At 39.1% G+C, this 72,089-nt stretch overlaps 1 non-coding gene across 1 annotated transcript; it reads left to right on the plus strand.

The window, feature by feature from the left end:
* Positions 1–29,165: 29,165 nt before the first annotated feature.
* Positions 29,166–29,237, plus strand: TRNAQ-UUG (transfer RNA glutamine (anticodon UUG)). Its single transcript has one exon. It is a non-coding gene; the product is annotated as a tRNA-Gln (tRNA).
* The last annotated feature ends 42,852 nt before the right edge of the window (positions 29,238–72,089 follow it).

The following is a 72,089-nucleotide window of genomic DNA, read 5'->3' on the forward strand; positions in this document are numbered from 1 at the left end:
TTACCCTGAAGAGACTTCCTACGAATCTAAAGCCATTACCTTCACCTTCCTGATACTGATATATAGAATCCCATAATTAATATAGAAAATACCACAAGTCTTGACATCTTCCAATGAACACTTAGTTTATAGCCACATATACAACTTGAAAATACCCAATTGTTACATGTAAAATCTTGAACACATTAGAACCATTCTCGAGAGTCATTCACTCTATTCAAACTGCAATTAGCCTGATCAAATGAACAGAACCACTCGTGCCTCAATAGCACTCCGACACCGCAGAGTGTAACCTCATCCTAGAACAACCAAGCAACTTCCTGCTCTATGCACTGAGCCTCCATTACCAACAACAACTAAAGACATTCCATGATTCTCATACACCTATGAAGCATGACATAACCTTTGTCAAAATTTTCCTTTACTCGAGCCATCCTCGGTCTCAATCTCTGTAAGCCATAGCTGATTCACTCACACGCCTCAAGCTAGAACCAACATGGCATATAACCGTGTAATCGACTAATTAATAGTGGACTCCCCCGCTTGGCTCGAAGCCATAGACCAAGACATACACAATAACTCATAACGCATATACTTTATTGCTGTCATAATACCATAGTGAGATTAAACTCGATCCTTCATAAGCTTGTGAAACACAGTTAAACCCACTCTCTTAAGTGACCCAAATTTAAATTCCAACACATATAATTTACTTTTAAATGAGATCTTCTAACAGATAACATAAGGATCACATAACTTCAGAACACTCCGCAAGAGATAACCCCACCTGCTTTGCCTCAAACTAACATTTTTGTATACCTTCCACCGTCATAAATATTACGCAGTCACTTAATCTTCCTGAATCTGAACTAATACCGTAACATGAAATTTACTTCACTCCTAACTAGAACACATGAAAATATTCTTCACACACCCATAACTCGGGGCTATACCTCAAATAGAGATTAAAATCAAGTACCTAATAGTTCTTCTATCCTCTAGCAAACCCTTCTCGTCGTTTCCAAATCATATGAATACACCTCGCAGTCATAACATATTCATCACGTAGCTATCCAGTCATTACTCCTCTTAATAGGAACACAAAAGAACATATAGATCCAGAAGCACATGCTCACGAAATCAACAGCTTAGGGCTCGAGCTATAGGCAAAAATCTGGTGAAGTTTTTGCTAAAGGTTCTGCAGTCTCTCGAGGATAAGTACAGACGTCTCCATACCGATCCACAAGACTCTACTAAACCTGCTCATGACTCGTGAGACATATGTAACCTAGGCTCTGATACCAACTTGTCACGACCCAAAACTGACCTGGTCGTGTTGGCGCCTATCGTGAAACTAGGCCAGCCGACACAACTCCTAAATCAACCATTTTCTAATAACAGCTATTTTTATACCATTTATAAACAATAATTCTCATAATGAAATTTTTGAAGAAAAGTGCGGAATAATTACACAAGCCCGACATCGGGGTATCACTAGTCATGAGCATCTACCAAGGTCTGAATACAACAAGTCTAAAAGTGTACTGAATATAGTAATGAAAATGAGAGAAAGGAAAGTAGTGTTGCGAACGTCGTGCAGCCACCTTGCTAACTCCGATGACTCCGCCTCTGAGCAATCAACACCTACTACCGGGTTCTGAAATACTTGAATCTGCACACGAGGTGCAGGGAGTAATGTGAGTACTCCAACCCAGTAAGTAATAAGAGTAAATAAAGACTGAGAAGTAATAAAACATATCAACCACGGCATAGCACCACAATGTTTACAACATGTTCCCAAACTAGGATACCATTCAATTCTTTTCGTTAAACCCCCAACTTCAGTAAAATCCTTTAAAAATTATCTTTCTAACCTTATCAATATAGGTTTACTAAAAAATGATATAGTGAAAGTGATGAAAATCATAATCGGCCCCTCGGGCAAAACATAGTTCGTATACAACCCCTCGGCAAAACAGAAATTTATACCCATTCCTTAACTTAAAAACTTCAGTTTGAATGAAAGTTGTTTTAAACCATTTGCTCAACATATTCAATAGAGGCTCAATCTAAAGATGAGCGACAGCAGTAATTAAATCAACATATTCAATACAAACTCACTTTTAGGAGGAGTGAAAGAAAATAGTAAGTTCAAAATCAGGCCCCTCAGGCAAAGCATCACTCATGTACATGTATATCTATAGCCCCTCGGGCAGCCTCTCAGTCACTCATGACCCACTCTTACCGATCAACACTCATACTCAATAGGTACCATATAGTAACTGTTGCGGCGTGCAGCCCGTTCCATATATTGTTGTGGCGTGCAGCCCAATCCATATATCTCATCGACGGCGCTCACTAGGAGTGTGCAGACTTCGGAGGGGCTCCTACAGCCCAAGAGCTATATCGCTGCGGCGTGCAGCCCGATCCATAACTATATAATCCTCACAACCAGGCCCTTGGCGTCTCTCAATCATTAACCTCACAATTAGACTATCGTTCTATCTCAGTTATCAACCTCTCAATCAGACCCTCAATCTATCTCAGTCATCAACCTCACAATCGCTTGGGCCATCAGTAAGTCAGGGAACTCAGCCCAAACAGTTTTCACATTTTAAAAAGTAAAGTGACAAAACCAGATTTAAATGATAACAGGTAAAACATGACTGACGATATGTTTTCAAAACAAATGGAGTGAGGAAAAGTAGTGAAAATGCCCTTAAGGGTCTCAACAGGTCGGCATAAGGCCCCAAACGTGGCATACAACCCAAAATATAATATCAATCCCTAAAATACGGAATATCATAAGATTTCAAATCAAATACGCGACTTGACAGTCGTACGGGATGGACAAAGTCATAATCCCCAATGGTGCATGACTCCACGCTCGTCATCTAGCATGTGTGTCACCTCAAAATAGCACAGCGAGGTGAAATTCGGGGTTTCAATCCCTCAGAACGGTGTTTACAATCATTAGTTATGTTAATCCAGTCCAAACTCTAGCCCGCGATGCCTTAGCCCTCACGAATCGACCTCCGGATGCTCCAAATCTAGCCATAATCAGTACATAACCATTATAATATGCTAAGGAAATAAAGCCCACTCGAAAATATCCAATTTATATCAAAAATCCCGAAATTGCTCAAACCCGGCCCCCGGGACCACGTCTCGGATTCCGATAAATTTTACATCAATAGGTTCCTTATCTTCTCATGAGTCTATACATACCAAGAACCTCAAAATCGCACGTCAATTACCCCTTCAAATCTATAATTTACACTCTCCAAATTCAAGCCCTAATTCCTCAATTTTAGGCTTAATTTCCATGATTAATTAGGTAGAATTTACACAAGAATCGAGTATTGAGTTCAAAAATCTTACCTCCAAGTGTTATCTCTTGAATCGCTCTTCAAATCCTCTCAAAAAGCTCCAAAATCGCCCAAGCCAAATTGAAGAAATGAAAGAAATGGGCCAAAACTCATGTTTAAAACAATCTGCCCAGGCTTCATCGAGTCCTACCTTGCGCTGTGCAGGTTGTACATCCTATTACAATTTTCCCCTGTTGTATACCTTCTGTTAAAACGCCCATAACTCCTTCTGAAAATATCAAATGACAAACGGCTTGAAGGTTTAGAAACTAGACTTGAAGATCTTTCATTTGATAGGTTGCACGCTATATAACTCTTTATATATTCCGAGATATGAGCTTCTAAAGTCGGCTTCATGCATCAGAAAATTCTGTTGAAACTGCTCCACCAGCCATCTTCAATCAATCATAAATTTATGATAAAATATCCAAATATTGAATGGTTTATCTTTCTGGAAACTAGAAGGCAAGGAAAATAACTTTTATGTTTTGCAAATTTTAGATTCCTTATAAATTTCGAGATATAAGCTTCCAAATTCAGCTCTACGATTGCACTAGTTGTTGTCAAAACAGCTTTCTGCAGAAAATTTCAGCAACTCTTTTGTCCGAAATTCATTCTGTTAACCTTCCGAAATCCACCCGAGTCCCTCAGGACCTTAACCAATTATAACAACATGTCCCAAAATATGATACGAACTCGCTCGAGGCCTCAAATCACATCAAACAACGTCGAAATCATGAATCATACTCCAATCCAAACTTTATGAACTTTGAAATTTCAAATTTCTACAATCGATGCTGAAACCCGTCAAATCACGTCTGATTGACCTCAAATTTTGCACATAAATCATATTCAACACTACAGACCTGCTCCAACTTTCGGAATTGGAATCCGACCTCGATATCAAAAAGTCAAACTCTCAGTCAAACTTCTCAAAAACCTTCAAATTTCTATCTTTAGCCAAATGACTTCAAAATGACCTATGGAGCTCCGAATTCACTTCCGATTGCGCTCCCAGCTCCAGAATCACCATACGGAGCTACTCCCGGACTCGAAATCCCAAATAGACATCGATAACAGTGAAATGCACTTCAACCCAAACTTATAAAATTTCTTCCAAAATGCTAACTTCCACAATAGGGGCCAAAACGGCCCCAGGTCATCCAAAACCCGATTCGGGCATACGCCCAAGTCCGAAATTATGATACGAACCTACTGGAACCTTCAGATCCCAATTCTGAGGTTGTTTACTCTGAAATCCAATCTTAGTCAATTCTATCAACATAATGCTTCCGAAATGAGAATTCATTTCCAAATCAACTCAGAATTCCTCGGAATTCAATTCCGACCATGCGTACAAGTTATAATACCTGAAGTGAAGCTGCTCATGGCCCCAAACTACTGAACGGCGAGCTAGAGCTCAAAACGATTGGTCAGGTCATTACATGCAGCCTCCCGAGGATAAATACAAACGTCTCTATACCGATCCGCGAGAATCTACTAAACCCGCCCATGACTCGTGAGACCTATGTAACCTATGCTCTGATACCAACTTGTCACGATCCCAAAACTGACCCGGTCGTGATGGCGCCTATCGTGAAACTAGGCCATCCGATACAACTCCTGAATTAACCATTTAATCAATAACAAATATTTTTAAGCCTTTCATTAATCAGATATCTCCTAATGTAAGTCTAATTGAACAATGTGGAATAAATACATAAGCGTGACATCGGGGTGTCACAAGTCACGAGCATCTACTAAGGTCTGAATAAAACAAAGAGTCTAAAAATGTACTAGATACAGTCTAAGGAAGACAAGAGGGAGAAAAGCAGTGCTGCGAACGTCAGGCAGCTACCTCGCCACATCTGATGACTCTGCCACTGAGCAATCAACACCTGCTATCGGGTTCAAAAATTCCTAAATCTGCACACAAGGTGCAGGGAGTAATGTGAGTATGTAAACTCAGTAAGTAATAAAAGTTAATGAAAGCTGAGCAGTAAGAAAATACGTAAAATACAGCATAACGCTACAACAACTGCAGTACCTTTCCAAAATAGTACAGAAATTGTTTTCCTCATAAATCAAGCTTAGTTTCAGTAAAACTTTTTTTTAAACAACTTTCAATAGTTTAAAACGAGTGATAAAAATAGTGAGTAAAAATGCTAGAAACGTAAACAGCCCCTCAGGCAAAATATGTACCATAAACCGCACTTCGGGCATAATATCAACAAAACCATCCCCTTGGGCTACCTCACAATCACTCGTAATCAGCCCATCGGGCATAACATGAATCAAGAACTGCTCCTCGGGCAAACATGGATCAAGAACAGCCCCTTGGGCATCAATATGAAACAACAACAGCCCCTCGGGCATCAATATGAAACAACAACAGCCCCTCGGGCTACAACATATCACTCATACTGGGTACCCGCGCTCACTGGGGGACAGACTCCGGGAGGGTCCCCTTACGGCCCAAGCATAATAACAAGCCATCTCGTGGCATAATCAAACAGGCTCTCGACCTCATATCAAGCCACTTCTGGCGTAACAAATCAGGGCTTTGGCCTCATAATCATAAATCAGTACCACATTGTTGCGGTGCGCAGTCCGATCCTATAATATCCTCAAAATACAGGCCCTCGGCCTCACTCAGTCAGAAATCTCTCATGCCACTCAGGCAATAGTAAAACAAAATATCATTTAAAATATCAAAACGGAGTAAACATGGCTGAGTTATGAAAACAGTAGAATACAGCATGACTGAGTACAAACATGAAGTAAAAACAGTGAGGAATAGTAGTTTTGGAATTCTGATGCTTGAATCCGTGGGTGATTCGATGTTTTAAACAAAATTGGCTCAAACTCGGCCCTCGAGCCCACATATCGAAATCCGATAAAAATTAATAAACTGGAAAACTCAATCGCTCACGAGTCTACCCATATCAAATTCACCAAATTCCGACATCAAATGGCCATCCAAATCCCTAAAATCAACTCTCCAAACCTTCTTCCCTTTTATCAAATTTTCACCCCAAATTCCCAAATTAAATGATAAGAATAAATACATAATCATGAGATTTAACCAAATTTGAGTGAAGAACACTTAGTCCAATTAATCCTCTGAAAATCGCTTCAAAAATTGCCTCAATCCGAGCTCCATAGCTCCAAAAATGCAAAAATGGCCAAAATCCTCGAAATCGAGTACTTTATAATCTGCCCAGGTATTTACTCTATGCTATCACAGACAAACTAATATGATAGCAAAGCACAAAATTTTCAAGCCCTTCTTTTACCCTATGCGGTCGCGGCCAGTCCCCCGCGATCGCGTAGAACAATTTTTCCAACAGCCTTCTCCAAATCTTCCAGATAGCCTCTAGTTTAATGGTCATAACTTTTTTTACAAAACTCCAAATTACAATTGGTTTAACTTTCTGAAACCTAGACATCAAGGGCTACAACTTTTATTTTAGGATCATCTTCAAATTCCTTATAGGTTGTGAGATATAAGCTTCTAAAGTCGGGTCAGTGTAGCAGAGATTTTACTCTATGCGATCGCGGGAAGACTTACGCGATCGCATAGCACAACTCCATTTTTCCAAATTTTCTCTATGCTAACCCGATCAGATCTATGCTAAGCAGTGTACATCCCTGAAGCCAAAACCCAACAATTAGAAATGGTTCGAAATCACCCCAAAACTCACCCGAGTCCCTCGGGACCTCAACCAAACATGCTAACACATCCCATAACATCATTCAAACTTGTTCCAACCTTCGGAACGCTCAAAACAACATCAAAACATCGAATCACCCACGGATTCAAGCATAAGAATTCCAAAACTTCCGACTCGAAATCCCAAATAGACATCGATAACACTGAAATGCACTTCAACCCAAACTTATAAAATTTCTTCCAAAATGCTAACTTCCACAATAGGGGCCAAAACGGCCCCAGGTCATCCAAAACCCGATTCGGGCATACGCCCAAGTCCGAAATTATGATACGAACCTACTGGAACCTTCAGATCCCAATTCTGAGGTTGTTTACTCTGAAATCCAATCTTAGTCAATTCTTTCAACATAATGCTTCCGAAATGAGAATTCATTTCCAAATCAACTCAGAATTCCTCGGAATTCAATTCCGACCATGCGTACAAGTTATAATACCTGAAGTGAAGCTGCTCATGGCCCCAAACTACTGAACGGCGTGCTAGAGATCAAAACGATCGGTCAGGTCATTACATGCAGTTTCCCGAGGATAAATACAAACGTCTCTATACCGATCCGCGAGAATCTACTAAACCCGCTCATGACTCGTGAGACCTATGTAACCTACGCTCTGATACCAACTTGTCACGATCCCAAAACTGACCCGGTCGTGATGGCGCCTATCGTGAAACTAGGCCATCCGATACAACTCCTGAATTAACCATTTAATCAATAACAAATATTTTTAAGCCTTTCATTAATCAGATATCTCCTAATGTAAGTCTAATTGAACAATGTGGAATAAATACATAAGCGTGACATCGGGGTGTCACAAGTCACGAGCATCTACTAAGGTCTGAATAAAACAAAGAGTCTAAAAATGTACTAGATACAGTCTAAGGAAGACAAGAGGGAGAAAAGCAGTGCTGCGAACGTCAGGCAGCTACCTCGCCACATCTGATGACTCTGCCACTGAGCAATCAACACCTGCTATCGGGTTCAAAAATTCCTAAATCTGCACACAAGGTGCAGGGAGTAATGTGAGTATGTCAACTCAGTAAGTAATAAAAGTAAATGAAAGCTGAGCAGTAAGAAAATACGTAAAATACAGCATAACGCTACAACAACTGCAGTACCTTTCCAAAATAGTACAGAAATTGTTTTCCTCATAAATCAAGCTTAGTTTCAGTAAAACTTTTTTTTAAACAACTTTCAATAGTTTAAAACGAGTGATAAAAATAGTGAGTAAAAATGCTAGAAACGTAAACAGCCCCTCAGGCAAAATATGTACCATAAACCGCACTTCGGGCATAATATCAACAAAACCATCCCCTTGGGCTACCTCACAATCACTCGTAATCAGCCCATCGGGCATAACATGAATCAAGAACTGCTCCTCGGGCAAACATGGATCAAGAACAGCCCCTTGGGCATCAATATGAAACAACAACAGCCCCTCGGGCATCAATATGAAACAACAACAGCCCCCCGGGCTACAACATATCACTCATACTGAGTACCCGCGCTCACTGGGGGACAGACTCCGGGAGAGTCCCCTTACGGCCCAAGCACAATAACAAGTCATCTCGTGGCATAATCAAACAGGCTCTCGGCCTCATATCAAGCCACTTCTGGCGTAACAAATCAGGCCTTTGGCCTCATAATCATAAATCAGTACCACATTGTTGCGGTGCGCAATCCGATCATATAATATCCTCAAAATACAGGCCCTCGGCCTCACTCAGTCAGAAATCTCTCATGCCACTCAGGCAATAGTAAAACAAAATATCATTTAAAATATCAAAACGGAGTAAATATGGCTGAGTTATGAAAACAGTAGAATACAGCATGACTGAGTACAAACATGAAGTAAAAACAGTGAGGAATAGTAGTAAAAATCCCCTAAGGGTCCAAAACAATTGGCACGAAGCCCAAATATGGCATTCAGCCCAAAACATGGTAATAATTTCCAAATACAATGATATCAAATAATTTTCAATCAAATACGTGACTTAACAGCTATGCGGGACGGACTAAGTCACAATCCCCAATGGTGTACGACCCCACGCTCGTCATCTAGCATGTGCGTCACCTCATAGCAAAACAACAATATGAAATCCGGGGTTTCATATCCTCAGGACAAACATTTACAATTATTAGTTACCTCTATCCGATCCAAACACTAGCCTGCGATGCCACTGCCTCTCGAATATCCAAATGCTTCAAATATAACCAAAATCAGTATATTATCATCAATATAAGCTAAAGGAATAAAGCCCAAGCGAAAATAATCAAATTAACTCAAAAATCTCGAAATTGGCTCAAACTCGGCCCTCGAGCCCACATATCGAAATTCGATAAAAATTACAAAACTGGAAAACTTAATCGCTCACGAGTCTACCCATATCAAATTCACCAAATTCCGACATCAAATGGCCATCCAAATCCCTAAAATCAACTCTCCAAACCTTCTTCCCTTTTATCAAATTTTCACCCCAAATTCCCAAATTAAATAATAAGAATAAAGACATAATCATGAGATTTAACCAAATTTGAGTGAAGAACACTTAGTCCAATTAATCCTCTGAAAATCGCTTCAAAAATTGCCTCAATCCGAGCTCCATAGCTCCAAAAATGCAAAAATGGCCAAAATCCTCGAAATCGAGTACTTTATAATCTGCCCAGGTATTTACTCTATGCTATCACAGACAAACTAATATGATAGCAAAGCACAAAATTTTCAAGCCCTTCTTTTACCCTATGCGGTCGCGGCCATTCCCCCGCGATCGCGTAGAACAAATTTTTCCAACAGCCTTCTCCAAATCTTCCAGATAGCCTCTAGTTTAATGGTCATAACGTTTTTTACAAAACTCCAAATTACAATTGGTTTAACTTTCTGAAACCTAGACATCAAGGGCTACAACTTTTATTTTAGGATCATCTTCAAATTCCTTATAGGTTGTGAGATATAAGCTTCTAAAGTCGGGTCAGTGTAGCAGAGATTTTACTCTATGCGATCGCGGGAAGACTTACGCGAGCGCATAGCACAACTCCATTTTTCCAAATTTTCTCTATGCTAACGCGATCAGATCTATGCTAAGCAGTGTACATCCCTGAAGCCAAAACCCAACAATTAGAAATGGTTCGAAATCACCCCAAAACTCACCCGAGTCCCTCTGGACCTCAACCAAACATGCTAACACATCCCATAACATCATTCAAACTTGTTCCAACCTTCGGAATGCTCAAAACAACATCAAAACATCGAATCACCCACGGATTCAAGCATAAGAATTCCAAAACTTCCGACTTCCGAATTCGATCAAAAAGTCTATCAAACCTCGTCTAAATGACCTGAAATTTTGCACACACGTCACAAATGACACAACGGACCTACTATATTTTCCAGAATTTCATTCCGACCGCGATATCAAAATTTTCACTGCCGACCGGGAAATGCCAAATTTTCAATTCCGCCAATTTAAGCCTAAATGTACTACAGACCTCCAAAATACATTTCGGATGCGCTCCCAAGTCCAAAATTACCTCATGTAGCTAACCAAATCATAAAAATTCAAATCTGAGATCGAATACTAAAAAGACAAAACTTGGTCAAACCTTTCAAATTTAAAGCTTCAAACTGAGAATTGCTCTTCCAAATCTATTTCGATTATCCTGAAAACCAAAACCGACGATTTACATAAGTTATAATACAGCACACGGGGCTAGTCATGCCCGAGAATTGGCGAGCGAAATGCAAAAGCTCAAAACGACCGGTCGGGTCGTTACACTCATCTCCCTACAGTATATCTTGATTATTCTCACTTATTTAATCATTATTATTTAATTAAATAATTAATCCTCAAACACCACACATAACATAATTAGCAAAGCATATTTTGTTTATATAATCTATGTGCTCTTACCTCATTTACTATTTGTATAAAAAAAAATATATATACTCCTCTCTTGAGTCTTACCTCTGCGTTTTCAAAAGTTTCCCCTTAAACCCATCATTTTCCAAGTTCTTTCCTTCTCCACACCAACTTGAAATCATTTCCTTCTTCTTTTCTTGATTCATTTGGCCCACTTAATTATAACCTCAAAACCCCAATAATCACTTGGAAAAACAAATTAAAATCATTGGTTATATGGGTTGCAACAGAGTAATTGGAAGAAGATGCTATGGAATAAGAGGTTTTAAGCTAAATTCAAGAAGATTTTCAGTGCAAAAACTACGTGTAAAGTTCTTGTATTTATTCAAGATTTTCAGAAAATCATGGAAATCATCATATGGGAATGTTCTAAATTTGTTGAAGAAGAATTTTAATGCTAGAAACTAGAAAGATGAAAGCTACGACAGCAACAGGAATTTGGTCTCCATGAAACAAGCTGATTATTCTATGTATGGAGATAGAAGTGATCATAGGTTGAAATCTTATGCACGTTCAAATTCATTTTATGCTGAAGCTATAGCAGATTGTTTGGATTTTATTAAGAGGAATTCTCTTTCAATTGAAGGAAAGCCAGTCCTCAACCATATGGAACGCTAATACCAATATCAACAGCGCGAATTTGGATTAGTCGGATAAGTGATCTCACACAATGGATGCTTGAAGGGTAAAAACTAAAAGAGTCGTAACGATCCCTAGCTTTTGTAAATATTCAAATTCGGCAATTTTTCGGACCCTACGTACGTGAGTACGAAATTGTGATGACCCGATAGGTCATTTAGAGTTTTAGAACCTAATTCTGTATTTCAAAGCCACCAATATCTTCTTTAAGCCTTCTTCGATTTGCATGCGCAATCCGGGTGTTTTTCCGGAAGGCTTTATTTTAAAAACTAATAAATATAAGAATTTTTGCTTTAAAAATTCATTTGAGCTATTTTCGATCAATATTTTGAGCGAACGGATCCGGATCCGTGATGGTCCAACAGTCCCGATAGGTCCGTATTGTGATTTTAGACCTGGCGTATGCCCGGAATCGAATTTGGAGGTCCCTAACTCGAGTTGTTGATATTTTCCGAAAATTGAAAGTTTAAAGGTTTAATGATTTTTAAGAATTGACCTATATTTGATTTTGTTGATACCGGGTCCATATTTGATTTTATGACTTGTCTGTCAAATTTGGTAAGAAACGGAGTTGGCTCGAGGTGATTCGGACATTTGGTTAATAATATAGAAGTTTTAAAGTTTTCTTGAAAATTTTATTTGATTTGGTGTCTGATTCATAGTTCTAGGCATTATTTTAGTGTTTTGATCACGCGAGCGAGTTCGTATAAGGTATTTGGACTTGTGTGGATATTTAGTTTGGAGCCCCGAGGGCTCGGGTGAGTTCGGATAGCCTACGAACCTTAGTTCTTTGAAAATCTGGTTTTTCTTAACTTCTGCTAGTTTCTGGTGTTCCCTTCTTCGTGTTCGTGATGGCACTCTCGTGAACGCAGAGAGTGAACTAGGGCTAGGTGAATTTTCTTCATAGCAAACAAGAATGTTGGGTCGCGAACGCAGAGCAATGGGGGCCTTACCCTTCGTGAACGCGACCAGCTTCTCACGAACTCGTAGCTTTAAGGACTTGGGAAGAGGGGAGCATCATTCTTCTACGTGAATGCGAGAACTAGCTCGCGAACGCGAAGTCCAGGAATGAGCAGCCTTCGCGAACGCGAAGAAGGCCTCACTCCAGGACCTTAAAACATTTCAAAAATGGGATTTCTCCCATTTTGAATAACACTTCTATTAGAGCTCGGCCTAGGAGCAATTTTGAAGAGAAAAATCAACATCAATTCATAGGTTTGTACACTTTAACTCATTTTCTTCCATTCCTAACATCGCAAATTAATTCCTAGCCCTAATTTTTGTTCTTCCGTGGTAGAAAACTAGGGATTTGGGAAGAATTGGGGGGGTTTTATAAAATTGGAATTTAGACCTCAAATTGAGGTCAAATTTTGAAACTAATTACATAATCGGGCTCGAGAGTAAATGGGTATATGGATTTTGGTCTGAACCTCGAGCTTTGACCAAGTGAGCCCGGGTCAATTTTTGACTTTTGGGAAAAAAGTTTGGAAATACTAAATTTATGCATTGTAATTGATTCCTTTAGCAATATTTGATATTATTGAGTCAATTATAGCTAGATAAAAGTGGTTTGGAGGCGGATTCTAGGGGAAAGGCCCCGATAGAGCTTTAAATTGACTGCGAAGTGAGGTAAGTATTGAGTTTAACCTTGACTTGAGGGAATTAGGAACTCTCGGACTATGTGCTATGTGAATTTCATGTGTTGCGGCGTCCATGTGAGGTGACGAGTGCTTATACGCCACTGAATTACTTGTTTTCCCTGATTTTTCCGCTTTTCCTTAAGAATCTCCTTCCCTATCTTAAATGTTATATGCTCTAAATGCCTTCCATGCTTATATGCTATCTGTTAAACAGTGTTTTCTTCTGTTATTAATGTTAGATCGATTCATATTTTCATGATTCGCTTCTACTTGTCTTAAGTGACTTACTTGCACCTTCTAATTTTTATTTGCCAGACTTGACTTATTGTGTAGTATCACCTATATGAATTCCCGAGTTGTACAAGGTTTCCTTATTTGTTCAGTCTGGAATCTATTGATCGTAAAGGTTCATGTTATTTGAATATGCACATTGAGAATTTGTACTAATACGGTAGGATCTGGTTGCACGCCGCAATAGGTGGAATAAGGATGGATTGATACGGTGAAATAAGAGTGAATTATGATACTGATATTGTTATATGGTGGGATCGGGTTGCGTGCCGCAACATATACATATATATAAGGGAGGATTTTGTGTTGTACGGTAGGATCGGGTTGCGCACCGCCACAACCTACGTGTTTCTATTTCCTTGAGCTGTTGTGACGACCCGGCTGGTCGTCTTAAAAATTAACGCTCTGATCCCCTATTAACTGCTTTCCCTAAGTTTATTTCTGCTAATGTGATTTGCCGGGATGTTCGGTTTTGAGTTTCGGGGAGTTTTGGAACACTTAGTCCCTAAATGAGAGCTTAAGTGTTGGGAAGTTGATCATAGTTAGAACAATGTGAAGACAGCTTCGGATTGGAAATCTGATGGTTCTGTTAGCTCCGTTGGGTGATTTTAGGGTTAGGAGCATGTTCGGATTGTGTTGTGGAGATCTGTAGCTAATTTAGGCTTGAAATACCGAAAGTTGAGTTTTGGAAGTTTCCGGTTTGATAGTGAGATTTTTATCCGAGGGGAGGAATGGAATTTCGAGAGTTGCAGTAGTTTTGTTATGTCATTTGGGATGTGTGTGCAAAATTTCAGGTCATTCAGACGTGTTTTGGTTGGGTTTTTGATCGAATTAGAAACTTAGGCTTGAATCCGATGTATTTTGGGTGTTTTGATGTTGTTTAAAGTGTTTTGAAGATTTGTACAAGTTTGAATAAGGTTCTAGGATATTTTGATGCCTTTGGCTGAGGTCCCGGGGGCCTCGGGATGAATTCGGATAGTTGGCGGAGGAAATTTTTTGGAGTGAAGTTGTTGCACCAGCTGTTCTTCTAGTATTTTCGCATTTGCGGTTTGGGGACCGCAGAAGCGGTGTAGAGGACCGCAGAAGCAAAATTTGGGATTTTTCTCAAGAACCGCAGATGCGGTGAAATAGCCGCAGAAGCGGAACCGCTCCTGCGGTTAGAGTTCCGCAGATGCGAAAGCTGGGTCTTTAAGTGAAAATCGCATATGCGACACTTGTTCTGTAGAAGCGAGACCGCAGATGCGGTCCCAGGGCCGCAAATGCGGAAATCGCTGGGCAGAACATATAAATAGTTGCCTTCGTGAATTTGAGGGATCCTTTCACCATTTTCATCCGGGTTTGAAGCTTTTAAGAGAGATTTTTGAGGAAAACAAAGAAGAATCACTTGGAGGTAACATCCTTGACTTCATAACTCGTTTTTATGTTATTAAAGACCTAATTAGTGGTGAGAAATTTGGGAAAAATGGGTAATTAGGGCTTGAGTTTAAGAGGCCTTTAAATGAGGATTTAATGGGTCATTTGGATTCCGATTTCAGTGTTCTTGTTATGTATAGACTCGTGAGAGTACGAGGATTCTGAAAATGTAAATTTCACCCGATTCCGAGACGTGGGACCAAGAGGCATTTTTGTCCTTTTACATAATTTTGCGTATTAGCTTAGAAGTTAATTGTAGAATCAGTTACTTGAAGTGTTATTTACATTATGCAATTGAATTTAATAGATTTGGGCCATTTGGAGTCGAGTACTCGTGGAAAAGACGTGGTGTTGGGTTGATTTTGAGCCGGTTCGAGGTAAGTGGCCTGTCTAACCTTGTGGGGGGACCTTCCCCTTAGGATTGGTATATTTGGTAATTGAAATGCCTTGTACGTGAGGTGACGAGTGCGTACTTATGCTAATTGTTGGAAATCTAGTTTTCTTTAAGTACTTACTAGTATGTTTCCTTTCCTGTTTCTATTACTTGTACTATTATGCATGTTGTTAGCTTAGGAAAGCATGTCTAGTGACTTAATTGCTTCATTTAATTTAACCGCCTTACTTGAATTCTGTGCAGCATGCTAGGCTAGAATCACTTAATCCCTTAATATGAATTTTGCTATTTCTGTTTATCTTCCTGCTGCTGCTGTGTATTTACATTGGGACTACGGATGTGGGATTCCGGTAGCTCCCCCTTATCTGTTTACTTTGGGACTACGGGTTAGATTCCCGGTAGATCCCCCTGCACATTTACTTTGGGACTACGGGTTAGATTCCCGGTAGATCCCCCTACACATTTACTTTGGAACTACGGGTTAGATTCCCGGTAGATCCCCCTGCACAGTTATATGGAACTACGGGAATGCACCCAGTAGATTCCCCCAGTACTGGGTATTTACATTTGGGACTACGGAGCGGGATTCAGGTAGATCCCTGCGCACTATGAGTTGGACTACGGGACGGGATCCCGGGAGATCCTTCGGACATATATATATGATGGACTACGGGACGGTATCCCGAGAGATTCACTGGATATGTAAAGATGTGACTACAGGACGGTATCCTGGGAGATCCCCGATTGTTACTATTGGTGCTGAGCTGTATTTCCTTCCCATGTTTAACTTGTTCTGTATAGTTGTTGCTATTCTGTTCATACTGTATTATTTTACTGTGGTACTTATTTATACTGTTTCGTTCTATATTGTTGATCTTTATATTTTATTTAACCTCAGTAGGGCCTTGACCTTCCTCGTAACTACCCAACCGAGGTTATGCTTGGCACTTACTGAGTACCGCTGTGGTGTACTCATGCCTCTTCTGCGCATGTTTTTCATGTGCAAATCCAGGTACCGCTGATCAGGTCTACTATCCTTGAGGGAGGCGACCGCTTTAGAGACTTCGAGGTACATCTGCCGCGTCCGCAGATCGAGAAGTCCCTTTCTATTCCTGCTTTTAGTATTTAGCCCTTCTATACCTTCCTGTTCTTATGAGACATTCCAAGTTAGATCTATGTAGTATTGATCTTAGCTTGTGATTCATGGGTTTCCGGGTATTGGATTTATGTTTGGTATTGAGAGTTAAACATGGTGTAAGCTGAGCGGCACATTTAAACACTATTGCTATTTTATTTCTATTTTAAATTGTTTACTTCCGCAAAATTTTAGTTTTTCTTCCTCAATTTAGGCTTACCTAGTCGTAGAGACTAGGTGTCATCATGATGGTTCACGGAGGGCGAACCGGGGTCGTGACAGCTGTGTTGGTTTTCGGTATTTTCATTTGAAACTCTAAGGATTGGTAATTCTGATCGTCATTGGCTTATTTCTTAAGGCTGTAGTTATTATTTTCAATTGACTGTCTTATTTTATTTCGTACTTCCTTTTCTATCTTTATTATATACTGCATACAGATTGTACTGTGAGTGACATGCCTTAACCTCGTCACTACTTTGTCAAGATTAGGCTCGGCACTTACAGAGTGCATAGGGTCGGTTGTAATCATACTACACTCTGCACTTCTTGTGCAAATTTTGGAGTCGGTCCTAGTGGCGGTTATTAGTGTGTTTGGATTGGACAGCTTGTGGAGACTTGAGGTACAGCTACTCAACGCCCACAACTCCTAGAGTCTCATTCCCTTTTTATATAGCTATGTGCTTTCTTTTTAGACAACTTTATGTTATTTCAAATCCTTATTTGTACTATTCTAGTAACTTGTCCACTTGTGACACCGGGTCCAGGGTTGTATCAGACGTATGGTTTTAGCTTCCGCATTGTTACTTTGGATTATTTTAGATATTTTATTTCTTTCACATTATTTAATTGAAACTGTTAAAAATGGATAAAATTATTCTAACGTTGGCTTTCCTAGAAAGTGAAATGTTAGGCACCATCACGATCCCGATGGTGGGTATTCCGGGTCGTGACAAGTTGGTATCAGAGCATTAGGTTGCATAGGTCTCAAGAGTCACAACCAAACTTAGTAGAGTCTAGAGGATCGTTATGGAGACATTTGTACTTATCTTCTAGAGACTATGGAGTTAGGAACATTCACTTCTATTCTTCTCTATAGTGCGATTTTATTCTATCATTAACAATTGAACTCTTCTATTCTTGATCTCTCGCAGATGGCAAGAACACATACTGCATCTTCAGCTGGACAGCAGCCGGAGCCCCCAGCAGCAGCTCCTACGAGGGGCAGAGGTTGAGGCCAAAATCGCACCAAAGGCAGAGCTTAGAATATAGCTTGAGCAGCAACACCAGCAGTGGAGCCTCGGGTGGACTTTGGTGAGGAAGTTCTAGCTCAGACTGTACCTGTTAGACCAGCTCAGGTCTCGGAGGGGTTCATCGCCACCTCAGTGCTTCAGGACCTTTAGTCCATTTGGTGGGCCTTATGGAGAGTGTGGCTTAGGACGATACATTTCCTATGGCACCAGCCAGCTCTCAGGCTAGGGGAGAATCACAGACTCCCTCTACTCACACTCCGGAGCATATGGCTCCCTAATATCAAACTCCAGCAGCCCCGCCAGTTGGGGTAGTCCAGCCAGTTATTGCGGCATAGGACGGTGATGGATATGCCATGTCTTCTGAGGGCTTATTGAAATTGGACAAGTTTACCAAGCTCTTCTCATATCACTTCAGTAGTGCACCTTCTGAGGACCCATAGGATTATCTTGACTGTTGTCATGAGGTGCTCCAGAACATGGGTATAGCTGAGACCAATGGGGTCGATTTTGATGTGTTTCAGATGGTTGGCTCTGCCAAAAGGTGGTGGAAAGATTATATGTTGACCAGACCAGCTGGGTCGCCTACTCTTACTTGAGACCAGTTCTCCATCTATTTCTTTAGGAGTTCCTTCCTATCACACTAAGAGAGAGTTACCGCATGCAGCTTGAGCGTCTCCAGTAGGGCACTATGTCAGTCACTCAGTATAAGACCCATTTTGTGGATTTAGACCATCATGCCATTCTTCTGCTTCCTACCGAGAGAGAGATACGGTGAAGAGATTTATTGAGGGACTCGCTCACCCTATCAAGCTTCAGATGGCCAAGGAGACTTGGGGTGAGATTTCTTTTCAGACAGCTGCTAATGTCGCCAGGAGGATCGAGGATGTTCTTTCACATGAGAGAGGGCAGGGGTCTGATAAAAGGCCTAGCCATTCTGGTAGATTTAGTGGTGCCTCATCTGGAGGTAGGGGTACTTTTGGTATGGGCCATCCTCCCAAGCCATTTCAGTCAGTAATTTAGGTATCCCACAATGCTTCAGGGAGTCGTGGTCTTTATGTGCCCCATTATGGGCAGCCAGCTTATAGTGCACCGCCAGCTCCTATTAGTGCACCTCCTATTCAGAGTTATCACCGTGGTTATCCGACCCGTTTGGGTCAGTCTCAGTTTCAGTAGCCACAACACTAGGATGGTTGTTTTGAGTGTGGTGGTTTTGGGCATATCAGGAGAACATGTCCGAGATTATTGGGTGGCACGCCACAACAGAGTTCTCGTGCCATGATTCAGGCACCGATTGCACCACCGCCTGCTAAGCCAGCTAGAATTAGGGGTCAAACAGCCAAAGGTGGAGGTCAGGTCGCTAGAGGTGGAGGTTAGGCTACTAGAGGGTGAGGCCAGCCGACTAGAGACCGTCCTAGGGATGCAGTTCAGAGCGGTGGGGCCTAGCCCAGATGCTATGCTTTCCCAGCCAGGCCTGAGGCTAAGTCATCAGACAATGTTATCACAGGTATTGTTCCAGTTTGCCATAGAGATGCTTTAGTTCTATTTTGATTCGGGCTCTACTTATTCCTATGCATCATCCTATTTTGCTTCATATCTAGTTGTGCATCGTGATTCTTTGAGTGCTCCTATGTATGTGTCCACACCTGTGGGAGATTCTATTATTGTAGATCATGTATATCATTCATGTGTGGTTACTATTGGGAGTCTTGAGACTAGCGTTGACCTTCTACTTCCCGATATGGTTGATTTTGATGTCATTTTGGGTATGGATTGGTTGTCACCTTATCATGCTACGTTGGATTGTCACGCTAAGACAATGACATTAGCCTTGCCAGTGGTGCCTTGATTAGAATGGAGAGGGACCCCTGGCCATTCTACTAGCAAGGTTGTCTCTTACATGAAGGATTAGCATATGGTCGAGAAGGGGAGTCTAGCTTATTTGGCTTATGTTTGTGATTCTAGTGGGGAGGTTTCTTCCATGTATTCAGTACCAGTTGTTCCTAAGTTTCCAAAAGTGTTTCCTGTAGATCTGCCAGGGATGCCACTCGACAGAGATGTTGACTTCTGTATTGATTTGGCTCTAGGCACTCAGCCCATTTCTATTCTGTCATATCGTATGGCTCTGCTAGAGTTGAAAGAATTGAAGGGGCAGCTGTAAGATTTTCTTGATAAGGGCTTTATTAGACCTAGTGTCTTGCCCTGGGGTGCGCCTTTGTAGTTTGTGAAGAAGAAAAATGGATCGATGAGGCTATGCATAGATTATCGGCAGGTAAACAAAGTCACCATCAAGAACAAGTATTTATTGTCAAGGATTGATAACTTATTTGATCATCTTCAAGTTGACAAGGTATTTTTGAAGATTGATTTGAGGTCTGGCTACCATCAGTTGAAGATTAGGCATCCGACATCCCTAAGACAACTTTTCGGACTCGGTATGGACATTATGAGTTTCTAGTGATGTTATTTGGGCTGACAAATGCCCCAACAACATTTATGGATCAGATGAACCAGGTGTTCAAGCCCTATCTAGTTTCCTTTGTGATTGTGTTTATTGATGATATCTTGATCTACTCCCGCAGTCGAGAGGAGCATGAGCAGTATCTTCAGATCATACTTCAGACTCTAAGAGACAACCAGTTATATGCTAAGTTTTCAAAATGCGAGTTTTGGTTGGACTCGGTCTCTTTCTTGGGCACGTAGTATCGGCAGAGGGCATTCAGGCAGATCCTAAGAAGATTGAGGCAGCTCAAAACTGGCCTAGACCCACTTCAACTACGAAGATTCGGAGTTTCTTAGTTTTGGTAGGTTATTACCGTCGGTTTGTGGAGGGGTTCTCATCTATAGCATCCCAATTGACCAGGTTGACCCAGAAGGGTGCCCCGTTCATATGGTCAGACGAGTGTGAAGCGAGCTTTCAGAAGCTCAAGACTGCTTTGACTACGGCGCTGGTGTTGGTGTTGCCCATAGGTTCAAGATCTTATACGGTGTATTGTGATGCATCTGTGTAGGGCTCGGTGTAGTATTAATGCAGGATGGCCGGGTAATTGTGCATGCGTTATGGTAGTTGAAGCGTCACAAGAAGAATTACCCTATTCACGATCTAGAGCTGACAGTCATTGTTCATGCGCTGAAGATCTGAAGGCATTATCTTTACGGCGTGTCGTGCAAGGTTTCCATAGATTATTAGAGTCTACAATATTTGTTCAAAGAAAAGGATCTCAATTTGAGGTAGAGGGGGAGGTTGAGGCTATTGAAATATTATGATATCACCATCTTGTATCATCCCGGGAAGGCCAATATGGTGGCTGATGCCTTGAGTAGAAAGGCAGCGAGTATGGGTAGCCTTGCATACATTCCAGTTAGTGAGAGACTGCTTGCATCAGATGTTCAGGCCTTGGCCAATCAGTTCATGGGGTTGGATATTTCAGAGCCCAATCGTGTTCTAGCTTGTATATTCCCTCTCTCTTTCTTGTTTGAGCGCATCAGGGAGCGGCAGTATGATTACCCTCATTTGCTTGTCCTTAGAGACACAGTGTGGCATGGAGGTTCCAAGCAGGTTATTATTGGAGATGATGGAGTTTTAAGGATGCAGGGTCGTGTTTGTGTGCCCAATGTAGATGGACTTCGTGAGTTGATTATTGAGGAGGCCCCCAGTTCCCGATATTCTATTCACCCAGGTGCCGCCAAGATGTACCAGGACTTTTGGTAGCATTATTGGTGGAGGATGAAGAAGAAGGATATAGTAGCATATGTAGCTCGATGTCTAAATTGTTAGTAAGTAAAGTATGAGCATCAAAGACTTAGTGGTTTGCTTCAGAAGATAGAGATTCCTGAGTGGAAGTGGGAGCGTATCACTATGGATTTTGTTGTTGGACTCCCATGGACTCATAGGAAGTTCGATGTGGTATGGGTCATTGTGGATAGCCTGACCAAGTCAGCGCATTTCATTCCTGTGGTAGTTACCTATTCTTCATAGTGGTTGGCTGAGATTTGCATCTGCGAGATCGTTCGTCTTTATGGTATGCCCGTGTCTATCATTTCTGATCGAGGTACGCAGTTCACCTCCAATTTCTGGAGGGCAGTACAGCATGAGTTGGCACGTAGGTTGAGTTGAGCATAGCATTTCATTCTTAGACGAATGGACCGTCCGAGAGCACTATTCAGATATTGGAGGATATGCTCCGTGCTTATGTTATAGACTTCGGAGGTTCTTCGAATTAGTTTCTGCCGCTTGCAAAGTTTGCCTACAATAATAGCTACCAGTCGAGCATTCAGATGGCTCCCTATGAGGCATTGTACGGGAGGCGGTGTTGTTCGCTAGTTGGGTGGTTTGAGTCGGGGGAGCCTCAATTGTTGGGTACAGATTTGGTACAGGATGTCTTGGATAAGGTCAAGATTACTCAGGATTGACTAAGCACAGCTTAGTCTAGGCAAAAATGTTATGCCGACCATAGGGTTTGTGATGTTGCATTCATTGTTGGATAGAGGGTATTGCTCCGGGTTTCGCCCATGAAGGGTGTGATGAGGTTCGAAAAGAAGGGCAAGTTGAGCCCTAGGTATATCGAACTTTTTGAGATTCTTGAGAGAGTGGGAGAGGTGGCTTACAGGCTTGCATTGCCACCTAGTTTATCAGCAGTCCATCCAGTGTTCCATGTGTCCATGCTCCGGAAGTATCACGGTGATCCGTCCCATGTGCTAGATTTTAGCTTAGTCTAGTTGGACAAGGATTTGACTTTTGAGGAGGAGCCGGTGGCTATTCTAGCCCGGCAGGTTTGACACTTAACCTCAAAGAGTTATCCTTTAGTTAGAGTGCAGTGAAGAGGACAGCTGGTCGAGGCAGCTACCTGGGAGTCCGAGTCGTACATGCGGAGTAGATATCCATACCTTTTCACCAGCCCAGGTACTTTTCTATGTCCGTTCGAGGACAAACGGTTGTTTTATAGGTAGAGAATGTGATGACATGATGGGTCATCTAGAGTTTTAGAACCTAATTCTAGGTTTTGAAGCCTCCAATATCTTTTTTAAGCCTTCCTCAATTTGTGTGCACAGTCCATATATTTTTGCGGAAGGCTTTTATGTTAAAAAATAAGAACTTTTACCTTTAAATTTATTTGAGTTGACTGTGATCAATTTTTTAGCAAACGGACCCAGATCCGTATTGTGATGGTCCTGATAGGTCCGTATCGTGATTTGGGACCAGGGCGTATGCCTGGAATGGAATTCGAAGGTCCATAGCTAGAGTTATTGATTTTTGTCAAAAACTGAAATTTTAAAGGTTTAAAGATTTTTAAGAATTGACCGATATTTGATTTTGTTGATATCAGGCCCGTATTTTAGTTTCGAATCCTGGTATATGTCCATTACTATATTTATGACGTGTCTATCAAATTTGGTAAGAAATGGAGTTTGTTCGACGTGACTCAGACGTTCGATTGTTAAAATAGAAGTTTTAAAGTTTTCTTGAAACTTTCATTTGAGTTCGTGTCTGATTCATAATTCTAGGCGTTATTTTGGTATTTTGATAGCGCGAGCGAGTTCGTATAAGATTTTTGGACTTGTGTGCATATTTGGTGTGGAGCCCCGAGGGCTCGGGAGTGTTTCGGATAGCCTACGAACCTTAGTTCTTTGAAAAATATGGTTTTTCTTAACTTCTAATGGTTTCTGGTGTTCCCTTCTTTGCATTCGCAACGGCGCTCTCGCGAACGCGGAGAGTGAATTGGGGCTGGGTGGATTTTCTTCATCATGAACATGATAGCTGGGTCGCGAACATAGAGCATTGGGGGCCTTACTCTTCGCGAACACGTAGCTTTAGGGACCTAGAAGGGGGCATCGTACTTCTATGTGAACAAGAGTACTGGCTCATGAACGCAAAGGCCAGGGGGCAGCCTTCACGAATGCATAGAAGGACTTGTGAATGCGAAAGCCACTTGGGCTGTTGCACATCGCGAACGCGGCACACCCTTTGCGAACGCGAAGAAGGCCTGACGCCCAGACCTTAAAACATTTCAAAAATGGGATTTCTCCCATTTTTCATAACTCTTCCATTAGAGCTCGGCCTAGGAGTCATTTTGAAGAGAAAACTCAACATCAATTCATAGGTTTGTACACTTTAACTTATTTTATTCCATTCCTAACATCACCCATTAATTCCTAGTCTAATGTTGTTCTTTCATGGTAGAAAACTAGGGATTTTATAAAATTGGAATTTAGACCTCAAATTGAGGTCGGATTTCGAAACTAATTACATAATCGGGCTAGGGGGTAAATGGGTGAATGGATTTTGGTACGAACCTCGAGCTTTGACCAAGCGGGTCTGGGCTCGATTTTTAACTTTTTGGGGGAAAGTTTGAAAATCCTAAATTTATGCATTGTAATTGATTCCTTTAGCAATATTTGATATTATTGAGTCAATTCTAGCTAGATACGAGTGGTTTGGAGGCGGAGTCTTGGGGAAAGGCCCTGGTAGAGCTCTGAATTGACTGCGAAGTGAGGTAAGTGTTAAGTTTAACCTTGACTTGAGGGAATTAGGAACCCTCGCACTATGTGCTATGTGAATTTCATGTGTTGCGGCATATATGCGAGGTGACGAGTGCTTATACACCGCCGAATTACTTGTTTTCCCTGATTTTTCTGCTTTTCCTTAATTATTTCCTTCTATGTCTTAAGTGTTATATGCTCTAAATACCTGTCGTGCTTATTTGCTATATGTTAATCAGTGTTTTCTTCTGTTATTAATGTTAGATCCTTTCATATTTTCATGATTCACTGCTACTTGCCTTAACTGACTTTCTTGCACCTTCTAATTGTCATTTACCGGACTTGACTTGCTCTGTAGTATCACCTATATCCGAGTTGTACTAGGTTTCCTTTTATGTTCAGCTTTGTATTTATTCATCGTAAAGGTTCTTGTGATTTGAATTATTGATTTGAATGTGCACATTGAGAATTTGTACTGATACGGTAGGATCGGGTTGTACATACATATATATATATATATATATATATATATATATATATATATATATATATATATATATATATATATATATTATTTACTGTTGTTGATGTTGTTACGGTAAAATAAGGGAGGATTCTGTGTTGTATGGTGGGATCGGGTTGCGCGCCGCAACAACCTGTGTGTTTCTATTTCCTTGAGTTGTATTGGTTTTCGGTATTTTCATTTGAAACTCTAAGGATTGGTAATTCTGATCGTCACTGGCTTATTTCTTGAGGCTGAAGCTATTATTTTTAGTCGACTGTCTTATTTTGTTCCATACTTTATTCTTTGTCTTTATTATATACTACGTATAAGTTGTAGTGTGAGTGATCTGCCTTAGCCTCGTCACTACTTCGTTGAAGTTAGGCTCGGCACTTACTGAGTATATGGGGTCGGTTGTACTCATACTACACTCTCCACTTCTTGTGCAGATTTTGGAGTCAGTCCCAGCGGCGGTTATTAGCGTGCTCAGATTGGACAGCTTGTGGAGACTTGAGGTGCAGCTGCTCAGCGCCTGCAGCTCCGGGAGTCCCCTTTCTTTTTTATTTAGCTGTGTACTTTCCTTTAGACAGCTTTATGTTATTTCAGACCCTTATTTGTACTATTCTAGTAGCTCGTGCACTTGTGAAGCCGGGTCCAAGGTTGTGTCAGACGTTTGACTGTTTTAGCTTCCGCATATTTACTTTGGATTGTTTCAGAAATTTTAGTTCTTTCACATTATTTAATTGGAACTGTTAAAAATAGATAAAATTATTCTAACGTTGGCTTTCCTAACAAGTAAAATGTTAGGCACTATCACGATCCCGATAGTGGGTATTAATGGCTTTCAACTATTTGCTGATTGGGTTTGGTACTTGCATCGCGATGACAGAATCCTCGAAGCTGTTGACACGAGGCTCGGGGATGATTATGTAGCTGAAGAAGCAAAGAGATTGTTACTACTTGCTTTGGCTTGCTCTCATCCAATTGCTAGTGAAAGGCCTAAAACACAGACGATAGTTCAAATTATATCAGGGTCAGTACCAGAACCAGAAGTTCCACCATTCAAGTCAATATTTGTATGGCCTTCTACTGTGGTGCCAATTGACATAGACTCGAGTATTGTCGATACAATATCCATCATAACTCCTCAGATTAGTTCAGGAAACAATTTTGAGTATCAAAGTAAGTAAATCCAGCAGCATATATATACCTAGGTCAACAGGAAAAAATGATTTTGCTTTTATTATTTTACCCTGTAATGTTTTCTTTCAACTTTTCTTTTGTACATTTGCCTCTTCTTCTTTTTTTTTTGGTTAATATTTGTCTCTTCATTTAGCAAACTATTGTTATCCAAAGAAAATTTGTGGAAGTTTTTAAATTTTCCAACTCAAAGGAATATACGAATTCAATAATATATAATATTTCCATCGATTCTACACCTAACAGGACATGTTAGATCATCCCTGTGGCAATTTCTTTGTCTTGCGTTATTGTTATTGTCGGGTTTTATTGGTTAAAACAAAAAGAGGTGTGAATGAAAAATGGTAAGAAAAGAAATAGAGGGAAATAAAATTTTGAATTAGTCCCTCTTACAAATGAACTTTATCCATCGTTGGATAGGAAGAGAAAATTTTTTGTGCTTATAGATAGAAGCACTTCTTCTAGCTCTTAGAGAGTTGAGAAGAGAGCAAGTCTCGTGTCGTCGTCGTCGCTCGGTTTTAGCTTGATTGATAATTTTTTAGACCAAATTTATTTTTCATTTCTGTCATTTAATATTTCCTTTCCTAGTATATTTGCGCGGAAAAGTATTAAATTCGCGGCATTATTTTTCAATGGTCAAATTCGCGACCAGCCATTCCATTTAACAGAAATTCAAATAATTTTGTCGAATTGGATACCTCTTCAAACTAACAGGCATCTTCGCACTTGTTGGTACACAACGCTGTTGGCTATAAATCGAGAGGCGCGACCTGATTTTTCACCACTGAATCTGAAAATCTTTCCCCTTTATCTTCTGCATTCTGCATTGCTTTTTAAAGCAAAAACGTAAATATTTTGTGTGATTTGCTTAGCCATTTGAGTTCGCCAAAATTCTATGATTTGAAATGTCGCTATCACAAAATAGTTATTCCGTTTTATCCCGGTAAAAATTAACATTTTGTACAACACCTACGTAGAACGTGCTTAAACCAAAAAAAAAACAAAAACAAAAAACAATTGCCATGTTTCTCTTTAGATAGACAAAAAATATTTTCGGGGTCCAAATTTGAGTCAGAATTGAATTTCCAACATAAAACTTAAACAAGGTGTTATTTTGTCAAATAATGCACAGACCAAACCTTGGAACTTGGGTCTCGGCACTCTTAACTGCCAACATTTCTTGATTTCTTCTTTGTACAAAGCACTAAACATTTGCTGATTATTGTACTGATCTGAACTATTTTTTGGATTATCATTTACTAAATAATTATTCTTTTTAATTGAGTGGCAAGAATTTGTCGATGCTTAGCAGATAATGTTTAGTAAATTATTATACCAAATTATCCATCCCGGAAAACTGCTAGTACCGCCAATTTGTGATAGTAAATAAATGTATTTATATATCTCCAAATTTTAAAGTAAAGGAGATAGAGGCGGAGCCAGAATTTAAAGTTTATGGGTTTAGGAGTCTAATTATTTTAAGTTATTGAGTTCATATTCAATGAACTTTTTAAAATAAATATAAAATTTAAATCAAAGTTACTGGATTCTACCGAACCCATAATCAGTAATCTCGCTACGCCCCTGAATGCAAACCCTCTTGCAATCTTTTCCAGTGGAGTATATATATAGTGTACTTTATAATGAAATACACAGAATTTATCAAACTGAAAGCTTATTGATTAAAAAGAAAGTTGGCCACTAAAAAGCAGACAATTAATCAGACAAAATTGTCAGACTTTAGACTTAAGAAATCAATTTTAGATGTTAATTAATTGACCTTGTGTATTGCATGACAGCCGTGTAGTTATAAGCTTGTTCTTTGTTATGCCTATCTAATCTCGCAACCACTCCAATCACTATATTCGTGGAAATATATAGATACTTCTTTTAGCACGTAAGACGGTAATCTAGTAGTTGATAAAATGAACGAAAAACATGAATAATGTTGATAAAATCAACATAATTTAGTAATATGTTCAAGTTTAAATGGGTGAGTTATGATCCGTTTGTTTACTTCATCTAACGGGAACCCAAAATTATCCATCAGATTATTGGTTCAAAACAAGTCAAAATAGATAACTTGATGGGTCAAAATGCAACTTAAATCTAAATATGCAAAATATTAGCTTTTACATTTTTTCAAATCATAAAAAAAGGGGATGGGAGGTCGGGTTATGACCCGTTGTCTGGCTATCTTGATCGGAGGATTTGTATCTATACCCGCTTTTTGGGTCACGTTTTAACTTGTGTCCGCTTTGTAAAAAAAATTGCAAGTGTATCCACTTTTTCGCGTAACTTCAGCATACGGGCCTGAAATAGCAAAGGCAATCACACAAAACTTCAGCATTCTAGTAGACAGGACTGAAGTAGCAAAAATTGTTGAACCAAGTGTGCTGAAGTTTTTGTTTGTAATTGTTGAATTTGCATAGTAGCTGAAGTTTTGTTGAACCAAGTGTGCTGAAGTTTTTGTTTGTAATTGTTGAACTTAAGCATAGTAGCTGAAGTTTTGTTCTCTATTTGCTGAAGTTTTTGTTTGTAATTGCTAAACTTAAGCATTCTAGTAGCTGAAGTTTTGTTCTCTATTTGCTGAACTTTAGCATGTTTTAGCTGAAGTTTTGTTCTATATTTGCTGAACTTCAGCATGTTTTATGCTATCATGTAACTGATTTTCTGTACAGATACTAAGTTTATCATAAGTAGAATTAGTAACTTAAAAAACTAGATAATGATTTAGCACATCAGGATAAAATGCATTGATAATGTACAAAGCTGAATCCAAAAAAATAATAGAATGTGAATTAAAGGAAATGGACTTACATTTAACATGTACGTACTTACTTTAGAAAGTTATTTATAATTTGTTTTTAAATAATCTGATAAACATACTTATGGCAATCATCACCATGAACTGAAGTTTCATAGGAGCACCAACAACAGCAGCAGCAGCAGCAACAGAAGGAGGAGGAGGAGGAGGAGGAGGAGGAGGAGGAGGAGGAGGAGGAGAAGGAGGAGGAGAAACGGGGCTGAAGTTGTTTGAAAAGTTGGTACAAGTTAAAACTTTTTTAATAAATGGATATAGGTTAAATATGGGCGACCAAATAGGATGCCGCGTGCAATTTTTACATCTTGATCATTTAATTTTGGCCCAAGCTAACTAGATGATTTTCTTCCGTCTAAATTTTGGTAGATAAAATTATCCAATAAGCCTATGGTTCTATGGTGTAGTGGTTAGCACTTTGGACTTTGAATCCAGTGACCTGGGTTCAAATCCCGGTAGGACCTTTTTTTTATTTTTATTTTCCCTAGATATCATTATGTGGGATTATATTGGGTATCTAGAGAGGAGACTTTTTCTCATATTTCTCGATCACTCGTCTCCCCGCACTGTATCTTGATTATTTTCACTTTTTTTAATCACTGTCATTTAATTAAATCATTAATCCTCAAATAGCATACATAACATAATTAGCAAAGCATTTTTTTTATATAATCTATGTGCTCTTACCTCATTTACAATTTGTATAAAAGTAGAATAGAAATATATACTCCTCTCTTAAGTCTTACCTCCGCGTTTTCAAAAGTCTCCTCCTAAGGCCTAAACCTATCATTTTCCAAGTTCTTTCCTTCCCCACACCAACTTGAAATCATTTGCCCCACTTATTTATAACCTCAAAACCCCATTAATCACTTGAAAAAACAAATTAAAATCATGGGTTATATGGGTTACAACAGAGTAATTGGAAGAAGATGCTATGGAATAAGAGGTTTTAAGCTAAATTCAAGAAGATTTTCGGTGCAAAAACTGAATGTAAAGTTCTTGTATTTGTTCAAGACTTTCAGAAAATATTGGAAATCATCATATGGGAATGTTCTAAATTTGTTGAAGAAGAATTTTAATGGTACAAAACAGAAAGATGAAAGCTACGATAGCAACAGGAATTTGGTCTCAAGGAAACAAGCTGATTATTCCATGTATGGAAATAGAAGTGATTATAAGTTAAAGTCTTATGCACGTTCAAATTCATTTTATGCTGAAGCTATAGCAGATTGTTTGGATTTTATTAAGAGAAATTCTCTTTCAATTGAAGAAAAGCCAGTCCTCAGCCATATAGAGCGGTAATACCAATTTTTAACGGCGCGAAATCGGATTGGTCAGATCAGTGATCTTAGATAATGGATGCTTGAAGGGAAAAAAAGAGTCGTAAAGATCCCCGTCTTTGTAAATATTCAGATTCGGTCGTTTCTCGAACCCTATCGTATGTGACTACGAAATACTTCGTGTACCGAGTTATCCTCTTATAAATACATCCACCATTTCTCTTTATTTCTTGTTTTTCTCTCTCTTTTATCTTGTATTTTTGGGCTTGTTTTAATATATAGTACCTTAGACATTAATTCAGGTGAAAATAGCTTGGTCTTAGATTTAAGATAGAACAATTTTTGTGGGTTTTGTTTGTCTTTTTTTTCATGTTTTTTTGTACCTCGGATACAGTTTGTCTGTCCTTGTGTTTCCCCCTGTTGAATGATTGGAGATATGGTGGACCATTCAAGGGAAGAAAGGAACAAAATTACAATGAAAATATGTAAGGAAAAGTTTTTGGGAAACAGGAAGATCTTAAACCATGTCTTGGTGTTCTGGCATTAATGTTGTGTTCTGTATATTTGATTTAGTAAATTACTTTTTAAAAAAAAAGGCAATCCGAGGCACGAAATATCTAGCCTTACGCAGGATCCGAAGAACAGCCGCACATCAAAGAGTCGTGACCTATCCTGATGTTTGGCTGATTCAACGGCGTGAATTCGTGACCTATAGTCACATAGAGACTACTTTATCATTGTTTCATGACTCCCTTTCAAACTACTTAAAAAATAATAATGAAAATTTGATAAAACTAATAATTAACATATTATCACAAGTTGAACTACCTTACATTACAATGATAGAATGACATGATTTACATTACCCTTGTATTTCCATTTGATGTACTAGAATTAACTTATACACACTAATAATAACTAATAATGTAAATAAAAACTATATTGTCAGTGTAATTTAACCTATCGTTACGAGTTGTTTGTTTTACTTTTTAAGAAACTAATTCTGCTTATTATAAAAGTTACACAAAATTATCTTTTATATTACTGGTGTATTGAAATTAAAATCTTTGATGTATAGTTGCACATTTCGGTTGGCAATCTGGGAAAGTTCTTAGTAGGTGTAGGTGAAAATTCAAAAGATTATGCTGACGACCTAACGCTATGCAATTATTTTGACCGTAACTAAAATAGAGAAAAATTGTGGGAAAAAGGGGTGCTGATAGGAACTTTTTGGGGTTGAAAAATTGATAAATTTAGACAGAGGCGTCATATTTTTCAAACTTTGGGAAAGTTCATTAGTTATGTTTCCATGATGATAATCACTTTTGCTTTATTTAATTGGAAGAGATTAAAGTATTTTACTTTTGCTTTATTTAATTGGAAGAGATTAAAGTATTTTTGTCTTTAATCATTTCATATCATTTTCACTTAACTGTATCTTTTTTTGTTTTTAGCAAAGTGATTAGGTTTATCTTTGATATGATAAAACGGAAAAGTGGGGATTTGTGGGCAAGGGGCTATTTCTCAGCCAACAACTAAAGTTGTTATACATGGACTTGTTTGAATATAAAGTGTCCCTACTAATTGACATTGGGATTTGATCTCTAGGCCTTTTTTTAAAACATGTAATAAAACGGAAAAGTGGGGATTTGTGGGCAAGGGGCTATTTCTCAGCCAACAACTAAAGTTGTTATACATGGACTTGTTTGAATATAAAGTGTCCCTACTAATTGACATTGGGATTTGATCTCTAGGCCTTTTTTTAAAACATGTAATTGACTTAGCAAAACAACATTTACAAAGTTTTAGGCCGCAATTAAACCTTGAATGTTTTAAGATTAAAAAAAGATTGGTAAGACTTGGATAAGATAAACGGATCTTTACGCAAATAATCTGACATATTCATTATTTATTTTTTCTAGTCAGATGTATATATTAATACATTAATCATACACATATATTATATAATTATGTATATATTATATCTTTACCAACTATTTTTTATTTAAGTAGTTAGGTTTAGGCCACAATTAAAGCTTGAATGTTACAAGATATGACATTTATTTAAAAAAAGATTCGTAAGACTTGGATAAGATAAAATTGTAAAAGTACAATATGAATCATGCATCTTGCACTTGATATGTGTTAACGAAGATTGCACCATTAGCCATTTGATATATGCTATAAAACCAAACAGTATAGGAAACCAGGTTCTCTATCTGTTCCCACAGTAAATCGGCAGTAAATAATGAACACGCGATATTTACGTGAAAAACTCCTTGCTCAAAGGATTAAAAATCACGACCTACCCTAGTAGGATTTCAACTCTACTAGACCGAGCAAACTTCAGATTAAAACCTATTGCAAGCAAGGAATTAAATTCTTAATCACTCACTAACTTGTAAGACACCTATTACAAGTCACTTTGTAATATCTCTATTACAAAGACTTTGGTATCCCTTACTAACTTGCAACACACCCATTACAAGCCACTTTGTAATACCTCTAGTACAAAGACTTCACAACTTAACTAACTCTAGTTAAGACACAAACACGAAGTTTATGATTTTACAAAGATCTCCTACAGAAATGCTTCTAAGTAAGCTGGGTAGGAGTTACAAATAAAGAACAAATAACAAAGACTCAACAAACCTAAGGACTTAAGATATCTTCAATCTTTGGATCTGGTCCTTGAGGTTGCAGCAGCTTTGTTCTTGAGAGAGGTTGTGGCTAGCGCTTGAAAGAATATTGTCTTTTGATTTGCAAGTACTAAAGTGATTTTTTACCTTCCTTGATGTCAAGAATACATTTGTGACATCACTTACAATGATGTAAGCAAGGTAGGTAAAAAGCTTTCCACAGAAAGTTGACTGATGCACTGTTCCTGTACTGTAGCATGTGCAGGCAGCAACTTTCCAACTGGAGAGTTGACTTTCGTACAATCACCTCGGAAACTGATAGGGACCTGTTCCCTCAGCCATTCCTTCGACTCTGAAGAATTGAGCAATATCCCAAACTGGATCCCAACCTGGAACCTTGTGATCTTAAAGTCTTGAGAATGTTTAAAGTTGTAGAGTTGACTATTCGACGACTAGGGGAACTGATCCATGTGTGTTCTCTCTATTGTTCCCTTATCTGATTTCGTTGAGAATTGAACCAGATATTTGACTGGTTACTCTGAACGTTGGAGAACTAATTATCAGGTTTCTTATCTGGTTCTCTCATGAAGTTTGTCAAATCATCAAAATAAAAGACGCATAATTTATCATTTTTTCCCTTTTTGATGATGACAAACTTAGAATTAATATTCCCCCTGAGAACCGAATCTCCACATTGTTCCCCCTGCGAATCAGCCATATTCCCCATGAGAACCAGACCAAAGAAACTGATCACAATTGGTTCTTCAAGATTGTTTGGCAAATCATCAAACCACAAAATAACATAACTTATCAATTTTCCCCTTTTTGATGATGACAAACCCAAAATTGATATTCCCCCTAAGAATCAGATTCCTTACATGTACTAATCATATCTGGTCTGTACCTGGTTCCTTGAGAACGTTTGGCAAATCATCAAAACATGAAATATCGTAACTTAAAGCAATTTCCCCCTTTTTGATGATGACAACCCCAAAATTGATGTTCCCCATGAGAACCAGATTCCTCACATATTCCCATACAGATCGGACTTATATTCAATATGGTATCAGCAACATACCCCCTGCGAAGCAGAGCTTTCTTTCTTGCATAACACAACATATCAATTCGTTTCTGTTCCTCCTCCTATTGACACCTATGTAATTTCCCCCTTTTGACATCATTGAAGACTAACAGAAGAAGCACAACCAAAAAGAAGTTCAGCAATATTAACTCATGCCACTTGGGAAACACAGAATAAACAATAACAAGAACAACAAGTGAATGTCATTGCACAAAATAGAGTGATTGCCCATAGCAGAGTATTTATAACAAAAGCACAATAGTTTCAACAATACAGAATATGAAAATTTAAACAACTAAAATACCAATGTCATCAAACACAGGGATCAAAAAAAGATAGGAATTCGAGGGAATTTGGAATGAGTGAAATACATGGATCGCTGGGCAGGAAGAAGAGTAAGGGGATGAGGCCTTGATGAGCTTGTCAATTCGTTCATTCAAAATCATTTGATCAATGATCATCTGCTCTCTCAGGTCCTCCACATGTTTCCTCAATCTTTCATTCTCACCCTTTAACTTAGCATTCTATTCTGCCAAGGGTTCACAGGGACCTGGTTCTCAATCTATCTGAGCAGGCTGAACTATCAATCAGATCTCCAAGAATCTCCCCAAGCTTCTCCTCGTCAAGAACAAACTCAGTACCATGCACATATTGCATCAGAGTATCTTATACAACATAGAAGTTTTTACTTCTTGTTCATAAAAGTTGGAACTTGGAGGAACAAAGAAGTGATTATATTTTTGGAACTCAACAATGTCAAGAAGTTCCTCCATTTTTAAGCAATATTATAGTCAACACTCTGCCTAATAGCACTTTTTGAAATTTCAGAGTTTTCTACCTCTCCAAACCCGATGACTCAATCTTTTGCTTCTATAAGGAACCAGGTTCCTCACTCACACTACACTTTCTTTCCTAGAGCGTCCATGTCTCCCTCTTCTTCTTCTCAATCTGTTCATCTTTATCATCCACTGTATCTTTATCAGCCAACTTTCTTTTCTCCATTATTTTTTTGTTTGAATTCTTTCTCAAAAGTGAGGTTTTTTTTAATATCTTTTCCACAATCACCACATCAGCCGGTCACACCACTTCATCATCAATCAGCCTACTTTTCTTAATTCTTTTTACTGGATCAGAGGTTCGTTTAAGCACAGAACTCAAGAGAAAACGATCATCATCAGAATTAACATCTAAGAAGGACTTGAGGGACCAAATCCGTCATTCAGTTCCCCCTTTCCCAGCACATTCACTGATTCCTCCATTCTTCAAGGCTTCTGCAAACCCAGCAATAATTTCAACATCACTCTCTAGAATATTAGATCTACCCCATTCTTTTTCAGTTAAAGTCCCATCAAAATCTACCAAAGACCTCTAGGGTTTTGATTCAGATGGAGTTAGGATTTTGGGAAGTGACATAGTTGGGTTCACTTCTGGCATATTTGGAGAAAAGGATTCTGTTTGAGATAAGGTGGATTTAGTTTTGAAGAAAATAATCGGCTTTGATTGTATGTGAAAGAAGGAAATGGTTTTTCGAGGAAACAAGTCAGTTTAGAAAAGGTTTAACATTTTGGACTTCAAAATTTGGAGAAAGATGGGAAGAAATTAATGACATTACACTTCAGCAGTTTAAAAAGGCATATAAGTATTGAAGAGACTACTAAACTGATTTATAGGAACCAGGTTCCTTGACGGTTTTTGAAAATTTGAGCAAAAACTCCCAGAAGGGCAATGTCACTCTTACTTATTTTGTCTGCCATGTATGTATACTAGTAACAGTATAGATTTGAGTTAGATGTAACCAAAAAATACTTTTTAGCATTGTACCTTTCCTTCTTAACATAGCCAATCATCGAGGGACCAGGTCCTTAGTTAAGCTTGATCAACCCCAACTCCGGACGATTTGTTTCAAAGTGTTCACTACTCAGCGCCTTGGTGAAGATGTTTGCTACCTGGTCCTCCGTCTTCCAGAACTTCATACAAATTAGAAACTTTTCAACATTATCCCTCAAAAGGTGATGTCTTACATCAATGTGCTTTGTCCTCTTGTGTTGTACCTGGTTCAAGCTATAAATACACCAAAGTTTTCAAGATATTGCTTGATATGTAGTAGTTGAGCACAACAAGAAGCAGCAACCACTTATTCAGCTTCAGTAGTAGAAAGAGCCACACAGTTTATTTCTTTGTACCCCATAGGATGAAGCACGACCCCAGAAAATGTGTTGTTCCAGTTGTGCTCTTTCTATCCACCAGATATGCTCTTTTTATCCACCAGATATTCAACATATCCAACCAAGTCGAAAGTATCTCTTGAAACATAGACGAGGACCAGGTCCTGTATTCCTTTAGGATACCTCAAAATTCATTTGGCTGCCTTCAAGTGAGAGTCTTTTGGGCCAGGTTCCAATCATTGTTCTGTCTGAAGGCCTAGGGACCAGGTGCCACACTTGGTTCCTCTCAACTGATGGAGTTCTTCTTGCATAACAGTCATCTAGTGAGTATTTTTCAATGCTTCTTTGATGTTCTTAGGCTTGATTTGAGACAAGAACACTGAGAGGGAAAACATGTTCCTTGCCTTAGAACTAGGCTGAATACCAGAGTCTAAGGGTGTGATTACATTTTGAAGAGATGTGAACTCTTTTGCTTCTAGTTGGATACTTTAACTTCAAAATTTGAAGGACTAGGTTCCTCTATATGTGAGTCATCATTTACTTCAATAGAATTATGACTTCCACTCTTTTGTTCTGCTTCAGGAGTGTCACACCTCCTTTTTCCTACACCCGAAAGGGTATAAGGGAGTTTTTTTCAACTTAAAGTAACAATCGAAACGAGATTTATTTAAGAATCAGAGTTGCCACTTAGGATAATTTATGGTGTCCCAAGTCACTGGATTAGAATCCCGAATCGAGGAAATTGACTCTATTTTATAGTCCGCGAACATAGAAATCCGGGTAAGGAATTCTGTTAACCCGAGAGAAGGTGTTAGGTATTCCCGAGTTCTATGGTTCTGGCACGGTCACTCAACTATTATTATTGGCCTATTATCTGATTTTAATACATGTTTTAGCCTATGGTATATTTTAACTTATTAGCCATTTTTAATTAATTTTAGGAAGTTTCAACGTTATCTAAAACACATTTTGAACCACACCACATGAAATGCACCCGTGGTCCACGACACATTTTATTTAACGTTGTTGAGAATTGGAGTTGGGTCATATGAAATGCACACCCTAGTTTAAGGAAGCTAATTTAAATATCGCGCCTAAAGTAATTACGCACTTTCAAGTTTGCGAGGGCCATGGAAAATTCAACTAATGACACACCTCGATTCTAATTTCAAAGGATGTTCGAACTACTTTTGAGGGCCATAAACTATATGTTTTGTTGAAATGGCACACCTCAATCTAATTGTGAAGGGCAATACTTAATTAAAAAAGGTCCAAGATGTTGGTCAACTCTAAATTAATGTTCAAATTACCCTTACATAGTTATAAGCCTATGTTTGATAATACCAGGTACTTCAATTACTGAAAAGGATTCGGGCCAGTGAGGGGCCCAATACATTTTCTCGCTAGGGAATGATTTACTTGACTCAAGTTTCTGGGCCCAAAGCTTAAGCGTTCGAGCTCATACTCATGGCCTTATTTGGGCCACCCACGAATCTGGCCCAATTCTCTTTGTATGTATACATCAACGCTAACAACAGAAATTGGCATTTGGGCACAAGATCAACTTAACAATTATATCACGTGGCAATCTAAGGAAAATATTAAGACCCCAAATCATGCTGAACAATTGTTAAATCCCCAAACATAGAAACTGGATCGGATATCCTACACTAGCTGACCACAACGCGATTTTCAAAGAAAACTAAAATTCAATCAGGAAATGAATTAAGAAGCTCGTGACTTCATATGTTAAACTAGGACAAATTTTCCAGGTGAATTAAACTCATCTAATCTGATTTGAACCTATAATAGAACTTCCACAGATTCAACAAGGAAAACTTGCTTTAACCCAAAGACACATACCCAAAATTCACACTTGATGTCAAAAGACTTTGTACTATTGAAATAACATGCCACAGAACTTTAGTTTTAGGGGAAAGGTATTTAATTCACTTAATCAAGCACACTTCAATCCTTTAGGAACTAAAAGAACAAGCTGATTGATGGGGGAAAACAGAGCTTAAACCAGCTTTGCATAAAAAACAACATGAATGAATACATATTATCCTAAGCATGAAGCAGTTTTTAAACCAAACATGTTTAAACAAACCCCAACAGGAGGTGTCCTTCTTGCAAACCTATCCGACATGACAGACTAAACTCCAAATCCAAACTGTAAGATGAAAGGTAATATCAATGACATGAATGAACATAATAAACCATGGATACACTAAATTAAGACAGAACTTCTAAAAGACATAGCCAACATTCAATAAAAGGAAACTAATGTTCATCTTCGAAATCTCCAATCGATTACATAACTCCAAACTTGCACTTCACACATTTAGGGAGTCCAAGAAGTACCTGGGTGCAGAAATTTGAACAAGAAAAGATGAAGAAATCAGTAGCAATAGAACAGTGCCAATCAGCCACTCAACAACAGCAAATTCAGCTTCCTTGAACCATTTTCGAACCCAAATCAACTAAGAGGTCTTTGAAGTGTTAAAATGACTCTAATAGTGTACCCAAAAATGTAATTCCAAGCAGTTTTTAACCAAGCCTGATGCAGAGAGTTTTTCAGTCTTTTTAGGGTGTCCGTCCTCTGTGCTAAGTGAAGGAAAGACCTTATTTATAAGGCAGGGGTCTGTTGTGTGCCATTCAAGACAAGACAATGAGATTATCCCCAAAATACCCTCACAGGGCATCTTTTAAAACTGATTTTTGTACAGCTGTCCTTCTCTTTTAGATATTTTCATTTTTCAGCCTATTTTCCTTAACAATTTTGGGCAGCTGTCCATTTAGGAATCTTCCCAATCAATTACTAAAGATTCCCCAGGTTAAACAATCCCCAAGCTACCCCTAAAGTTCCTAATTATTCAATTAACACCCTTGAAAGTTCTGAACATGTAAAACCTAAACGAACAATTTTCTAACAGAACCCATAGGCCAAACGAATCAAATGACATTAATCTCTAAAATCTAAATAGATTTATCATTGGAATGCACTCAGAACTAAACCCACACCTGAACAGTCAAAATTGACATTTAGCAAGAATCAATGAACCTATTTGATATTTAAACTCTGAAAAAATTAACAATCATCTTAACAGGGAATTCAAAACAACATGATTCACTAATATGCTGATTTTGGAGAAAAATTCATTAAACATAGGTTAAATAATTAAACTAAACCCTAAATGGAGAACTACTGATTTTAGAGGCAAATGCAATAGTTAGCCCTAAACTTAACTGATTAACACTGACGATTAGTTACGGGGAAAAGAAAACAAAATTCTAGCGGCTTAAGATTAAAGCTAACTGACCCCTTTCCCTTTTTTAAGACAAAAGAAACAGAAGAAGAAGAAGAAGAAGATGATGATGATGAAGAAGAAGAAGAAGAAGAAGAAGAAGAAGAAGAAGAAATTTTAAAATGTAAGGAGGCTCCAGAAAAGCAAGATGATGAGAAGATGAAAAAAGTAAAAAAGGAACAAATACCTAGCAAATAATGACTGTCCATTCTTACTGGAATCGTCTTCTCCGATTTAACCCAAAAATGGGTGTCAAATGATTGTTCCCATCGAGAACAAACAAGTGATACCCATTTCGGCTCAAATCATCTATGAAGGCACATGCATGTCCAGCCCAGATTTGATATGGCTCCAATTCGATAAGCCTCTTGGGCAATCAACAAGATGTGATGGGTGGAAGGAGCAAGGGGACAATCTGGTGAGGTTTTGGGTGGGCTTGGGCGAATTAGGGTTTTGGAGGTTCCCGGTTTAGATCTAAAATTCGGGGTATTTGGTAATTATTCGAGGGAAACGGGTTAAAGATTTGAACAGATGAGGGCAAGGGGATTATATGGTATCAATTTTGAGGGGATCAGAGTGGTTTATGCCATCGCCGCTGGCGGATATGGTGGAGGTTTCAGGGACGGCGAGCTCTAGGGTTTTGAGAGACAAGGGGGTGAGGAGAAGACTGAGGGGGTTGACAGGGGTATGGGGGCGTTTGGACACTATTATATGAAAGGGAGTTGAGTTCCCAGTCGTTGGATCATGTAAGATCAACGGCTGGAATATGATTGAGCCAAACGGCGCCGTTTTGAACCAGTTACAACGGACCGAGTTTAGGGGGGAACTAGACCTGGGTGGAACGGGTTTCAAGGGAAAATGATTTTGGACCTGGGGGAAATTAATTGAATTGGCCCAAAACTCAGATTTCTTTGTTTCTTTTCCTTTTCGTTTCATTTTCCAATTTCTTTCTTTCTCAAATTAAAATAAATCTAAACTAACTCTTAAAAATTAAATTAACCTACCAAATTATATTAAAACTCAATATAATATTTACAATGATTAATTAAGTCTTAAATTAAAAGAAAAGCTACAAAATTCGAAATTAAAAGAGTTAAAATGCAACATGAACTATTTTTGTGATTTTTTATATTTTATAAAACAACTAATTACTAATTAATCTAAAAACATAAAATTAAATCCTAAATGAAAATGCAATGTATTTTTGTATTTTTTTCATGAATTAAATAAAATTAAACATGCACAGACAAATGCAAACAATTAAAAAAATGCTACAAACAATCTAAGAAATTGCAAATAATGGGAAAATTTTATTTTTGTTGAATTTATGGGAATAATTTACATAGGGGAAAAATCACGTGCTCACAAGGAGTACCTAATGCAACATCAACAACCATAGAGCTTCAGTCGAGCTGATAGAGGGACAAGGTTCCTCTATGCCTTTTGGAGATTCTGCTGCATCTCCTTAATCGCTTTGATTGACTTGAATCATCAAATCAGTCTTTCCATTTGCAATATCTATAGTTTCACCAGGAACATTTGTAAATTCTCCATCTTTATCTTCTTTGTTATCTGGTCATTTGCCACCATTGTTGAGAACAAAACATTTTGCATCCAAAGGATCCCGGGTAAGTCAATGTTAGTTTTCTCCCATTGCGCAATTGATAGAGAGACTCCTCGAGAAGGGACCTGATCATGCATTTGTTAAACAAATAAAAACTCACATGCCCCAGTCATCTTCTCCAAAACTCAGCATCATCATCAATGACACTTAGGCAAGTTAGATCACCACCATGTAGAGACGTACAATCAGCAACATAAATATTCTTGTATCTTTTGGCCACAAACACCACCTCACCAGTCACAAGATTTGTGACTGTGCATATCTTGGACAAGAATTCCACTTTATTTCCCTTGTCACATATCTGAGAAACACTCAAGAGACTGTACTTCACGCCATTGATATAGTACACATTCTCAATGGAGTGAGTGAGTGACTTCCCAATCCTTCCAACTCCTAGAGCGTACCACTTTTAGCAAGAATCAATGAACCTATTTGAGATTTAAACTCTGAAACAATTAACAATCATCTTAACAGGGAATTCAAAACAACATGATTCACTAACATGCTGATTTTGGAGCAAAATTCATTAAACAAAGGTTAAACAATTAAACTAAACCCTAAATGGAGAACTACTGATTATAGAGGCAAATGCAATAGTTAGCCCTAAACTTAACTGATTAGCACTGACGATTAGTTATGGGGAAAAGAAAAAAAAATTCTAATGGCTTAAGATTAAAGCTAACTGACCCCTTTCCCTTTTTTAAGACAAAAGAAACAAAAGAAGAAGAAGCAGAAGAAGAAGAAGAAGAAGAAGAAATTTGAAAATGTAAGAGGCTCGAGAAAAGCAAGATGATGAGAAGATGAAAAAAGTAAAAAAAGAACAAATACCTAGCAAAGAATGACTGTCCATTCCGACTGGAATCGTCTTCTCCGATTTAACCCAAAAATGGGTGTCAAATGATTGTTCCCATCGAGAACAAATAAGTGATACCCATTTCGGCTCAAATCATCTATGAAGGCACATGCATGTAAAACCCAGATTTGAAATGGATCCAATTCGATAAGCCTCTTGGGTAATCGACAAGATGTGATGGGTGGAAGGAGCAAGGGGACGATCTGGTGAGGTTTTGGGTGGGTTAGGGCGAATTAGGGTTTTGGAGGTTCCCGGTTTAGATCTAAAATTCGGGGTGTTTGGTAATGATTCGAGGGAAATGGGTTGAAGATTTCATAGAGGGGGCAAGGGGATTATATGGTATCAATTTGGAGGGGATCGGAGTGGTTTATGCCATCGCCGCCGGCGAATATGGTAGAGGTTTCAGGGGCGGCGAGCTCTAGGGTTTTGAGAGACAAGGGGGTGAGGAGAAGACTGAGGGGGTTGACAGGGGTATGGGGGCGTTTGGACACTATTATATGAAAGGGAGTTGAGTTCCCAGCCGTTGGATCTTGCAAGATCAACGGCTGGAATATGATTGAGCCAAACGGCACCGTTTTGAACTAGTTACAACTGACCGGGTTTAGGGGAGAACTGGACCTGGGTGGAACGTGTTTCAGGGAAAAAATGATTTTGGGCCTGGGGAAAATTAATTGAATTGGCCCAAAAATCAGATTTCTTTGTTTCTTTTCCTTTTTTTTCATTTTCCAATTTATTTATTTCTCAAATTAAAATAAATCTAAACTAACTCTTAAAAATTAAATTAACCAACCAAATTATATTAAAACTCAACATAAGATTTACAATGATTAATTAGGTCCTAAATTAAAAGAAAAAGCTACAAAATTCGAGATTAAGAGAGTTAAAATGCAACATGAACTATTTTTTGTGATTTTTCATATTTTATAAAACAACTAATTACTAATTAATCTAACAACATAAAATTAAATCCTAAATGCAAATTCAATGTATTTTTGTATTTTTTTTATGAATTAAATAAAATTAAACATGCACAGACAAATACAAACAATTAACAAAATGCTACAAACAATCTACGAAATTGCAAATAATGGGAAAATTTTATTTTTCTTGAATTTATGGGAATAATTCACATAGGGCAAAAGTCACATTCTCACAGCTGCCCCTCTTTGCTCGGAAACACGAAGAGTTTCCGTGCAAAGATAAAGTGAGCGGATACGAGCGATTTTTGGTCGTTTGAATACTCAGTGGGAAGCGTTTTTGAAAGATTTGACCGCACCCTGCTTCCGAGGTTGCCTACATATCCTTGGCTATAAAGGAATCAGGTCAGTGTAGTTCGGGAAGTTTCGGTAGCTGGGACTACCAGGAAGCTGTGATTTCACTGTTGCTACTACTGTTACTGCTTACTGAACTCCTTATTACACCAAGACAAAATGAAAGAAGCTAGACTAAACCTATGATCTATGAATTACAAGAATCCTATCTATATCTTCAAATTTGATCTTGCAGTTCCTGTTGCTCTGTTGACTCGTACTCTCCAAGTGAAATTCCGTTGTTGCTGACCTGAATTGTAATCTAAGATGCTTTCCCTTTTCTCCAGGTGGGCGCCTGATTGCTGAACTTGAAACGTCTTCCTTTGACCATTGTTGCCTTCCCTTTTCTCTTGATTTCCAACATTTGATTCTCTTCCTTTCCTCCAAAACTTGCCTTGTTCTCCAGGTGGGCTCCTGATTGCCGCACTTCCTTTGAACATTGTTGTTTCCCTTCGTTCTCCAGATGGGCTCCTGATTACCGACACTTACGTTGCTTTTCCTCAAAACTTGAACTGCTTCCCTTTGTTCTTCAGGTGGGCTCCTGATTGCTGAACTTCCTTTGAGTATTACTGTTTCCCTTCGTTCTCCAGGTGGGCTTCTGATTACCGACACTTGCGCTGCTTTTCCTCGAAACTTGAACTGCTTCCCTTTGTTCTTCAGGTGGGCTCCTGATTGTTGAACTTCCTTTGAATATTATTGCTTCCCTCTGTTCTTCAGGTGGGCTCTTGATTGTTGAACTCCTTTGAACCTTACTACTTTCCCTTCATTCTTCAGGTGGGCTCCTGATTGCTAAACTCCTTTGAACCTTGTTGCTTCCCTTTGTTCTTCAGGTGGGCTCCTGATTGTTGTTTTCCTTTGAACCATGTTGCTTCCCTTCGTTCTCCAGGTGGGCTCCTGATTGCTATCTTCCTTTGAACACTGATGTCTTCCCTTTGTTCTCCAGGTGGGCTCCTGATTACTGTCTTCCTTTGAACACTGCTGCCTTTGAACCTGATTACAACAACAGACAAAACAAAAGAAATTTTTCTGCCCCAGTTTGATATCGGGAACATCTGTGAGTGTTAATCGAATAATGGTACCCGAAATCTCTAAGAATTTAAAAGCTAAATCCTATTATCCAGGAGGGTCCTGAAAATTTAAAATTGAATCTCATCCTAAGAGTGACAACTTCAAAGCTAAATTCTATTTCCTAAAGGTAAAACTTACGCTAAGTCTTCTTATCTATGAAGGTCTTAAAATTTAACTAGGTCCCATTATCCAGGAGGGTCCTGAGAACTTTAAATTAATCCCATTATCCAAGATGGTCCTGAAAACTCCTAATTAAATGACAATTTTTAAAGCTAAGGTATGACTTCCGCTAAATCTTGTTATCTAAGAAAGTCTTAAAACTACATCTCATTATCCATGAGGGTCCTGAAAATTTCCAAATTGAATCTCATCCTAAGAATAAAAACTTCAAAGCCAACTGATATTTCTTCAAGGTAGAGCTTATGCTAGATCTTGTTTCTCATGAATGTTTTGAATTTTAACTAAGTCCCATTATCCAGGAGGGTCCTGAGAATTTACGGTCAAACTTGTCCGGTACTTGCTTTCCCTTGCGGAGGGTTTCTATGAAACAAACAAAATTTTCTGCCCCTGTTTCAAATCAAAGAAAAATCTTGTCAGTTTTAAAAATGTGGTGGTTAGTTTATGGCATTCTTGTTGAAGGTGGATCTTCTTTTGTCGTGTTTTACTTTGGGTGGCTGCCTTGAACTGGTCAAGAATTGTTTGACTTTCTGACTAATCCTCAACCGCAGGACCCTGGATGACCCGAGTGCCCTGTACCCGAACCGTTGTTTACATTTCTGACCCTTCTATCTGAACCTCTTCATCTCCCACGAAATTACTAAACCAATCCACCGACGGAACTTTTACTAACACTTTATGTCCTACTTTACATCATACTACCTCTGGCATGTTCTAGCCGCATTTTGTTTTGTGCAATTTGAAAGTTGGTAGTAAGCTTTGAAATCCTTTCTTATTTGCTTAAACAAACTGACATTAGAAACATCTTAGAGAAATAAACCCAAAAGAAATGAAATGCAATGACTTTGAGAGTTAGGAATAAGGAAGAAAAATCCAAAACTGGATGATTGTTTGAAAGGGAAAAAGAAAAGAGACTTATATGAGTGGAGCAACTGGTACCAATGATCATGACATGCATTTCGGATTAATCAGCCTAGTCTATCCGACCAATCAACTTTCAGTTGTCGTACTTTGTGCCCCGAGCTCTTCAAAACCCAATTTCTTCACCAAATCACTGACCATGTTCGGCGTACGGTGCCCTGAGGGGTTTTTACCAACAAACCTCTCTCATTTGTTCATCTCTCAACTCACTATCCCCTTACGGTGCCCGTAAGGGTTTTCACCAATAAGACTCTCTCATTTTAAATTCTCTCGGCTTCCATCGCCTTACGGTGCCTGTGAAGGTTTTCACCAATAAGACTCTCTCATTTTCATTTTTCCTGCTTAGACCGAAGTGTTTCCCCTGATATGAATCACCTCTACTTGCTAGACTTGACATCTTTCGAAGACTGATTGGAAGGTCTTTCTTTGGACCATAATGTGGGCTTTTGGATAGGGTTAGAAAGAAAGGATATCAAAAAGGCTCAAAACAATTTGAAAGGGTTCAAAATTACAACTTTCGGAATCAAATTTCTTACAACAACCACAACTTCTGCCCCAGTTTCTTTGCTTGGGGACTTTTGAATTTTTATTTTGATGGGACCGAATAGTGAGGCTATCTACGTATCCTTTAAAGGAATCAGGTCGAACGTAGTTCATCTGATACGATTACTTTGTTGTTGTGATTTTTCTCTTTCTTTTCTTTCTTTCTTTTCTTCTTTTTTTTCTTTTTTCTTTCTTTTTTCTATTTTTGTTTCTTTTTCATTCTCTTCTTTCTCTTTTTCTCCTATCTTTTTCTCACTTTTCCTTTACTTATCTTGTGCGTTCGTGTTTCTGAATTTTGTTACTGATTCCAAAAGAGGGGTATGAAAGGAAATAAATGAGGCTCAAAGGAGTAACAAAGAATAAAGTGTTTAGATAGCAGAACAAAATGCTTTCGTCATTCCAATCTTCAAAACATGCCAAGTACAAACAACGACAATTTAAACCAAAGAGATCATACATAATATCTTTTGACTGGATCACAACTGATAGCCATATCTACACATTTGCCTTCTATATCTGTTAAATACAAAGCATCGTTGGAAAACACTCTTGTTACGATGAACGACCCCTGCCAATTTGGGGCAAACTTGCCTTTTGCTTTAGCCTGATGTGGAAGGATGCGTTTCAATACTTGCTGACCCACTTCAAATTTCCACGGATGCACCTTCTTGTTATACACTCTTACCATTCTCTTTTGATACAACTGGCAATGACACACTGCTACCAATCGTTTCTCATCAATCAAACTCAATTGCTCCAGACGGTTTTGACTCATTCATCATCATCAATTTCGGCTTCAACAACAATCCAGAGGGATGGGATTTCAACTTGCACGGGTATCACTGCTTCTGTGCCTTATACCAACAAATAAGGAGTCGCACCTACTGAAGTGTGAACAGTAGTGCGATAACCCAACAACGCAAAGGCAACTTTGCATGCCATTGCCTGGAACCTTCCACCATTTTCTAAAGTATCTTCTTTATGTTCTTGTTGGCTGTCTCGACTGCTCCATTCGCCTTGGGGCGGTATGGGGTAGAATTGCAATGCGTAATCTTAAACTGTTGACATACCTCTTTCATCAAATGACTATTGAGATTAGCACCATTATCTGTGATGATTACCTTTGGGATCCCAAACCGACAAATGATATTTGAGTGAACAAAATCAACCACTGCTTTCTTGGTCACAGACTTGAAAGTTTTAGTTTCAACCCATTTGGTGAAATAATCAAGGGCCACCAGGATGAATATGTGCCCATTGGATACTGCTGACTCAATTGGTCCAATGACATCCATGCCCCAAGCAACAAAGGGCCATGGTGCGGACATTGTGTGCAATTCAAATGGCAGAGAATGAATCAAATCTCCGTGCACTTGGCATTGATGACACTTGCGCACCAAACTGATACAATCTCGCTCCATGGTGAGCTAATAATAACCCGCTCGGAGAATTTTTTTCGCCAGAACATACCCACTCATATACGGTCCGCAGACTTCGGAATGTACTTCGGTCATGATAGTCGTGGCCTATCTAGCATCTCTGTATCTTAGCAATCCGAGATCTGGAGTTCTTTTGTACAAAACTCCTCCACTGAAGAAAAATCCACTTGCCAACCGTCGAATTATTCTCTTTTGATCCCCCGTGGCTTGCACCGGATACACCCCCATTCTGATGTACTCCCTGATGTCATGCCACGGCTCAACATCAAGTTCTTCTTCCACCATCTTACAGTAAGCATGCTGATCGCAGACTTGAATATGCAGAGGGTCGACATAAGCTTTGTCTGGATGGTGCAACATTGACGCCAAGGTAGCTAAAGCATTGGCAAACTTATTATGGATCCTTGGAATATGCCTGAACTCTATTGATCGAAACCGTTGACAAAGATCATGCAAACATTGTTGGTACGGTATGAGCTTTAAATCCCGTGTTTCCAATTCTCTCTGAATCTGGTGCACCAGAAGGTCCGAGTCTCCCAAGACCAAGACTTCCTGGAAACCCATGTCTACATCTAACCTCAAACCCAAAATGCATGACTCGTACTCAGCCATGTTGTTGGTACAATAGAAACGAAGCTGAGCCTAACAGGGTAGTGACGCCCTGTTTCAGAAATAAGCACAGCCCCTATTCCGACTCCTTTCATGTTTGCAGCTCCATCAAAGAAAAGTTTCCAACCTAGTTTTTCAGTCTGCCCCAGCTCGTCAATATGCATCACCTCTTCATCAGGAAAATAAGTTCTCAACGGTTCATATTCTTCATCAATCGGGATCTCGGCCAAATGATCGGCTAATGCTTGGGCTTTCATCGCAGTCCAAGTCACATAGATAATGTCAAACTCCGTGAGCAAAATCTGCCACTTTGCAAGTCTCCCTGTGGGCATAGGCTTCTGAAATATATACTTTAATGGATCCAGGCAAGAAATGAGGTAAGTAGTGTAAGATGACAAATAATGCTTCAACTTCTGTGCTACCCAAGTTAGAGCGCAACATGTCCTTTCAAGGTGAGTGTACTTAACCTCATAAGATGTGAACTTCTTGCTGAGACAGTAAATGGCTTGCTCTTTCCTGCCAGTGATGTCATGCTGACCCGACACACAACCAAATGAATTGTCCAAAACCGTCAAATATAGAATCAAAGGCCTTCCCGATTCTGGTGGGACCAACACAAGTAGGTTTGACAAGTACCCTTTTATCTTATCAAATGCTTCCTGACACTCATCAGTCCACTTGACCGCAGCATCCTTTTTCAGCAACTTAAAGATAGGCTCACAAGTTGTCGTGAGCTGAGCAATAAACCTGTTGATGTAGTTCATCCTCCCCACTAGACTCATCACTTCGGTCTTGTTCCTTGGCGGTGGCAATTCCTGGATAGCTTTGATCTTTGACGAATCCAATTCAATGCCCCGTCGGCTAACTATAAATCCCAACAATTTCTTCGATGGAACGCCAAATGCGTACTTTGCAGGATTGAGCTTAAGATTGTACCTAAGGAGCCTCTGGAAAAACTTTCTCAAATCTCTAACATGGTCTGACTGCTTCCTGGACTTTATGATCATGTCATCCACATAAACCTTAATATCCTTGAGTATTATGTCGTGGAACACCGTAGTCATTGCCCTCATGTAGGTTGCCCCAGCATTTTTCAAACCAAATGGCATTACCCGGTAGAAATAAGTTCCCCACGGTGTGATGAATGCCATCTTTTCCACATCTTCCTCATCCATTAAAATCTGATGATACCCTGCATAGCAGTCCATAAAAGATCCAACCTCATGCTTAGCACAATTATCAATCAAAATGTGGATGTTTGGCAAAGGAAAATTATCCTTTGGACTTGCTTTGTTGAGATCGCGGTAATCAATACACATTCTGGTCTTGCCATCCTTCTTCGGCACTGGCACAATATTACCTAACCAAGTGGAATATCGTGTGACCCGAATGACCTTTGCGTCCAACTGCTTGGTGATTTCTTCCTTAATCTTCACACTCATATCAGTTTTGAACTTTATCAACTTTTGCTTGACGGGAGGGAATGCTGGGTCAGTGGGCAATTTGTGAACCACCAAATCAGTGCTTAGACCCGGCATGTCGTCATATGGCCATGCAAAAATATCTTTATATTCAAACAGTGCTTTTATTATCTCCTCCCTGATTTGCGGCTCAAGATGGACATTTATCTTAGTTTCCCTGACATTATCTGGGTCTCCTAAATTGACTGCTTCCGTATCATTCAGGTTAGGCTTGGGTTTTTCTTCAAAATAATTTAATTCCTTACTAATTTCTTCAAAAGCCTCATCCTCATCATATTCTGATTCATCATCACACTCTATTTCTTGAATTATTATTTTAGAATTAGATTGACTTTTAAGACTGGGCCGAATATTCCTCATGCATGTCATGTCATTGAAACCAGCATAAAAAGAATTGTACAGGGAAGAAAAGAAAAAACAAAAATAAAACTATCACGAATGATGGAAAAGGGAAATTGCATTTCATTGAAAATAAAAGATAACAGGGTTTATACATCCAAACGGATGGAACATAAAATTGAATTACAACCCTGGAATAATCCAGATAAACTGAAAGGAAATCAAAGCAAACTACCAAAACTCCTTCCGAGTAGGGAGAGGAGTAGCCTCCCAATTGTTAAGCTTTGCATTCGGCCCGACAAACTACACATCTGCTTTGCTAGAACCTTCTCCGACTTCCACCATATTCACATCGTCGAACAACCTCTCGAACCTTTCCATAAACTTTTCATCAATGTCAACCACAGAACTTGGAACTGTTGTTACTGGGCGTTTCCTGGCACCAGGCTTGACAAACGACCTGGAGAGACGTGGGATAGGCTTTGGAAGTGCCCATGCCATCTGTTTTAACTTTCTGGCCCTTTTCACATATGCGGCTGTGGGTTTGAATCCTAGACCAAATGTACCCAAGTTTTTAGGGAGGGACACCGGCTGTATGATACCCTATAGAGATGCACCCAGACCCTTACCAGGCACAAAGCCATTTTTCAACATTTCAAAGGCCGCCATGACTGATGTAGAGGTAATCTTTGTAGTTGGAACACATTTCCCTTCTGGAACTTTCTTGACCGGCATTGTTTCAAAGACCTGATAGACCCAGGGCCCTTTGTCATCTTCAACCTCAATGAACGGGACAGAGGCATCACTGTGAGCACATAAATTATCTTCTCCATGCACGACAATCTCTTGCTTATCCCACTCAAACTTGACCATCTGATGTAGAGTGGACGGGACTGCTTTAGCAGCATGAATCCACGGGCGACCTAACAGCAAATTATAGGAGACGGCCACGTCCAGTACCTGGAACTCCATGGTGAATTCTACTGGTCCTATTGTCAACTCAAGTACTATATCACCAACCCTCCCCCGTCAAATCCCCGAACGCAGATGTTGTTCTTATGGATCCTCTCATCATCCACTTTTAACTTATTCAGAGTGGGGAGAGGGAAGATGTTTGCACTAGAACCATTGTCAACTAATACCTTGGTAACCACAGAATCTTCACATTTTACTATAAGATAGAGAGCTCTATTGTGTTCAATACCTTCCATAGGCAACTCATCATCAGAGAAAGTGACCCTGTTCACCTCAAATATTTTGTTGGCAATCCTTTCCAGATGGTTTACTGAAATTTTGTTGGAAACATAAGCCTCGTTCAAAATTTTCATCAAGGTCCGACAATGCTCGTCTGAGTGGATTAACAATGACAACAGTGAAATCTGAGTAGGCGTCTTTCTTAACTGCTCCACGATGGAATAGTCTTGTACCTTCATTTTTCTCAGAAACTCCTCCGCGTCTTCTTTAGTTACCGCTTTCTTCACTAGAACTAGGTTATCTTTGGAGGTCCTTGACTCTTCTGGAGCAAAGCATCTCCCCGAACAAGTTAACCCATGGGCCTCATTAACTTCTTCTTTCACTTCCTTTCCCTTGTAGGTCATTATCACCCGTTCATAGTTCCACGGGATAGCCTTGCTATTAACTATCGGCAACTAGGTTACAGACTTAATGATGACAGGACCCGTGCGGGCACCCTCTACAATTATGATAGGCTTGTTTGCCACTCTTGGCACAACCACTTTTGACTTTTCTTGTTTTGCTACAACATCACTTGGGGATCCCTTCTTGACTATCGCAGATGGTTCACCGTTTTTCCCACTCAACTTGTTCACTGATCCCTCAACTGCTGGTTTTTTAACTGGCTTGACCTCACTGGACCGAATCATCATAACGGTCTGTGAAGGTTTCTTGGGTTCCCTTCCCTTATGGGTGATGTTGGGTGCCTCTGGAGTTTAGACTTCAATCCGGTTTGTATCAATGAGCTCTTGGATGGCATTTTTCAAGTGCCAGCACTTCTTTGTATCATGCCTCGGAGTACCAGAACAATATTCATAGCTTACAGAGTAATCAAGATTCTTTGGAGGAGGATTTGGCAATTTTGACTCAATTGGCCTCAGCATATCCAATTGCCTCAATCTGTGGAACAAATTAGTATAGGACTTCCCCAATGGGGTGAAGGTTTTCTTCCGCTACAACCTCTCATTTTTAAATGCTTGATTAGGCCGGAAACCTGGGACGGTAGGGTTTCGGTAGAGTCGTGGGGGTGCGTGAGCATTTTTGGAGTTGGGTAGGTGTTTTGTGGGGCTGGTGCACGCCATTGTGCGTAGGCAGGAGGTTGAGTGTATGTTTGGGCATGGTGGGCAGAAATATGAGGGTCTGGTGATGGGAAGTAGTGTTGGAGTGGATTATATGGGGTTTGGGTGTGGGTTTGGTGGTAGGGTCAAGGCTGAGTATAATAGTGTGATGGGCCCCTGGGTCCAAACCATGATCCTGAATCAATTGTTGCCACATCTTGTTTATTCTTCTTTTCGATTACTCCCCCAGTACCATTTTGAATGGCTTGGGTAGTTGCCTTAATAGCCGAGTAACTCAGGATTTTGTTTGATTTAAGCCCTTCTTCCACCATGCCACCCCTCTTCACTACCTCGTTGAAGGACTTGCCTATGGCCGATACTAGATGACCGTAGTAAGTGGGCTCCAGGGCCTGCTGAAAGTAATCCACCATTTCGCTCCTATTTGAAATTTAAACTCTGAAACAATTAACAATCATCTTAACAGGGAATTCAAAACAACATGATTCACTAACATGCTGATTTTGGAGCAAAATTCATTAAATATAGGTTAAATAATTAAACTAAACCCTTAATGGAGAACTACTGATTTTAGAGGCAAATGCAATAGTTAGCCCTAAACTTAACTGATTAACACTTACGATTAGTTACGGGGAAAAGAAAACAAAATTCTAACGGCTTAAGATTAAAGCTAATTGACTCCTTTCCCTTTTTTAAGACAAAAGAAACAAAAGAAGAAGAAGAAGAAGAAGAAGAAGAAGAAGAAGAAGAAGAAGAAGAAGAAGAAGAAGAAGAAGAAATTTGAAAATGTAAGGAGGCTCCAGAAAAGCAAGATGATGAGAAGATGAAAAAAGTAAAAAGGAACAAATACCTAGCAAAGAATGACTGTCCATTTTGACTAGAATCGTCTTCTCCGATTTAACCCAAAAATGGGTGTCAAATGATTGTTCCCATCGAGAACAAACAAGTGATACCCATTTCGGCTCAAATCATCTATGAAGGCACATGCATGTCCAGCCCAGATTTGAAATGTCTCCAATTCGATAAGCCTCTTGGGCAATCGACAAGATGTGATGGGTGGAAGGAGCAAGGGGACGATCTGGTGAGGTTTTGGGTGGGCTTGGGCGAATTAGGGTTTTGGAGGTTCCTGGTTTAGATCTAAAATTCGGGTGTTTGGTAATTATTCGAGGGAAATGGGTTGAATATTTGAACAGAGGAGGGCAAGGGGATTATATGGTATCAATTTTGAGGGGATCGGAGTGGTTTATGCCATCGCCACCGGCGGATATGGTGGAGTTTTCAGGGACAGCGAGCTCTAGAGTTTTGAGAGACAAGGGGGTGAGGAGAAGACTGAGGGGGTTGACAGGGGTATAGGGGCGTTTGGACACTATTATATGAAAGGGAGTTGAGTTCCCAGCCATTGGATCATACAAGATCAACGGCTGGAATATGATTGAGCCAAACAGCGCCGTTTTGAACCAGTTACAACGGACCGAGTTTAGGGGGGAACTGGACCTGGGCGGAACAGGTTTCAGGGGGAAAATGATTTTGGGCCTGGGGGAAATTAATTGAATTGGCCCAAAAATCAGATTTCTTTGTTTCTTTTCTTTTTTTTTTCATTTTCCAATTTCTTTCTTTCTCAAATTAAAATAAATATAAACTAACTCTTAAAAATTAAATTAACCTACCAAATTATATTAAAACTAAATATAATATTTACAATGATTAATTAAGTCTTAAATTAAAAGAAAAAGCTACAAAATTCGAAATTAAAAGAGTTAAAATGCAACATGAACTATTTTTTGTGATTTTTTATATTTTATAAAACAACTAATTACTAATTAATCTAAACACATAAAATTAAATCCTAAATGTAAATGCAATGTATTTTTATATTTTTTCATGAATTAAATAAAATTAAACATGCACAGACAAATGCAAACAATTAAAAAAAAATGCTACAAACAATCTACGAAATTGCAAATAATGGGAAAAATTTATTTTTCTTGAATTTATGGGAATAATTCACATAGGGCAAAAATCACGTGCTCACAAGGAGTACCTAATGCAGCATCAACAACCATAGATCTTCAGTCGAGGTGATAGAGGGACAAGGTTGCTCTATGCCTTTTGGAGATTCTGCTGCATCTCCTTAATCGCTTTGCTTGACTTGAATCATCAAATCAGTCTTTCCATTTGCAATATCTATAGTTTCACCAGGAGCATTTATAAATTCTCCATCTTTATCTTCTTTGTTATCTGACCATTTGCCACCATTGTTGAGAACAAAATATTTTGCATCCAAAGGCTCCCGGGTAAGTCAGCGTTAGTTTTCTCCCATTGAGTAGTTGATAGAGATACTTCTCGAGAAGGGACCTGATCATGCATTTGTTAAACAAATAAAAACTCACATGCCGCAGTCATCTTCTCCATAACTCAGCATCATCATCAATGACACTTAGGCAAGTTAGATCACCACCATGTAGAGACTTACAATCAGCAATGTAAATATTCTTGTATCTTTTGGCCACAAGTACTACCTCACCAGTCATAAGATTTGTGACTATGCATATCTTGGACAAGAATTCCACTTTATTTCCCTTGTCACATATCTGAGAAACACTCAAGTGACTGTACTTCAGGCCATTGATATAGTACACGTTCTCAATTGAGTGAGTGAGTGACTTCCCAATCCTTTCAACTCCTAGAGTGTACCCCTTTTAGCTACTTCCGAAGGGTACACTTTCTCCTTGCAGGGCTTTAAGTGAAAGGAAATCATTTGTACTTCCAGTCATATGCTTTGAGCAGCCGCTATCCATGTACCATTGTAGGCTTCTCCCTTTCACTATTCCCTGCACAAGAAAATCAGGAGTTAGACTTAGGAACCCAAACGAGTTTGGGTCCCTTGTAATGAGGAAAGGGGTAAATTAGGGCTCTTTTGGTCCAAGCAAGCATTATACGTTTTTTATGTGAAGGAGCAGGTTCCCTAGCAGGAGTTACTTTTTCAGCAAAGACTTTGTTTTTCTGTTGAGATTGGAATCTGTCCTTACAGGTTTCATTAAAGTGCACAATATTGCCACAGTGAGTGCAAAGCCAATTGTCAGGTACAATAACGTACTTGTTATGAGGGTTGTAGGGAATGTTTTCCCTTTGGAACCCGATTCCCTACCTGTTTGCCCCATTGTTGGTGTACATGGCAGTGATAGCATCCGAGGACCAGGTCCACTTAAGTGATTTTTCAAGATCACTCTTCACTCTTCCTAGTTCTTCCTGAAGTTGTTTATTTTTCTCAAACTCAGCACACAGACTAGACTTCACTGAATTTAACTCACTTTCAAGCTTAATGTGTGCCTCACTTGCAACTTCCTTTCCCTTTTGAGAATTTTCAGGCCTACTTTCCATTTTAAATTCCCCAATTGTTTCCTTTAGGTCTACAACCACCAGTAATAGGTCATCTCTCTCATGCTCAATGTTAGTATTACCCTCAATTAAAACCTTTTTTTCTTTCTTCAGACTTTCAATGGTTTCCTCTAAGTCTACCACCACAACTACTAGATCTTCTCTTGATTGTTCTAATTCTCCCAGTTCCACAGTTAAGACATCTTTATCATTTATAAGACTATGATACACATCAGTTAAAACATTTACCAAAGACATAAGTTTTTTGGAGAAAAATACTTTAGATTTCTTTGAACATCTAAGAAGTTTACCTCATCATCATTATCTTCTTCATCATCATATGTTTTTTCCATCAATGTAAAGAAGGAATCATATTTTGCAGCTTTGGTTTCAACGGCCATCATGGAGGTGTCTGCCTGTTCATCATCACCCTCAGATTTACTAGAGGAATATCCCCAGGCATTCGGCACTTGCTATATAATATTATTAGCGAACTCTCTTCTCTTGAACTTTCTGTCGGTGACGGGGTTCCTCTTAACCATTTTGTCAGTATTGTGTTTGTAATGGTCCTGATTGCGGAGAGGACAATCTTTGATGAAATGTCCCGACTTTCTGGACTTGTGACAACAATTGTATCCTTTAGTGTTTCTGCTAGAGCTTCCCTTCTTGGGAATGCCTCCATTTTTATGAACTATTTTTTAAATTCTTGGTGGTTTGTCGATTGATTGACTTTCCTCAAAGTTTGGTGGAGCAGCCATGTAGATCCTTTCTAGGTATTAACCTTTTAGAAAGAAACTGCTCTGATACCAATTGATAGAAATTAAGAGTCCACCAAACTGTATAGAGAATCAGGTTCTCTATCAGTTCCTATAATAAGCAACATACTATAAAACCAAATAGTATAGGAAACCAGGTTCTCTATTTGTTCCCACAGAAAATTGGTAGTAAATAAAGAACACGCAATATTTACGTGAAAAATTCCTTGCTCAAGGGATTAAAAACCACAACCTACCCTAGTAGGATTTCAACTCCACTAAACCGAGCAAACTTTAGATTACAACCTATTGCAATCCAGGAATTAAACTTTTAATCCCTCACTAACTTGTAATACACCTATTGTCGCACCTCCTCTTTTCCCGCGCCCGCGGGGCGCGTGGGGAGTTTTCTCCAATTAAAGGACAGTCGAGACGGGATTTGTTTATTTGTTTCAGAGTCGCCACCAGGGAATTTTGAGGCGTCCCAAGTCACCAATTATAATCCCTGAATCGAGGAGAATATGACTCTGTTTATTTTTTTTCCGCGAACCAGAAATCCTGAGTAAGGAATTCTGTTAATCCGGAAGAAGGTGTTAGGCATTTCCGAATTCCGTGGTTCTAGCACGGTCGCTTAACTGTTTTTATTATTGGCTTAATCAACTTGATTTTATTAAATATTGATGTTTTCTGATTTTACTACTGCTTATACTTATTACGATTGAAACCTTCTTTGAATCGAATTACGCGTACGTATATTCGTGTTATAAATTAAAAATGCGGAATTGTGTCACGCGTACGTGTACACAATAATTTTTTATAATATATTAAGCAATCATTTCTCCGAGATTGTTTTGAATCAAGAATATTTATTGTTTTTGAATAGTGAACCGTACATCTCGGGTTTTTTATGAAATTGATTTAATGCCTTTAGAAAAATCCTTTTATTAAATATTCGCTCGAAATTGCGCGTACGCATAATCCGAAGTTTTATTTCTTTAAAAAGTATAATCAGGGTACGCGAACGTATCCCTAATTGCGCAACATATTTGTAATGATATTATGAAATTTTGAAGAAAAAAATGTTTGTTGTATCACGAAAAATCTTGTTTTAAGATATTCTTTAAATTTTTGGAAAATAATCCACAATTTATTAAATATCGACCATTGATTATAATTTCCGAATATAAATCATATTCATTCCAATTATTCAAATTCAAAAGACAGAATAAAAATATGATTAGTACTAACTTTAAAACAAATGTGACATATATAAATATGCCAAAGAATAAATTGCATATGAAACTGAAAATAAATAATTCATAAAGGAAGGAAAATTTCCGGGAATTTTCATGATTATTTAATGCAAATTCTATTTTTAATTACCATTGATTTAAGAAGTTGCCATTTATGTATATACAAATCAACTTATTCTCATATGCTTGCTTTTAATCTAATAGGCCTAATTACTTGGTTAATTTATTTTAAGAAGGTAGATAGGCATTCGAGTTTATAAGAAAGGAATTATTATACAAGCCAATTCAATAAAATTACCTTATATGCAACTTAGTTATATGTTGTAAACCTTCATAATATTTTAAACATCGTAACAAGCTATACCATGTCACCTTTCACCAAAGTTTATACACACATCTATTATCTTCTCGACATCATCATCTTAACCTTATGTAACAAAAAATATCACTACTATAGTTATCTTGGCCCTTCTACATCACTTCTTACTTAACCAACAACAAAATTTAAATAATGAACAACATTCATACCATATTCCCTACTTCGACAATTTAATATGATTAAACTAATGAGATAATGAGCTAATGTTATTACAAATCTTTATACGAACTTTCAAAGTAAGACAATTAGCTCATAGCTATCAAATTGAATTCACTACTAATTAACTAACATAAAATAAAAAAAACGAGATTTAAATTGATGAATTTGGACAGATAAAAACAGAATTTCAATTCAATCTTCATTTATCCACCATATTGAATCTCTTTCCAACATAGAATTTAAAAGGATATATATACCTGAAAATGGAGGTAGAAGAAGTAAGTTTCAGCAGTTACAGCAGTAACAAATTCAGTAGAATATACTGATAACACAGTAAATCTTATCAAGAATAGGATTCGAAGAGCCCAGATGCACAGTAAGATACTTTGAAAAACTTCAGATTTTAACTGAACAGTGGAATCACACAAAATTGAACATATTCAACACAAGAACAATATTTCAGATTTTCGCCTTTCTTCAGTTACAAATTCAGTTTGTTTCTGATTTTCTGTTTCTGCTGCTGTATCTGTGTGTGAGTGTATATGTGAGTGTGCTATTTTCTGTTTTCTTTCTTTAAAATCTCAGCCCTCAAAATCTCTTAAAGATTCTCTCTTAAAAATTCTCTCTGCCTTTCTTTTTCTTTATTAAAATCTTCCCTCTGAAAATTTCTGCCCTTAGAAATTTTCTTCTAAAAATTCTGTTTTTCTTCAGAATTCTGTTTTTTCTCTCTTAAAATTCTCTCTTTCTCACTCAAAAAATTCTCCCTTTTTTTTTCTCTGTCTGTCCAGCTCCTGTATTTATACAGGGCTGGTCTTAGGCAATTTAAGTGTTTCTTGGACCCCCTTCTTCTTTTTAAAAAATAGAAAATCCCATTATGTAAAACCTTTTCCCTGATTTTCAGCAGTCCATTATCCCTTGTTCCCCATTAGTATCATTAACTAATAGCCACTAACATTACATTATAATATACTAGTACTAACACCCTATTTTTTACTGCTCATTCCCAGAAATGCCCCTGAAATCTTGATGTTATTACTGAAAAATCAGAACCTATAGCAAAACAGTTTCTAAAATCTGTACAAACTTAGTTATCTCCTGATTTACAGCTATAACCAATCCTATGATTTTGAAACAGTATTACATCTCTAATAGCTGACTGACAAAAACTGAATTAAAACAGGGAATTATCAATTGAATAAAAACAAACTTAACATTATACAGAACATGCAGGATTCTTTCAACTGGAATTCAAAACTGAATTAAAAGCAAACAAATACAGGAGCATTGTCAATATACTGACAATGTCCCGTTTAGAAAACAACAATACAGCATACATCTGAATTCACTAATTCATAAACAAACATGATTTAATTGACGAATACTAATCAATTGACTATTTACAACATTTGTCAATAATTAGTCCAAATAATAGAATCAGACTGTTTCAGTCAACATTTTCAGAAATGAAAAATTCGTAATATAACTAATCGACGAACTTAATCGAGTCGATTACACACATTGTAAACAATCACAAACAATAGAAACTATTCACATTCGGATCAAGTAAATAGGTAGGAGACAGAAATGACAGAATTGATCAAAACAAATATGAAAAATTAAAAAGCTATTAAAACAGACAACAATACACGTAGAATACACAAAAGAAATAGAAAAAATACCTCTGAATCTTCACTCGAACTCAACTTGGATTTGGACCTTTTTGTTTGAAATCAAACTGACCTTAGTCGAAGTATTTTCCACTGAAAATACTTCGACTAAGGTCGATTAAACCTCAATCTTCATTTAATAGGCACAGAATCCGGAAGTTTGGTATTTTTAGGGTTCTTAAAAACACGATTTGGAATTTAACCATTTCTGGTCAGATTCGAGAAGAACCAAACATGACACAATGGTAAGGGTAGCCTAGGGGTTATTTGGTGTTAGTTTGAAACGGATCTGAGTCTGTTCTTGTTTGGTCCGAATCTTCAAAAGAAGATTCGAGAAGTTCCGAACGGATTCGAACCTAACAACCAACAGATCCATACTTAGGATGACTAGGGGAAGCCATGGTGTTAATTTGGGGCTGATTGGTTTAGATCAAGTTTTCAGGCCAACTTTCAATTTAAGATTCGAAGAGTTGTGGCCTGATTCGAAGGAAACTAAGGTTGGATTCGTGTAGGGGAGGTTCAGGAGGTCCTAGGGTGTTAAGTTGGTGACCGGCGGCGTTGATGCCGCCGGGTTTCAGGGGAAGGGGAATAGGGGCGGCTAGGGTTAGGGGTCTGTTTGGAACGATGATGAACAGGAGCGGAGAGGGGGGTGTTCAGTTAGGGGCTGGGTAAGGTTTGGGATTTATATAGGGGTAGGGTGGATTGGTATTATCCGTTGGATCAGGTAGAATGGAGGGTTGAGATCTACACACTTAACCAAACGGTGTCGTTTGGTTTAAGTTAAGGGGACGGGTTGAACCGGGGCAGTGGGTCGGGTAAGGGTCTTGGGTTAGGGTGATGAGATCTTGGCCGTTGGTTGTATTTAATCCAACGGCCCTTGATAAGGGGTGACCAAACGACGTCGTTTGATTCTGCTTGAATTGGACCGGACATGGGGCTGTTGGGATTGGGCTTGTGAAGGGAATTAATTGATTTGGGCCTGGATTTTAATCCAGGTCCAATCTTTTACTAGTATGTTTTTTTTATTTTATTTTTCAATTAATTTATTTTCTAATTTAAAAAATAATTATAAAACCATTTTAACTTCACAAAAATATATTAATTACTCTATAACCATTATTTAATACATAGACAAAAACATCAATCACATAGTGAAACATTTAAAATAGAACCAATGCGCATTTTTTGCGATTTTATTTAAATTATCTCTTAAATGCATAATTAAATCCTATATGCATGCAATATGTATTTTACTTTATTTTTTGATTTATTTTGACAAAAATAAACATTTACGGACATAACACAAACATTTAACACCACGCCAAATTCAAAAATTACACAGTAAAAGAAATTTATTTTATTTTTTGATTTATTTTGGAGTAGTTTTTCGTAAGGCAAAAATTACGTGCTCACAGCTGCCCCTCTTTGTGCGGAAACTTGAAGAGTTTTCGTACAAAGATAAAGTGAGCGGACACGAGCGATTTTTTGCCCGTTCGAATACTCCGTGGGAAGCATTTTTTGAAAGATTTGACCGAACCTCTGCTTCAAAGGTTTCCTACATATCCTTGGCTATAAAGGAATCAGGTCAATGTAGTTCGGGAATTTTTGGTAGCTGGGACTACCGTGGGACTGTGATGTTACTGTTGTTTCGTGCTGTTTTTACTGCTTACTGACCTCCTTATTACACCTTACTTTAAAGGAAATACAAAATTAAACTAGACTATGGTACATGAATTATAAAATCTTATCTAGATCATGCCCTTGCGTTTCTTGTTGTCTTGATATCTTGGTGAATCTTGGGCATTTGGCTTATTCCGTATTCCTCTTGGAACTCTTGTTGTTTCTTGCTGGGGATTCTGTTGGATTCCTCTGCTTTATTGATTCTAAGTGTGCTCCTTTCTCACATGAGTGGGCTTTTGGTTTCAACACTTCAATTGCATTCCATCGTTCTTCAGGTGGGTGCCTTGACTGCTTCTTTTCTTTCTTCATCCTCATTTTCCAGGTGGACGCCTGACTTCTTCTTTTCTCATCCTCATTCTCCAGGTGGACGCCTGACTTCTTTTAATTTTCATCCTCATTCTCCAGGTGGACGCCTGATTTCTTCTTTTTCTTTATCCTCATTCTCCAGGTGGACGCCTGATTTCTTCTTTTCTTTGTCCTCATTCTCCAGGTGGACGCCTGACTTCTTCTTTTTCTTTATCCTCATTCTCCAGGTGGACGCCTGATTTCTTCTTTTCTTTGTCCTCATTCTCCAGGTGGACGCCTGACTTCTTCTTTTCTCATCCTCATTTTCCAGGTGGATGCCTGACTTCTTCAATTCTTTGTCCTCATTCTCCAGGTGGACGCCTGACTTCTTCTTTTTCTTTGTCCTCGTTCTCCAGGTGGACGCCTGATTTCTTCAATTCTTTGTCCTTATTCTCCAGGTGGACGCCTGACTTCTTCTTTTCTCATCCTCATTCTCCAGGTGGACGCCTGACTTCTTCAATTCTTTGTCCTCATTCTCCAGGTGGACGCCTGACTTCTTCTTTTCTCATCCTCATTCTCCAGGTGGACGCCTGACTTCTTCAATTCTTTGTCCTCATTCTCCAGGTGGACGCCTGACTTCTTCTTTTTCTTTGTCCTCGTTCTCCAGGTGGACGCATGATTTCTTCAATTCTTTGTCCTTATTCTCCAGGTGGACGCCTGACTTCTTCTTTTTCTTTATCCTCATTCTCCAGGTGGACGCCTGATTTCTTCTTTTCTTTGTCCTCATTCTCCAGGTGGACGCCTGAATTCTTTAATTCTTTACCAGGTATTTCCTGACACAAATATTGTATTTGCCCCTGTTTTAAATCAAAGAAAACTTCGTTAGTTTAAAGCAGGGTGGCTGGCTGGGGTATTTTTGCCGATGGTGATGTTTCTCTTCGTCTCTCTTTTTTTGCCTTGGAATGATTGAAAAGACTATTTTGTCTTTGTAATTGATCCTTGACTATAGGATTCCCTTCTGTGTGTTTTCCTTCAAAATCTTTCAACTGTAATCATGTGCCTCTTTTGACTTTGCTGATCCTCTTTTGATTTCATCTTTCTTGCACCCGTACTTTTATCTCCCACCTTTCGTGGCTGTATTTTGTAACCTTGAATCTTGGTAGTATACCTTGACATTCTTTCTTATTTGTTTGGAATAAAACTTATCTCAAAGCTTGGAAAAAATAAGATTATTAGTAACGAAATACGCTGATTTCGACAATTATAGAATGAAAAGAAATATCCAATTTTTGGATGACTGTTGGAAAAAGAATAAAGGACTTATCTGATTGGAATTACTGGCACCAATGATCAGGGTATGCATTTCGGATTAATCAACCCAGTCTTTTAATCAATCTCCTTTCAATTGTCTCAAGGAGTTTTCATCGATAAATTTGTCTCGTTTTTCACTTCTTCACTTCTTTTTCGCCTTATGGTGCCTGCGAAGGTTTTCACCAATAAGACTCTCTCATTTTACTTTTCTCTCAACTTCCGTCGCCTTATGGTGCCCGTGTGGGTTTTCACCTATAAGACTCTCTCATTTTACTTTCTTTCCTTGTTTGTACCACTTCATTTGCTTGCATCAGCATTTTTCTAAGATTGATCGAAAGGTCTTTTTGGTGTAAGGTTAGGAATGGAAAAGGTATTAAAAGCTAAATAGCTTTGGTATGGGTTTAAAATTACAACTCTTGGAATTTTTTTTTTTATTTCCAATACAATTCCTGCCCCAGTTTCTTGATTGGGGTCTCTTAATGTTTCTTTTCCGTGCACATTGTGCATGTGGTGCACCCTATGACCGAGCCGTGAGGCGCCTACGTATCCTTCTTTGAGGAATCAGGTCAAACGTAGTTCACTACATAATAGTGAAGATTTTGATCTCTTTTTATTTTATTTTATTTTATTTTATTGATTCCAAGAGAGGTTAGGAAAGAAACAAGTATGGCTCAAAGGGGAAGCAAATGGTATAGTGTTTGGACAGCAGAATAAATTGCCTTTGTCATTTCAATCTTTGAAATAGTGCTAAATACAAACATTCAAAAGTTATGCATAATATCTCTTTACCGCGTCAGAATTGATCGCCATATCTATGCATTTGCCTTCAATATCTGTTAAACATAGTGCACCATTCGATAATACTCTGGTCACAATGAATGGTCCTTGCCAATTCGGAGCAAATTTGCCTTTTGCTTCAACCTGATGTGGAAGAATGCGTTTCAGCACATGCTGACCTACTTCGAACTTCCGGGGACGCACCTTTTTGTTGTATGCTCTTTCTATTCTTCTTTGATATAATTGACCATGGCATACTGCGGTCAATCGTTTTTCATCAATCAAATTTAACTGTTCTAGACGGGTTTTGACCCATTCATCATCATCAATCTTTGCTTCGGCAATGATCCGAAGGGAAGGAATCTCAATTTCTGCAGGAATTACTGCTTCAGTGCCGTATACCAACAAATAAGGGGTTGCTCCTACTGAAGTGCGAACGGTAGTGCGGTATCCCAATAATGCAAATGGTAATTTTTCATGCCATTGTTTTGAACCTTCTACCATTTTCCGCAGTATCTTCTTTATGTTTTTGTTGGCTGCTTCTACTGCTCCATTCGCCTTGGGCCGATATGGGGTAGAGTTACGATGTGTAATCTTAAACTGTTGACATACTTCTTTCATTAAGTTGCTGTTAAGATTAGCACCGTTATCTGTGATGATCACCTTCGGGATTCCGAATCGACATATAATATTTGAGTGGACAAAATCGACCACAGCTTTCTTGGTCACTGATTTGAATGTCTTGGCCTCAACCCATTTGGTAAAATAATCAATAGCTACCAGAATGAATCTGTGTCCATTGGATGCTGCCGGTTCAATTGGTCCAATCACATCCATGCCCCAAGCAACGAAAGGCCATGGTGCCGACATTGTGTGCAACTCGGATGGTGGAGAATGAATCAAATCTCCGTGTATTTGGCATTGATGACATTTGCGTACAAAACTGATACAATCTCTCTCCATGGTAAGCCAATAGTAACCAACCCGTAGGATCTTCTTTGCCAACACATATCCACTCATGTGGGGTCCGCAAACTCCTGAATGTATTTCAGACATGACAGTTGTAGCTTGTCTGGCATCTATGCATCTTAATAATCCAAGATCTGGTGTTCTTTTATACAGAACTCCTCCGCTTAAGAAGAATCCATTTGCTAATCGCCTGATGGTCCTCTTTTGATCTCCTGTGGCTTGTGCGGGATATATGCCCATCCTGATATATTCCTTGATGTCGTGGAACCATGGTTCTCCATCAAATTCTTCTTCAACCATATTGCAATAAGCGTGCTGATTGTGGATTTGAATATGTATTGGATCCACATAAGCTTTGTCTGGATGGTGCAACATTGATGCTAGAGTAGCCAATGCATCAGCAACTTCATTATGGATTCTTGGAATATGTTGGAATTCCACTGATTGAAACCGCTGACAAAGATCATGTAGACATTGTCGGTATGGTATGAGCTTCAAATCTCGGGTTTCCCATTCTCCTTGAATTTGATGTATCAAAAGATCCGAATCTCCCATGACTAAGATTTCTCGGATACCCATGTCTGCAGCTAGCCTTAACCCCAAAATGCAAGCTTCATATTCAGCCATATTATTGGTGCAATAAAATCGCAATTGAGCCGTAACAGGATAGTGATGCCCTGTTTCAGAAATGATTACAGCTCCTATTCCTACTCCTTTCATGTTAGCGGCTCCATCAAAGAAAAGTTTCCAGCCAGGTTTTTCGATTTGTTCCACCTCGTCGATATGCATTGTTTCTTCATCAGGAAAATAAGTCTTCAACGGCTCATATTCCTCATCGACCGGGTTTTCGGCTAAATGATCGGCCAGTGCTTGAGCCTTCATTGCAGTCCGAGTCACATAGACGATGTCGAATTCCGTGAGCAATATCTGCCACTTTGCAAGTCTTCCCGTTGGCATAGGCTTTTGAAAAATGTATTTCAAGGGATCCAAACGAGAAATGAGGTAAGTAGTGTAGGATGACAAATAGTGTTTCAATTTTTGAGCTACCCATGTTAGGGCGCAACATGTCTTTTCCAGATGAGTATACTTAACCTCATAAGCTGTGAACTTCTTGCTAAGGTAGTAGATGGCCTGTTCTTTTCTGCCAGTGAGGTCATACTGCCCCAATACACAACCAAATGAATTTTCCAAAACCGTCAAGTAAAGAATCAAAGGTCTTCCTAGCTCTGGCGGGACCAACACGGGTGGTTTTGATAAGTACCCTTTTATTTTATCGAACGCTTCCTGACATTCATCGGTCCATTTGATTGCAGCATCCTTTTTTAACAATTTGAAAATTGGCTCGCAGGTTGTTGTGAGCTGAGCAATAAACCTACTGATATAATTTAACCTTCCCAACAAACTCATTACTTCAGTCTTGTTTCTTGGGGGTGGCAGTTCTTGGATGGCTTTGATCTTTGATGGGTCTAGCTCGATGCCTCGTTGACTGACTATGAATCCCAGCAATTTTCCAGATGGAACTCCGAATGCGCACTTGGCAGGGTTAAGCTTGAGGTTGTACCTGCGAAGTCTTAAGAAGAACTTCCTCAAATCCCCAACGTGGTTGGTCTGATGCTTTGATTTTATGATTACATCATCCACGTATACCTCAATTTCCTTGTGTATCATATCATGAAACACTGTGGTCATTGCTCTCATATAGGTTGCTCCGGCGTTCTTCAAACCGAATGGCATTACCCTGTAGCAATAAGTTCCCCATGGTGTGATGAATGCCGTCTTTTCTGCATCTTCTTCATCCATTAGAATTTGATGATATCCGGCATAACAGTCCACGAAAGATCCTATATCATGCTTGGCACAATTGTCGATCAAGATATGGATATTGGGTAATGGGAAATTATCCTTTGGACTTGCTTTGTTGAGATTGCGATAGTCGACGCATACTCTAATTTTGCCGTCTTTCTTTGGCACAGGAACGATATTAGCTAACCAAACAGGATATCGAGTGACTCGAATGACCTTTGCTTCCAATTGTTTGGTGATTTCTTCTTTAATTCTCACACTCATATCAGGCTTGAATTTTCTCAACCTCTGCTTGACAGGAGGCACTGTTGGATCGGTGGGTAATTTGTGGACCACTAAATCAGTGCTCAAGCCCGGCATGTCGTCATACGACCATGCAAAAATATCTTTGAATTCTATGAGTGCTTTAATTAACTCCTCTCGGATTTTTGGCTCGAGATGGACACTTATTTTAGTTTCTCGGACATTACTCGTGTCCCCTATATTGACATCCTCGGTATCATTCAAGTTAGGTTTGATTTTTTCCTCAAAGTGAATTAACTCTTTACTAATCTCTTCAAAAACCTCATCTTCATCATATTCTGATTCATAATCACAATATGTTTCTTGAATTAATATTTCGGAATCAGATTGATTTTTAAGACTGGGCTGAAGATTCCTCATGCATGCCATATCACTAGAGCCAGCATAAAAAGAACTGTACAAAAAAGAAGAAAAAGAAAAGAAAGCTATTAGGAATGATAATAAAAAGGAAACTGCTTTTTATTGGATAATGAAAAATAACAAGGTTTTGCACGCTTCAAACCAACTGTAAGATAAATTTTTGGGATTACAACCTTGAAATATCCCAAACAAACTGAAAAAAAATCAAAATAAACTACCAAGACTCCTTTCGAATTGGGAGAGGAGTGGCTTTCCAATTATTGAGCTTTGTTTTTGGTCCAACGAATTGAACTTCTGCGTTGCTACACCCTTCTCCGTCTTCCAGCATATTTACATCACTAAACAATTTCTCGAACCTTTCAATTAATTCCTCCTCAGGATTGACCTGGGATTTAGGAATTGTTGTTATCGGGCGATTTTTAGCACCGGTCTTGACAAAAGACTTCAACAGCTGTGGTACTGGTTTTGGAAGAACCCATGCTTGGTGTTTCAACTTCCTGGCTCTCATCACGTCATTGGCGGTTGGTGTGAATCCTAAACCGAATGTTCCCCAGTTCTCGGGGAGAGATACTGGTTGTACAATTCCTTGCAAAGATAAGCCCAGACCTTTGCCGGGTATAAAGCCATTCTTCAGCATTTCATAAGCTACCATGACTGATGTAGAGGATACCTTTGGATTCGCAAGGTATTTTCCTTCTGGAATTTTCTCTACCGACACTGTGTCTGACACTTGGTATACCCATGGTCCTTGGTCAATTTCTGCTCCCTCGACTGGTACAATGGTGCTGTTGTGAGCATTTAAATTTTCTTCTCCATGCACGACTATTTCTTGATGGTCCCATTCAAACTTGACAACCTGATGTAATGTTGACGGGACTGCTTTAGCAGCATGGATCCATGGTCGACCCAACAACAAGTTGTAAGAAACAGTCATGTCCAAAACTTGGAATTTCATTGTGAATTCAACTGGCCCTATAGTTAGTTCCAACACTATGTCTCCAAATGAATCTCTACTTCCACCGTCAAATCCTCGTACGCAGATACTGTTCTTTTGAATCCTCTCCTCTTTAATTTTTAATTTGTTTAAAGTGGAGAGAGGGCATATGTTTGCACTGGACCCATTGTCGACCAATACCCGGGTTACTACAGAGTTTTCACATTTCACGGTGAGGTAAAGAGCTCTGTTGTGCTCGGTACCTTCCACAGGTAATTCATCATCAGCAAATGTAATCCTGTTCATCTCAAAGATTCTGTTGGCTATTTTGCCCAAATGATTTACAGAGATCTTTTCAGGAACATGAGCTTCATTCAGGATTTTCATCAATGCCAGACGGTGTTCCTCTGAATGGATCAGTAATGATAACAATGAAATTTGAGCGGGGGTCTTCTTCAATTGATCCACAACAGAATAATCATGGAGCTTCATTTTTCTTAAAAACTCCTCCGCCTCTTCTTCCGTCACAGCTTTCTTCGTGGGCATTGGATTGTTTTTAGTTTTTCTCAATTCTTCGGGAGTAAAACATCTTCCCGATCGAGTCAAGCCTTGTACCTCACACACTTCTTCCTTGATTTCTTTGCCTTTGTACATTACGGTCACCCGTTCATAATTCCATGGGATGGCTTTGTTGTTGATGATTGGCAGCTGAATTACAGGTGCAATAATAACCCGATCTGTACGTGCTCCTTCCACAATTACGACGGGTTTGTTAGCAACCCCTGGTACTATCACCTTTGTCCTCTCTTGTTTTGCGGCAACTTTGTTCGATGATCCCTCATCGACTATCATAGACGGTTCACCACCATTCTTGTTATGCCTAGATACCGGCTTCTCCTCCATTAACTGCTTATCTGGCTTGGTTTCATGAGACTTGATCATCATGACAGTTTGTGACGGCTTCTTTGTCTCCCCATCAGCTTGTATGATTTCTATCATATTAGCCTCTTGATGGGCTGGCATTGGATTTCTATTGATATTTGGAGCTTCGGGGGTTTGAACCTCGATTTTATTAGTGTCAATCAGCTCTTGTATTGCATTTTTCAAATGCCAACATTTCTCCGTATCATGGCCTGGTGTACCGGAGCAATATTCACAGCTAATGGTGTAATCCAGATTCTTTGGTGGAGGATTGGGTAGCTTGGATTGTATTGGTCTCAACATGTCTAACTGTCTCAGCCTGTGGAACAGACTAGTGTAAGACTCTCCCAATGGAGTGTAAGTTTTCTTTGTCTGTTCCCTTTCTCCCCTGAATGCTGGTCTAGGCCTGAAACCTGGTCCGGGATAAGCTCGGGGGTAGGTATTTGGTGTGACAGGAGCACGCCAATTGGTGTGAACAGGTGGCTGATTGTATGCTTGAGCGTGGTTAATGGCGAAATGAGGCTCTGAAGGGTGATAGTAATGTTGGGATGAATCATGGTGGTAAGCTGATTGGCGAGGTCGTTGCTGATTATAGTAAAGCGGTGAACCCCTGGGTCCTGGCCAAATTCCTGAATCAACTACGGTTGCTTCCTCCCTCTTCTTTCTTCCGATTCCTCCTACCCCGCCTTGAATAGCTTGAGTAGTTGCCTTAATTGCTGAATAGCTCATGATTTTGTTTGTCTTGAGGCCTTATTCTACCATACCTCCCATTTTCACTACCTCGTTGAATGATTTTCCAACCGCTGAAACCAAGTGGGCGTAGTAAGTTGGTTCCAAGGCTTGGAGGAAGTAGTCTACCATTTCGCTCTCCTTCATAGGAGGATCCACTCTTGCTGCCTGTTCTCTCCACCGAAAACCATACTCTCTGAAACTTTCATTGTGTTTCTTCTCAAATTTGGTCAAAGATAATCGATCTGGGATGATTTCCATATTGTATTGGAAATGGTATGCGAATGCCTGTGCCAGGTCATCCCATCTTCCATGGTCTTGGCGTGTATACCACTCCAAAGCTGATCCGCTTAGACTTTGACTGAAGTAAGCCATCAATAATTCATCCTTTCCCCCAGCTCCTCGCATCTTGCTACAGAAACCCCTTAAGTGGGCTACTGGGTCGCCGTGCCCGCTGTATAGGTCAAATTTGGGCATCTTGAAGCCAAATGGCAATTGTACATTAGGGAATAAGCATAAATCTTTGTAGGCTACACTGACTTGCCCACCTAATCCTCGCATGTCTCGGAACGACTGTTCTAGACTTTTGACCTTCCTGAACATCTCTTCTTGTTCAGCATTTTTGGCTGGCTTGTCAATTTCGGTTGGGAGATCAAACCGAGGAGCAGGTGAATTGATTTCGGAGGCTTTGAAGGTGGGCTCCGGGGGTAATATTGGTTGTCTTGGGCCTGAAATGTAGGCTCACTAGGAGATTTGTGAAATGTAGCAGGGGGAGGTGCTACAAAAACAGGAGTCATAGGTGGAGGAAGGTACGGAACTGGTTTTGGAGGTGGAGACTGTGGTGTCTGAGAGGTGGTGCCTCGGTAGTGCTGATAAATGGGGAAACTCGGGGATAATTCAGTGGTGATATTATCCTGAGTTTGGATTATTGATGGAGCAGGGTTATTTGGGTAAGATGGGGGCAACTGTCCTGTAGACCAAGCTTGGTACATTTCTGCCATTTGCTGCTTGAGCTTAAGCATTTCTTCTTTCATTTTCTCGACATCCATCTCTTCTATCTCCATACTTGTGTCAACATCTGGGATAGACATACTTTCGGGTATTGGTCCTTTTGATCTTGTGTGATAGTGATAATATGCCAGTATACTCTTTAGAGAAACTAACTGGTTGAATTCTGAAAATGAACAAACTTGTTAGTTTTGAGAGTTTAACACATATATAATCACACGTTGAGATGCAATGCTCCTAGACAAATAATCCCTTTCTATTATGCATTCGCTCGGTTGCTTGTATCGTCCCAGCTTTATTGCAATTGAAAAATTGTCATTCGCTTTTATTTACTATAGATATCTTTATCGTGGTGGTCGACTCTTAGAGATTGCCTATGTATTATGTCAAACATGAATCAGACCTTGCGTAGTTCGGACCAAAGTCAATCATGTTTATTTATTACACAAAGATGGAATTACATTCGAAAACTTTAAGAAAATAGCTTGAAATACACACACTTATATCAGAATAAAAGATACAATTCATAACATCTCACAAAATGCCCCACTTTCCACTTTTGTTCTCTAATATTGGATTATCTGCTCATTGTGGGGCTTGACCTGGATGGCCTCCCAGCATACGATACATCCTTTCCAACTCTATTGCTAGATGACGAGCAAAAGTGGGCGCATGCTCTGTAAACCTTTCATAATCCATTCCTTGGCAGTTTACATAACTTTGAGATGTGAAGACTGCCAAGTCGTGGACTTGTGCCCTGAAACCTTGGAGACGTTGGTCTTGGTCTTGCAATTGTTGCTGACGAGTGGTGGCTATGTCTCTGACACGGTTTTCACGATCTAAAGCTGATTCTAATAGAGCTCGGAGTCTGGCCTGCTCTAATCTTGCTTGTGATCTTTCCCTGTCGAGGTCTGCTTGTTGGTATTCTCTGTTGCATCTTCTTGCCTCTTCTAGTTGTGCACGAAGCTGGTCTTCTGATCGCATCCAATAGTCTTTTTCCTTCTTGAATTGAGCCTTGTCTTTTTCGGATTGCCTATCCTGGCGTTCCTTGTTAGATCTGGCTTCTTCATTTAATTGTTGGATCCTTTCTTTTGCTTTGCTCAATGCCCTTTCGTTTTCTGCAAGAATGGAGTCAAAATCTTGCATTTTTTCGAAGAGATTGGCGATGGTTTTTTGATCTTTCCAGCTTCTCTTTGGCGTTTCAGAGATTCTTTTCATTTTTTGGAATCGAGCATGAAGATTTTCATTCTCACAAGCTAGACTCTTTTTCTCGCCTTTGGCTTCTTGTTCTTGCAAATCTTTCTCCAAACTGAGGCTTCTTAGATTTTCTTTTAGGGCATGGATAGTGGCTTTGTAACCTTTTTCTTTTTCTCCCCAGATTAACCGTTCTCGGATTTTATCATTGAAATTTTGAACATGGGGTCTTTTTGTTGGCCTTTTTAGCTCAGGTTCCGGTACATCATCCACGCGGGACCGCTTTTCGAACCACCTTGCATATC

Source organism: Nicotiana tabacum, chromosome 21 (assembly GCF_000715075.1).
Source record: "Nicotiana tabacum cultivar K326 chromosome 21, ASM71507v2, whole genome shotgun sequence".
In the NCBI taxonomy this organism is placed as follows: Eukaryota; Viridiplantae; Streptophyta; class Magnoliopsida; order Solanales; family Solanaceae; genus Nicotiana; species Nicotiana tabacum.